Below are 72,089 nucleotides of genomic sequence, written 5' to 3' on the forward strand. Positions count from 1 at the left end.
CACATGTGTCGAACTTTTGCCCCGCAGATTGGCCTATGGGCCAAAAATTGATTCCAACTACTTATGGAAAAACTAATACACGTCAAAGCATCCTTATGATAGGCCTGGCCTGGAAACGCCCTTACATAAAATATTGAAAAATATTTTATCTTCATTTGGTTCCATGCATCGAAAGTTTGACCAAATATTACAATATTTACGTCGAAAAACAACAAATAGCCATAACTTTTTCAAATCTCAATCGATTTCTATGATATTTGGAGTGAAAGTCTCTTACTTGAATAGCATTCGAACCACCATAACATTTCTAAGTTTTGATTTGATTTGAGCTAGAAATCTTAAAAAGAAACTCTTGCCCCACTCGAACTTTTGCCCCACTTTACTCTAATCAATTTTATCAAATTATCTTTCAATAAACCATTTGAAAATCAGCTTTCAACCAAATTTCCGTTCAACTAAACGCCATTCGATCAAAATTAATGTTCCAAAGTAATTCGACCAAATGTCCATTCTACGAAATGTCCTAAAGCCGTGGCAATATTCAAGAATACCTTATAAATAGTAGCTAGGAAGCAATAGATAAGTTTTTCGATGTTCGTATTTTCCACGAGATGCACGAGATGCATGCAAAAGGGCAGCCAAAGTCACCCCTAGGCACAATGTCACCCCGCATGGCGGTACCAAGATTTTGAAGGGCAGAGTGTCGAACAAAAAGAAAGAATTAATTTGAAGCTATTGAACTTTGAGATAAAATAACAATTTTTGAGAAAAAATAAGTGATTTGAAATTTTCTAAGCATGAGCCAAAATCTATTGAATTCATTACAAACAGTCAAAGTGAGTTAACCAGTGTTGCCCAGTGTAACCGGACAATTGAGGAAAGACTTGCCCATCGCACTTACTGAAAGCTATACCTATACCTAGCAGCAAGCGAAAAGTCAAAGTTAACAATCATCGTGACCGTTTCCAGCATCCGAGGCAACCGCGGCAGAAGAAGATGATGATTATGCAATCGTTTGTAACGGTACTTCTGGCCGCTAAGGCTGATGCGCTTCTGCCTTCTCCACCATCCATCCGCCTTCTTCAGGACTCAGATCTGGCGTTCCCTACGAATCCGAACCAGCTGGTGTGGTCGAAAGTGAAAGTGACGTGACTCTGCAAAATCGCCGCCTGGGGCTGGTTCTCTACGCCAATGATGATGGTTTGTGATGATGCACACGCCACAGAACTTAGAGGTCAACCTCGGGAGGTCCGCCATCAACGCGGTTTGACTTTAGTAGGTACCCCGATTGGGACGCACCTTACCTGGCCCTGGTCAGCATTCGGTCGGCATCAGAAACGAAACGGGGCACATCTTCAGCTGTTTGGAAATTTATGACGACGATTTTCGTGGCTTGCATGTTCAATTCTCGGTGACTGACTCGAAGATGCTGATGATGCTGACCGCCGACCACGGCAGCAGGTAATAAGTGATAATAAATGAATGTGCGTTTTTTTTTTTCGTTAATCGTTTTCGCTCGAGCGCAGCATCGCCGCAACAGTGCTGAAATTGATGATACACCAGCAGTAACAACATGCAACGTCGAGTTTGGGATATGCAAGAGCATATGGTTGGCCCTGACCTTGGACGTAGATAATAATGTGTGTCAACTGATGATGGGACCGATTGGATGGGAAGGAATATTGGAAAAATTGAGAAGGTCGTGAGAGATGCATTTAATGACACTGGATGTATACTTACTTTGCGATGAATATTTGATACAGTACAGATGATCGTACAGCTCTAAGATGGTACTTGACAAATGGTCTGGAGACCATAGGTTCTTAAACAAAAGGTCTTATGAACAGAAGGCTGAAGAAAATTTCTCATCAAGCAAATAATTTTCGATCTTTTGTCATTTTGACGTCTTGTCTTTCGACCTCTTGTCCCTAAACCATTTACCATATGTTCCGACTGTAATTTAATTATTTTCATAAATTTATTGGCTTCTGGAATTGATGGAAATTTCCATCTAAATAGCCCACAATGAGCAGTAATTACAATGGTCAAGTTCACTCTGTAATTAGTGTCAATTTTCATTGGACTTTTAACAGACTGCACGTTCGATCATGCTTCCGAAAACACTCCTAAATGTTGATTTGCCCACACACGTAGTACACGGTTACGACGCCTTCAAAAATCAAAAGCAACCGTTCTCCCGTCAGTTATCTTCGCGATTGATGATTTCGCGAAGACATTTGAACTTTCCAACAACAGACCGCTTATTAGGTCCATTTCGGGTCACACACGCATGGAGCCGACATTGACGGAGCCCCAGGCGTAGCGATCTTTGCGCAGCTTAACATAATTGCTAAGGTCGTTCATCAACGGTGGTGGTTTCACACGAGGGGAATCACGCCAGGGTAGCAATTCACCTGCAATCAACCGGAGGATGGGCTCGAAATAATCATGTTTGCATGCATGCTGCGCACGTCATCGTCGGGGATGACATTCAACCTCCTTCATTTGGTCTGGTCTGGCAGCTCGATCAGGAAGGGATAACAAAATCAAAACACAATTATATGCTGTTGCTGTTGTTGCTTTATTCAGATATACTTATTAATCGTGTTCTGGAACACGAGACACTTTAAGCATGGCTTTGCTTTGTAGCCGCGCACTCTAACCACTCGGCTAAGGAAGGCCCCAGGCAGTGTATTGGTGTGTATTTTGTTTAATTTTTGTTATTTCAGCACCCTTTAAACTTATTTTATAACACACTTTGTAATCAAAAAAAAACACCAGTTATAATTTTGATTTGCTCTTCTGATCGGGGCTGACATTCGGCAACACACACCAAAGGGAAAGGATCGCATCAATTGGATTTGCATGAGGTTCGCCGGTTACCTTCTAGCAAACCGCGTAACTTAATAGTCTTATTTATTGAACTACTATCAGCGGTGCCTTGAAGATGTGCGTAAATTTTTCGTCTAAGGGTATCATCTTCGAGCAACATCTGACTACGATGAAGGTCAGCCGCCTACCGAATCTGCACTTCCCGGGTATAGGTTCTGCGGTTAGATCGCGTTTCTTGAGCGAACGAACGAATCAGCATTGGCGTTGAACTACAGTCGTTTTTAAATGTAAATCTACTTATAGTGGTCACACATTAAAATACGTTAACTGTCGCTTTGAATAAGATAGGATTAGCACACATTAAGCAGTTGAATGTTAATGGACTACTACTGGAAACTATCATAAGATTTTTTGAATATACTCGTTTGTGTTTATCACAACTTGCGATACATCCTTACTTCTTTTTGAATATTAATCTAAAACTGTCTTTGTTTGTGTAAACACATATGAGTGTGTGTGTGTGTGATCCATCTAACCCCCACTGTCCGGCAGTGGTATTATGGAAAAAAGTTTTCAGCAAAACTGCTTAGATCCTACATTTTTGCAAAAAACTTCAGTCCGGGAGTTAGAAGGTGATAGCTCTATTGCAGATCCTGTGACCCATTTCAGAATGGCTTGAGAGACACGTCCATTCAGAAGTCACTTTCACTAACAACAAGCCCCGCATGTATGCATAACCGTTATCAAATGGATAATAATAATACATACACACTTCCTGTTTCAAAGATGTTTGCTTTGAAACTGGCGCGTATTTAATACTTAGGTATCGATAAATATATAATCAGAACAATCTCACCAAAATCCATCCAATGCGGCGTTGTCATCAAAACCACTCAGCAATTGATTAGGTATCTATTTCCTTCTCCTCGTGGCACATATAATATTTGTCGGTGGTAGACCACATTGGGTTTCTTTTCACCACCATTTCTATTTCTTACTTTCACGAATTTTTAAAACTTAACCACTTAACATAATCACAAAATCATAATTTTGTTTTTATTCCTCCGAACCATCCGTCCGGGTGGCGTAGTACAGTCAACCGAAACACAAACGCAATCGGGAAAAAAAATCACGTGGATGCACAAAAATTAAAAAACCAATTAGCCAAAGCGACATCACACTGAACGCGTCTGAGAGGTTTATTCACTTTTTAATATCTACGTTTTTTGAATGTTCACTTCCGAATTGAAATCCGGATGGCGTAGCACTAGTTAAGTTATCGGTAAAATCGCGAAAACGAGAGAACGAAAATAAAGCGTGGAGCAAAACAAAACCCGTCATGAAGAGTTTCACAGATATATCGTTTAATTCATATGACAATTTCTTCAGGAAACATTTAGGTTATGGTGGGATAGAAAATCGCCAAGAGATTTCTCCAGGAATTTCTGAAATTCCTCTACGTATACTATCGATAATGCTTCAAGATATATTTTCGAAGACAGCGGCTGGAAATTCTTCAGGGAATAAGCCTGAAATATTTCATGAACACCTCCAGGGTATCAAAAAATCTATAAGAATTCCTAAAGACTTGGGTTGGGCTTCCACAAATATCTCTAACTATTCGACCAGGTATTCTTTGAAGACTCCTTCAAGGAATCCCCCAGAAATATCTTCATTGATTTTTCTACGAATATTTCTAATACTTTTTTACTAAATCCAGTAGTTTTTTTTTCAAAAAAATGATTGTTCTAAGAATTCCTCCAGAGATTCGTCCTAGAACTACTAAGGCAATTGTTCGTCGTGAAGAGTTTCACAGATATATTGTTTAATTCATCTGACTATTTCTTCAGGAATTGAAGAAATTTCTCGAATATTTCAAAAGGATTTCAATATTAGTTCTGTAAAGGATTCCTCTTACAATTCCTCAAGAATGTATCCGAGATTTCTTCAGGAATTGTTCCAGAGATCCCTCCATGAACTACTTCAGATATTTCAAGATTTGTTCCAGTGGTCCCTTAGGAATACCTACGGGCTCAAGGATTTATCGAAATTACAGTGACCAGCGAAAAATAGATCATTTTGCCGTTTTTCATACAAAATGACCAAGTTTGGAAACATGGATCTTGACTCCTAGAGCTCCGATTGATCTGATATATTTTGAAAAGTATTTCTGATATATTTGAAAAATTATTAATTTGAAGGAACATTTTGTTCTACACATACATGCTTCTCTCGTTAAATAAAACATTTTTGCCAGAGGGTACATTGCTTTGAATCTTTTTGTTTTAAAAATAGTTCAAAATAATAAAATAGCATTTTTTACACAATGGGGCATTTGCGATAATTTGAAAGGGGGTGATCAAAATGCTGTGAATTTTTCACTGCAGAAAGTTATTTCCTAATTTCGGTAAAAGCCCAATCGGAGCTCTAGGAGCTAAGGCCCAAGTCACCAAAATTGGTAATTTTATATGGAAACCGGTATAATAATCTTAATGTTTTTTTTTTGACGTTCTCTGTAGTTCAAGAATTTCTGCATTTATCAAAAACACATTCTAAACTTTCTTCCAGGCAATACTCTATACGTTTTTCTAGCGAGTCTTTCTGCGTTCCCTCTAAAATGTCTTACACAAAATAAACCCGATATTGTTTCAGAAATCTTTCAAGGATTAAGCATAAGCATGATTGACAGCTCACAGTTGCTATTTGTTTGTGTAAACACATATGAGTGTCCTTGAAATAAATCGCACAAATAGTTTTTCATACATAAAAGTCAAAGAATGGCTTCTTAGTGTGCCATTACCGTGTATTGAGTAATTTTTGTACTCTGCAAAGCTGGTTGGAAACACAGCGTAACAAAAAATACATTTTTGCGTGTCTCAAGAATCAAACTATGTGTCTCAAGCAGATTTGGAGTCGCTGAATCTGAGGCCGTTCTCTGAAATGTTCTAGCACGTCATCATTTTTAGCTACAAGTTGCCAAAGTTTTATAAACACTGGTTTTAGTGATGTTTACATGACATTTTAAGTATGATTTGTCAAACTTTTTTGTGATGGAATCCACCAAGCGTGTAAATTATATGTTAAACTATCATTTCAGATACATTATGTTTGAAATTGCACGATAAAATTTAGATTAAATCGCTTTCAACATGTTTGCAGTCTTTATACAAAATTCTTCGTTTTATTCTAAATGGCAAAATACAATACTTTTCTAAACTACCAAACAATAACTTTCGAGCATCGAATGTATTATGAACTTTGTTCATAAGTATTGTAATACACATATAGTTTGAATTTTGTGTGAAATTAAGCAAATAAATTGCCATACAAACTGGCAAACTAGCACGCAAGTTGGCTATAGGGTGTCCCAGAAAGTAAGGGCACGACTTCACCATACTGCCATTTTAAGATTAGTAAAGATAAAAACCTAATTTTTACACATATGATTACAGTACTCAACAAGAGAAGATTGCTAATTTTTAATGAATAATTCAATTATTAATGTATTGATTACATAGCATTTCTTTGAAGCATCTCTTATCAGTCTTGCACAAATCGCATTATTTTTGAGCGACTTTGTTTTACAAAATTTGTTCTATGTCAGAAAGTGCGTATAATAAAAATCTGAAAAAATCTATTTATCAGCGACGATATGATAATTGATCGGTATATAACTTATTCAAATTGAAATTTTAAACTAAAGCATGTGAATTTGTACAGGAACTAAAAATTCCATCCGAGGTTGATTTAAAAATGTTAAAAAAAAACAAATCCTTATATTAACGTAAAAACATGAGTAAATCAAAAATTAGAGATCCAAAGATCAAAGAACAAATCCAAGAGAATAGGGTTAGATCTTTCGTTAATATGAAATGTATTATTTTTATTACCGTCAAACGGGGCTTCTTTTGACATTATTTCCACATTCTCTAACTTTGAGGATTTGTAACTCTTAGAATAATGAATAGATGTTGATAATTTTTGCCTATATTTAAGTTGTATATGTACGTAACAAATGTGCAAAATATGAGGCAAATCCATCAAGATGTAACAAAAATGCTTGAATAGCGAAAAAAGTGTGTCCTTCAAGACAAAAAAGGGGCTACTTTGAACATTTTTACAATTTGCTAATGAAATGATTTTTCCTTATAGTTTTCAAATAGATTGTCGTCCACTGTGATGTTAAGGAACGTTTTTCATTGATAAAATTAATGTAGAAAATTGCAAAGCTAGAATCAATTACGCATATATAACAAATTTCAATGAAACATGCCAGTTGAACTATCAGTTACGAATGCTCGATTTTCAAGTTGACATAAACGAACGACGTAACTACTAGGTACTGCTTATCATCGCAGTTATGTATAAAAACTCTTTTTTTTCTATTCTTACTGTTATATGAACGATATGTTGAAGGATCACATTAATACCGGTAGGTAATTTTCATTAAAAACGCAATCTATGAAGTAAAGTTTAGCAAGACCGTAAAGAAGTAAGTATGCCTTTGTAATATGCTTTTAGCTTCTTAGCAGTTTAGAGCTAGCTTAAGAGTAGTTTAATTTAAGCATTTGAAAGATGCTACTGTTGTGTACTACAAATTCATGTAAAATATGACGAAAAATAGTTTTTTAAAGATTATGTTGTGAATTTGACATTGGTACGTATTGAAATATGTGTGTTTTATGTCTATTCACTTTTACAAGCATTGATTTTATTTTTTATGTTGTAAAATACATAAACCAAAACATTAAAATAAAATAAAAGTCGCAAAAATAAGACCTTTGATCAATTATTTTAATAAAACAACAATTTTTAGCAAAACAAATCGCAAGATTTTCATGAAACATGACGATTCGATAGTTTTGTGATGCTCACAATAAGTTTCCACGACATGGGTAAAATTCAAACAATGTTTGTATAGCCAATGTTTCATACCTTGTGAATATTTATTCGGGCTTTTTTGAAATGTTTTCTTGTTTATTCTGTTATTGTTGATGTTGTTCCAAGAAAAAATCATGCCTAGTGGTAGAGCATATATTGGTTAATAAAAGTGCTGAAGACACAAAATTGCTCAGATTAATATTTACGCTGCTAATAAATACAAAAGGTGAGTGTCCAAAGTAGCCCCTGGAATCAAAAGTAGCCCCGTCCGACGGTACTTTTTAAAATACCTGACGAATAACAACTTCGTGATGTTGTCTTATGTGGAGAGAAAAGTTCGAGATTTTCCGGTTTTGACCATTTTTCCAAGTGTTCTCTTACAAAGCCAAATAAAATTTCAAACAAAAATTTATGTGAAACATCCTTGATACAATATACTTGAACTCACCACGACGAAAGATTTTGATAAAAACATTTTTTACTAGTTATTTTTCAACAATAATAAAATGTAGGGTCTGTGCTGACCAGATAAAAAATGGATTTTCTAAAATGAAAATTTTCAATGTAAACGATTTTTAAATCGAACAAATTTATCACAGATGCTGGTTGAAATAGCCTATAGAAAAATACAAAAATATAAAAATATTTGATTGTTTGGAAAAGTATTATGATTTTCATCATCAAAGTCGTGCCCATACTTTCTGGGACACCCTATAAAAAAAGGTAGATTTTGCCTTTTTTATAGCCAATATCTTAAAAACTAGACGATATATAATATTTTTGAAAATGGGTTTGGATTCAGCAACCCTCAATTAGGTAACTAGCGGTATTTTAGTGCATAGCATAGCTTACACTGACTACATATATCAATGGTTGCTATTCCGAAGTCAGTGAAGATGCACAAATAATCAACTGGAAGTATGGCTGGGAACGACCATAATCTTCTTCAGTGTGCATAATACAGTGCCTCTATTTATACAGGGTCAATAATGGCACCGGCCACGTCCTTGCAGTCAGGTGGGATTTGGGAAGGAATGTTAGTGTGTAACCTTTGCTATTTGGAGACCGTGTTTGCCTCTGCATCTCCACAAAGTTTACTGGGAGGGATGATTGTTAATGGGGTCTTTAGGTCACAGGATTCACTTTGTTTAGTGATTAAGCCATGATAAATAATTATTTGTGAGATATACACATGCTTGAAAATAAAATAATTTCAATTGATATGTCAATTTCTAAGTAAAACAAAATGATGTCGACATTGAAACTGACGAACAATTCAAATTTTGATGAACAAATAGGTAAACGCAACATTCCTACAGTTGGCAGGAAGTTAGCATGTGTAATCATATTTTACTCATCAAGAAAGAAAAAATCTCGATTGGTAGACCAACACAGAACACTTTTATGCCGACACTTACAGTGGCGAAACGTTCAAAGTTTGTTGTTTAAAGTGAACCTTTTGCAAGTCCACAGTCAAACCATTCAGTTTTTTTTTTAATTACAAATATAAATGGAAAAGGGTGTTTTGAAAACAAAAATGTAAAACACAATAATAATAATTATTTATGAATAAGATTTTATGCCGACACTCATATTGAATAATCATATTTACATCCCACCGTTGTAAGGATTAAATGTGCAGTCATACATATTTTGCAAATTCGAAATAAAAGCATGAAACGAGCTCACCAATTAACGCTTCATCCTAGACCGAACAGCCAGAATTCATCTTTCAGCTTCACTTACAGCATTCAGACTCCGATTGGAAACAAACAAAGCGCAAACCAAGAATAGAAAAATAAAATCACACCGGATGCTCGAAAACGAATACGAGCGCTTCGGCCTTTGTACCGCACACCCGGCAAATCTTGAGCAAAATGAGGGAAAAACGCCAAAATGACTCGATTGCTCGGGCCCTTTCTAGGCACTACCCGGCAAATCGAGAGAATAACGAAACATCAAGCCGTCTCGGGCTTTTTTCGAGGCACTGCCCGGTAAATCGCGTGCAAATACAGGGAAAAAAACGAAACACTAAGTCAACACGTTGGCTCGGGCTCTTTTGAGGCACTAAATAGATAAATAGCGGTATTTTAGTGCTTGGGACAAAAACGTGTTCTACAGTGTAATAACTAGGCAAGATGTACCGTACACAGTAAAAAATAATGGAGATTACACGTCATGTAAACTTCATTCATGCCATGTAAACAAGAAATCATGTAAATTTAAGTCTGAAATCATGTAAAAATGTGTTATATGTGATGTAATCACTCAGGATCCTGTTGGATTACATGATATATAATTGAAGTTTACATGACATATCATGTAAATATCCATGATATTCCACGCTCCAATTATGTGCATTATATGTCTCAGAAATTTACACGTTTCGTTCGAACTGTGTAGGCACTTCATTTACAAATGGTAGTAAGAAAAGACCACGTCGAATGGAATTTTGCTCCTTATTAGGCCGCTGTTTGATTGTACATTAAAACCCCAAAAGTACGACCCTGTGCCTAACTGGGCACAGCTTCAGCAGCCCCAAGGGTCAGCAAAACCCATCCGTTCTACTGCCTACCTTCAAGCAGCGATCATTTCTGCACACAGCAGCTACGATATCGATCGACCACTTCTAAAGCCTAACCGAATCACCGTACCGACACGAAAAGCTTGCATCTAATCTCGCACTCTCTAGGTGAGCCCAGCATCCATCTAAGAGTATAGACCAAACCGTAATCATCATCATCATCACCATCATCACTGCCGTAGGAGCAATAAGGAGGCGAGAACCACTCTTAGAAACAGCGAGGTAAAACCAGGCTTGACAGGAACTCCTCTACGGTGCAAAGATGAAGCGATTTTGCCGTTTTTCTGAGAAGAACTCAAAAACTCAAACACAGATCTTCAAGCAACTCGAGTGAGAGTGCAAAAAAAAAAAAGATGCGATTATTTTTTCAGTTACTCTCCCTCTCTCTTGTTGTAATGCTCACCTTTACTCACGCTTCCAAAGAACTCTTGAGTGTGGCGCCCGAACAAGACTGTGCTCGGGGAGTTGTGGAGGCATTCTTTTCTGATGGAATTTTACTCTGTTGAGTTTTGTGCTGCTCGCTTATTTTTCGTTGCCTCTCTGCTTAGTATTTTTTCGCTCCCTCGCAAAGAGGCAAAGGCAGCATGCTGTTCTACAGAATGTCACTGAACTCGGATGGTCTTGAGGAGTATTATCAAGCCTGGGTAAAACATCGCAGTGGCAGACCAGCGGACCGATAGCCCTTAAGAGTGTAGCTCCAACTACAACTGATCAGTCCAATTCTACCAGGGCAACAGAGTACACGGGTGGTTAATTTTATCCGTTTGATTCGTTTTATATGTGTTAGTTGTAAGCTCGAAATTAATTCAATAGTTTTTATGCCGATAAGCTCGCGATAAGTTTTCATAAATGTAGTTTTTAAATTGTAGCGAGTGTAAAGTTGTTTAATCCTAAAAAACTGTTAGAATAACTACAACGCCCCGCTTGAAGATGGTTGTGCATGTGACTGTGGAGCAAATCCCATCGATGTTGGGGGCAGGAACCGACTGAGCTATCCACCCAACAAAACAACAAAGTGACTGGTTTCTCGGGTCCGCGGCTACAAAGCAAAGCCATGCTGAAGGTGTCAGGGTTCGATTCCCGGTTGGACCGGGATTTTTTCGTAATAGAAATTTCCTTGACTTCCCAGGGCATAGAGTATAATCGTACCTGCCACACGATGTACGAATGCGAAAATTGCAACTTTGGCAAAGAAAGCTTTCAGTTAATGACTGTGGAAGTGCTCATAAGAACACTAAGCTGAGAGCAGGCTCTGTCCCTGTGAGGACGCTAATTCCAAGAAAAAGAAAAAGAAATAGGAATATCTGAAAGGATTATGGAGGAACCCAGAAGGAGCATCACTTCAAAAATATCCGGTGATATCCCTAGAAACATAGCAAGAGCGTTCCTTCTTCTTCTTCTTTCTGGCGTTACGTCCCAACCCAAGTAGCACGCAAAACATCTTCCAAAGAGATGCTTTTCAAAATTGGTTTCAATCGTATATCAATAAGAGCATCTGTAACTTACCTAGTTCTAGTTCGGTTGCATATCAATATCAAGGCTCATAAAGTTTCATTGCCATTCCAATGAACATACATTTCACTCCTTGTTTGACGTTCAACATTTTTGAAACGACAAGATTTGTTGCAAATATCCTTTGCAAATAGCAATGAAGTCAAATTTATCAAGATGTTTCCAGCAACTTTTCAAACAAACTCTTGAAACTTCTTCCAAAATGCCGGTTTCAATGTTATGTTTCAAATTACTTTCATTTAAAGCATCCGCAACTTGCATTCAATGCGTTCCCATACCTACAACTCAAGAAGATTCATCCCAGTTGCGAGAAAGTTGCACTTAACTACGTGTATGACAGCTGGAAGTTTGTTCCAATCCAGTTGCAATATGGTTGAGTTGTACCTTACGTATCATCTAACAACGAAAACATCGTCTAGCAACAGTTTTTTTTGTTTGAATGGTGTTCATGTGTTGCGCGGCAGTTTTTGCGAAAAGTTAAGATTATTTCAGGCGTGGCCTAATTTCGCCAGTAATGAACTTGTATTCAGAAGGGTGCCGTAAAGTTATAAGCAACAAGCTATAATTAATTGGCCATGTGGTTGCTTTTATAGTGCATTGGCGAAGCAATTGTTCGAGGAGCTGGTGAAGTAGTGAGTAGAGGAGAAGATTGGTGATCTTGAGGTCGGAAGTTCGATTCTCGTTCATATTTTTGTTTGTTTTTTTTTTCTCTTGAGTATTTTGCAACAAATAAGCAATTTCGATATTACTTAAATATGTTGCAAACAGACTCCGCCTCTTGCGCTTTTTGCGTTGCTATTCAGTGCAATTGTAAGTCATATTTTCAACAATTGACAACTCTGATTAGTTTCAAGAGATAATTTTATTCTTGAGTTGAAACAAACTGTCCTGCTTGGGAACTGGGACAAAGCCTGCTTCTCAGATTAGTGTTCTTATGAGCACTTCCACAGTTATTAACTGAGAGCTTTCTTTGCCGATTGACCATTTTTGCATATGTATATCGCATTTTTTTTTCTTCTAAGCAATGGGGGGATAATCTGCTCAACAGACTCCGGACCGAGGTCCGGGAGTGTGGGGTTGGGGACCATTTACTACATACAAGCAGTAAACAGGACTACACCCCCGACCCACTAAACCATTTCCATTGCCGCCAAACCCTTTGTCTCTCCGGGACCACCAAGAAGGCATTGCTTCGGAGAGGGGCTATTGCACATCGCATCCTCCAGGTTAGCTGCGAACATCGATGACACGCTTAGGGGGGTCCACCAAGGTAGAATGCTGGCGCATTGCCAGCTTCCCGGGTGGTCCTCACCTCCCGTTGTCCGCTGAAAGCGGGCAGGGTCGACCACTAAGCCCGCGCCCAGCTGCACCGCAGGTATCAAGAACTGATACTGCGGGCTTCGCAATTTGACCTACTGAAGGCTCAGGCCCTATCAGCTAGCACCAGCTGGGATTGCTGACGAAGGGGCCTCCACCTGCCCCGAACAACCAGAGGCTCGTATCCACCCAGTAGGCCGGCGCCACGACAGCAGCGCACCGGACCCAGGATGGAACCTTGCGGGACTCCTGAGGTTATGTGAAAGCACTTCCGACCCACCTCTGTGTCATAGACTAATAACCGATTCTGGAAGTAACTTCCGAGAATCTTGTACAGGTACTCGGGTATCCCCAGACGCAGGAGCGCATCAGCAATAGCCGCCCAACTGGCACTATTAAATGCGTTCCTTACATCCAGAGTCACTACTGCGCAGTAGCGAATCCCCCTCCTCTTACGCTGGAGTGCTATCTCAGCGGATTTCTTAACCGTCAGAATAGCGTCTACGGTGGACTTCCCTTTCCGGAAGCCGAACTGGTTGCTTGAGAGACCATTTACACTCTCAGTGTACCTCAACAGTCTGTTGAGGATGATCTTCTCGAGCACCTTCCCCGCCGTGTCAATCAAGCATATTGGTCTATACGCCGACGGGTCACCGGGTGGTTTCCCCGCCTTTGGCAATAGTACCAGGCTCTGCCTCTTCCACGCATCTGGAAATACTCCCTTGTCCAGGCATATCTGCATAGCAGATCTGAACATACCGGGAGCCTCCAAGATTGCGACTTTGAGGGCCAGGTTTGGAACTCCGTTTGGACCTGGTGCCTTCCCCATGCTTAGGGATTTTGCAATCCCTACAAGTTCCTCATCGGTTACTCTATCCTCATTGCCAGCCCCAATCCCCGGCTGTCCTACAAAAGGAGGCCATGGGCTAGGGTTGTGGCGCGGAAAGAGCCCCTCGATGATCCCCTCCAGCATCTGTGGAGATTGCTCCGTAGGAGCAATTGCACCTCTTGTCTTCACCATAACGATCCTGTAGGCATCACCCCACGGGTTCGCGTTGGCACTCTGACAGAGTCCCTCGAAGCAGGCCTTCAGCGTGACTTTGGCAGCGGTGAACACTGCCCGTCGTTCTTCACGCTCCTGCTCGGTACGTGCTCGCTGCATCCGTCTCCTGGCCCGTAGGCAGGCACGGCGCAGGTTCGCAATTGCTTGAGTCCACCAGTACGTCGGTGGTCTCCCATTCCTAGGGTGGACTTTTCTAGGCATGGTCGCATCGCATGCACGCGTAAGCACCGCTACCAGTTCGTCCCCGCTTAGGCCGAGTAGGTTACGCTCACGGCGGAGCGCCTCCCTAAGTACTTCATCATTGAAGTACGATGTCTTCCACCTACGAGGGCTTGGCCTTGACCTAGCCGCTTCCTCAATCCGCTGCCTGCTGTTGTTGTAGTCGATACTGTAGCGAACCGCCAGGTGGTCGCTGTGAGTGTAGGCATTGTCTACCCTCCAGTTCGAACTACTCGTTAGGCCAGGACTTCAAAAAGTAACGTCGATAATCGACTCCGCTCCGTTACGGCTGAAGGTACTTTTGGTACCAACATTGGCCAGATCGACATCTAGCACGGCCAGTGCCTCTAGCAGGATTTGACCTCGCTGGTTCGTGTTACGGCTCCCCCATTCCACGGCCCAGGCATTGAAGTCACCCGCTATTACTACTGGCCTTCGCCCTGTCAGCGCGGTCGTCATACAGTCCAGCATCTGCGTGGACCGCTCGGTCGACCAACTTGGAGGCGCATAGCAGCTACAGAAGAGGACCCCGTTTACCTTGGCGATCACGAAGCCCTCGTAGGTAGTAGACACCAACTGCTGGACAGGGTATTTACCCGTTGTCCATATCGCCGCCATTTTTCCGGATCCATCCACGACCCAGTTGCCGTTGCCGGCGGGTACTCGGTATGGGTCCGATATGATGGCGATGTCCAGGCGACAGTGGTTCAGGTTCAGCTGCGTTACCTGCACTGTGACTTTTCGTTAATGGCTCGTTTGAAGGTCGGGCACCTTGAGCCTCCCGTTGGGTGATTGTTGTTCACGGACTTGCCGGAGCAAATCAAGCACTTGGGAGGGTTCTTGCAGCCTAGTGCCTTATGACCTTCCTCACCACAACGCCTGCACAACTTGGTCCTATCAGGGCCTTTACAGCCCCAGGAATTGTGTCCAGGTTCCCTACACCTAAAGCAGATCACCGGTTGCTCATGTATGTTCAGTGAACATACTGACCAACCAACCTTGATCTTACCTACCTTAGTGGACTTATTTGCGTCCGCCACAGGTAGGTGTACTAAGGCCACCTGAGTACCTGCCGGACCTTTCCGTAGCTGAACGGCGGCGGTGGGCACCTGAACTTCGCACCTTCAGAGTCACTGACTGCGTCAGAGCCCTCACTTCGACACCTTCGCCAAGGACCTCTTCCGACAAACTTTTGTAGGCGGCGCCCTTGCGCTCCTTGTCGCGCTTAAGCTCCAGGATCATTTCACCTGTACGAGTGCGTCTGACACTGCGTACATCGGCTCCTAGATCCGCAAGCTTCGCGTCACTGCGCATCGCCTTCAGGACTTCCGAGTACTAGGACTCTTCCGTCTTGATGATGATCGCATCACCCTTTTCGCGCTTGGCACCTACCCTCCTACCTTTCTTAGGCCTGGTATCCCTGCGCTCCTGATTCTCCTGTTTCTTCTTCTTCTTCTTCTTTCTCACTACGGTTGTCCAGGGGGCGTCCCCCCCTGCTCCGCCCTGACCTGTGGCGATGGAGGACCTTTCAAAGGTCGCAACCCCCTGTTCCCATCACTCCGTGAGGGGCCAGCCTTTTCGGGCCCACCCTTCTCGGCTTTCCGGGACGCCTGGCCGGGGTCCGATTTTCCGGCACTTCTGCCGGTTTTCGAGGTTAGTGTCCGCCTTAGCTTCTCCCCTGACGGCTGCCTCGCGCGCTTCTGCGATTGCTTGTTGTAAGCATTCGCTTCCACACTTTTGGGGCTACCCGCGAAGACGAAGAGTTCCGTCTGGGTAGACTTCGGCACCTTCAATTCCACGGGTTCTGCTGCAGCCACAGTCACCATGGGTTCAGCATGGTTCTGCTTGGCCGCCAACATTGACTTACGAAGTCTGAGCAGGGCCTGCTTGAGGTCCTTGCTGATGTTAGACTTCGAGGACGCAAAGTCAATTATGGAGTCGAGCTGCTGTGCAGCCACTTCCATCGCAGAGAGCCCTTCTCTACTTTTATTGATGGCCCTCATCAACCACGCTCCATCCATAACTTCACCCGATGCGTTAGCCGGGGATGAAATATGGTTTCCAACACTGGCACTACGTGCACTGCTGCCTCCTCCTGCTTCCACTCTCCTCAACGGAGACCTAGCTAACCCACTTCTTGCGAAGGGGTTCGCTTCCCTACTACTGCTACTACCTGCACTACTACTATTATTTTGATTTGATATTGTACTCATTATTGAATCCCACGAGTAGCACGGGAAAAGAGGTCCACCACGCCAGAGCCCTGCATTAACGCGGTAAGGGACAAAGTACTGTGAGGGGTGCCCAGGTACCCCACAGGCTCCGTTAATGGCCGAACATCTTTTTCACCCCTTCGACCATTCATTCCTCAGCACGGTTTTTCGCTTGAGACCTTGAATTGGGGTTACCCCGTTTGGTGGACTCTTACCACCGGAACTAGTCATCCGTAGTTCTATAAGCCGGAAACTACACAGCATGTATATCGTGTGGCAGGTACGAAGATACGCTATGCCGTGGGAATCGAGAAAATTTCCTTTACGAAAAGATCCTCGACCAGCGGGATTCCCACCCACGACCCTCAGCATGGTCATGCTGAATAGCTGCGCGTTTACCGGTACGGCTATCTGGGCCCCCTCAAGAGCGTTCCTGGAGAATGTCAAAATGTTCCGAAAAGGAATTCTTAGGGAAACCGTTAGAGAAACATTCAAAAGAACACCAAGCTATCTAGGGAGAAATGACAAAGCGGTAAGAGATAGAGTTGTGCGTGTACATCACGGCGGATCTGGCTTCACAAGGCTCCCAAATTTCATTTTATGTATCATCCTAACAATCCATGTGATGGAAAAAGAGTTCTCTTAAATTGAAGACGTTGAAGTCATATTTAATCATTTATATAAAGAAACTTTTTTTTTGTATATTTGAAGTATTTTACTGGACTGTAAATCCAAAAAGAGCAAAAGAAAATGAAAAAAAAAAAGAAAATGGAAGAGCTCTTTCGTTGGATTTAAGTGCTCCCTTCAGCATGATAAGATTTTATTTACAATATAGTACCGTTTTGTCTCATATTCCGAACACTTAAAGCCAACAGTAACATCAAATGCATCTGATAGGAATAAAAAAGCTGATAGGGAGCCGGATTCTATTCTTGGCACTTTTGATTCACTTCGGCAGTGGGGTTTTTTGGAAGCTACAGAACTTACATTTGGCCAAAATATGCGAAGTACTGAAGTGCTTCTTGTGGCAAAGTTTCAGACTATTTGGCCAAGAAAAACCCCCCATGCCAAAGTGAATCATGGAAGTGCCCAAGTAGTTCTGCATCCTGTATATAAAAATTTTATTTTGGTCGTAAAACTTTACTGTTAGCTTTTGGGACGATAGAAATGTTCATTTAATTTGATTTAAATTGTATTCAAATTAAAAATTTCGCAAACAAATTCATTTGAGCTAATTTTACTTACCTCTTACTAAAGAATCATTACAACCCCCATAATATAAAATAGATAAAGAGACAAAAAAATGGATTGCAATTGACTTCTTTTTCCAGGAAATTTGATGACATATTTTAGCGAACATTTAAACCCAATCGCCATACAAAAACCGAGCTTCCGGATTATGAGTCTGTTCGGTATATAAACAAAACGGTACTTATATGCTTGGAAACTTTTTTTTTTAATTCCTCGATATTGTTTTTTTTTTTTGTTTTTGACATTTTAATCGGATTCTGAGAATTCTGTAGATCAGTATTGAATATTCTTCAAGAATTCGAAACAGTCGTAGTTCCATCGTATTTTTTTGTATTTTAGCTACCAACCATCGTTTTTTGGTCTATCCGCTTTTATCCGAAATCGAATCTTCGGGTTGTCGGAACATGGACCGCAATTCATTACTGAATTGTTTTGTTTCCAATTCCGAACAGACTCATATTCCAAACAATTCGATTTTGCATGGCGAATTGGTTGAAATATTTCACGGAAATATGTCATCAAACCTCTAGGAAATGGCAATCATTTGCAGCTCAATTTTAATGTGTTTGAACCTGTTTTACAGTTTGGAAGTTGTTATGAGTCTATAGCTCGAAATTAGTAAAACTGTCTCAAATGAACTTCGATACGCAATTTTTCATTTCAACACTATTAAGTAGTGGTGTTCGGAATATAAGAAAGAATGAACATAGTGTACAGAATTGAAAGCACATTGTTATTTCATACTTTTGCATACAACTTATAGTAAAAGTCGATTGTTCACAATTTTTATCATAACATTGGTTAACAATTAAACTTTGCAAATATATCAAATATTTAAAGTACATTATCTGATTTAGTCTATTAAATGCATTTAAATCGCCGCGAGCCTTGTTCGAAATATGAGTTAAAACGGTACGATCCTTATCTCAGGTGAAAAATTACAGGTCAATTAGATCACTAGAGCCAAGATTCAGGCCTCTTAACTTGACCATTTTGCATGAAAAACCGGTCAATGCGTATTTTTCTGTCCAGTAGGTACATAGCCTAAAATTAAAATTAAAATTCAAATTAAATCTTACAATAAAATATCTCTCCACATTCCATTTTACGGATAGCCTCAGCTCTAAAAAGGCCGATAAAGCACTCGTCGCGTATCCTCCGTGTAATATGATCTTCATTGAGTGCTTCATCGAATCAAACCATCACCTTGGTATGAGTCCCTACTTATTGCTCGATACCGGGAAATGAGAAAGCAGACTCACTCTCACTCTCAGGTGGGCGCTTTGAAAGGTGATATATAAGACGGTTAAATCGCCTTCGATGAATTTTTGTTGTTAAGTTGGCAACAAACATGGGACAATGGTGACTTGGGTAGGTGGTTCCCCCTCTCGTTACCTTGGTATTCTGGTATAAGGAGATGAACATGGGTCAAAGATTCTATGGTAATGTGTCGGCTGATGTTCAATCACTATCCTTTGAGATTTAATAATATCTCTGACTTTTCGCTCTTTGGAACAATCATGTTCCGCAACACATCATGAGAGTCTGGTTATCATCTTCTGCTACAGCTCTGAATAGATCGGGAGAATAACAGTGCATGCTAAAATCCATCTAAACAAGCTCCAAAGCTATGGGCAGTATGGACCTATGCACGGGTTCACTATTTGACGTTCTAGCGGTGCCGTGTTATTTATGTGACCATGGAAACCAGTGAATTCGGCACCGCTCAAACGTCAAATTAGTGAACTCGTGCATCGGTCAATTGCTGTATGATGTTCGGGAATTGTTTATCATGTAAATGTAAAAATAAAACACCTATCCCCAATGGTAAATAGACGAGAAAAACGGGTTTTATCCTCGTTCTCTCTTTGATGCTCTCGCTAGTTTCTCTTTTATTTATCAAGCTTTCTAGCTTCAAACTTTCTCGATCATGAACCGATAGAGATGTCATATTTTCTTTGCTTGCTTTGATCGTACTTTGAAATCAAATGAACATAGTTTTGAAAAGTTCTGAGATTCACACTAGGGGAAAAGTACAAATTATTGACCTTACAATTCTGTGCTAATTTTCGGATTTTTATACAAAGTAGGCCAAAATCGTATGAATAGATCGAAAATTGGCGCTTTTCCCCTACAGTAGGCAAGCGTAGCAAATCACAGTCAGAGAAGCCAGTGAAACTCACGCCTATCGCTGCTATAGGCAAAATGCCTTGAAAATAGCAAAACACTCGTTGCTAAGGGCAACCCAAAACTACTGTAGAAAAATGATCTATTTCTTTCCCGCATTTACCGTTTTGATTCATATTACGGACAGCTTCAAATTCCGGACACTCTCCTTTATATGGGAAACATTTCACACGAAATGTTTCAATTTTCGCCGTCCAAAAGTTCTCATTTTTGAGGCTCGTTTTTTTAGGTTTTTTCCATAAATATCATTGCAAATTTATAACACCCAACTACCTTAGACGTCTCTTAAGTGGTTGAACGATTTCAATTGATGATTTGACTGTTCCATTAATGATTATCATGAACTGTCCGTAATTCGAATCAAAGTGTCCGGAGTATGAGGCAAAAGTGAGGGAGCGTCCGGAATAAGAATCAGGAAAAGGCCATACGTTTTGATTTATTCAAAATAATTCAAGTTGCTGAAGCGTATTCTTTATCCACCATCCGAAAGTTAAGGGCTTCCGACGCTCGATAACGCTAAAAAAACATACAGAATGATTTATTTTGTATGGTCTAAGCTGGGTTATACTCCACTGAGGCCTTAAGTGTCCGTAATATGAATCAAAACGGTACAGCTTTCAATGACACTACTGATTTAGAAAATTCATGTAGAGTAAAGTGGGGCAAAAGTTCGAGTGGGGCAAGAGTTTCTTTTTAAGATTTCTAGCTCAAATCAAATCAAAACTTAGAAGTGTCATGGTGGTTCAAGTAAGAGACTTTCACTCCAAATATCATAAAAATCGATTGAGATTTGGAAAAGTTATGGCTTTTTGTTGTTTTTCGACGTAAATATTGTAATATTTGGTCAAACTTTCGATGCATGTAACCAAATGAAGATAAAATATTATTCAACTTTTTATGTAAAGGCGTTTATAGGCCTATCATAAGGATGCTTTGACGTGTATTAGTTTTTCCATAAATAGTTGGAATCAATTTTTGGCCCATAGCGGGGCAAAAGTTCGAATCTGCGGGGCAAAAGTTCGACCCATGTATAAACCCATGGAAAATTTTTCAAATTTCCTGAAATCTACATATTATCTTCAAATTTAGCGAAATTTGCCTGATCGTGCGAAAAATGTCACAAAAATTTAACATTTTCACTTTGTTTTGCGAAAAACTGCTTTTTTTTGGGTGTAGTACAATTGACCCTGTTTTGGGCATTTTTTGATGAAAATTTAGTGTGTATTTTTCGGCAAACGTAAGATTACGACTGGTATAACGTATGCCTGGCATAAAAGTATTGATATTTTGTGTTTTAGCCAACGAACTTTTGCCCCACACTAGATTCGAACTTTTGCCCCACCGGTGGGGCAAAAGTTCGTTTAAGACAATCAATTTTGAAACAGTTATAACTAAAAATGGGTAAATAGTTTGACACAAGTTTGTTCAGCAAAGTTACAGCCAATATGTTGATGGTTCGCTGTATGGTATTTGTTTTGTTCCATCAGCTGTTATTTTCCTGGAAACATTGATTTTACCACTAAGGTCGAACTTTTGTCCCACCTTACTCTACTCACCATAAGCTACTTGATGAGATTCATAATTTTGAACTACTGTAGTGAGAGAAGCCACGTGTTTTTTGCGAAATTCAAGCCTGCTACTATTACCATTCCAAGTCCTGCAAATGAGAGCAAATTTTGCAATACCTAATAGGGATTCTTTGATTTATAAATTGATTTGGATTTTGTGATATAGAAATCGTATCATTAACAGACAACCAGTTTCGATCAAAACTTTCCAGTTTCACTTTTATTCCACGACTATAACGATGACACGTTCCTTCGATATGTACAAAATAGGTTACCGCTAAATACAAATTACAGCACTCTCGATGTTGTTTGCTCTCCTTCCCTCTCTTAAGGTGGGCCCATTTTTTTCAATAAAATGTGCACGGAATTGGTCCAGTTTTGACCTGAACTCGTAAGTACGTAAACAAAAATCGTAAAATACAATTAGGTTGTGCGAGACGCAAGAAAAAACACAAAGGTTAAGGTGTCCAATGTAAAACTATTTACAACAGATATGGCGCTACGTCATATTGTAATCCTATTTGGGGTATTGGTATTGTATTGGAGGAGTATTGGTCAGGGTCCGATCTCTGTTCGTTCGTTCGTCCGCAGCTTATTTCTTTCCGCTCAGCCGGGCAATGGCAGCATTCAAAGCGTCCAGACTGAAGTTGGGGTCATCACGTGGTGGGTTGGCGCGGATCAGCTCCAGGGTGCGCAGGACGTGTTCCGGAGCGGGCTGGTCCACGGGCAGATGGGCTCCCTGTGGCTGGAAGCCGTTCTCGTCGGCGACGTAGTTCACGGTGTACTGGACGCCGTCTTCGCCGGTGTACGAGTAGCTTCCCTGGGCCGATTGTCCGCCGACGCCGCTTTCCTGGGCCGAGATGCCGTTGCTCGTTTCGTACCGGTACTGGTAGGAGCCATCGGGGTTCACGACGGAATCTTGAGCAAGGACCTGGGCTTGAGCGTCTTGTGGGTTTTGGGCGGCGGCTAGCGCGAGCACGGCGGAGATGACAACCTGGTAGAAAAAGAGAGAAACATATAGGATTGATACAGAGTCTGAGTATATGATTATCAAAAATCTGATTCAGATTTATTCTCAAAAATTACAGATTTTTTTAGTAAAACGATTAATATTGGTTGAGTTTTGCTTAGCCTAACGCGACAATGCAGAAATATTTCTTGATAGCATTCCAAGAGAAAGCTCAAGACAATTGCAAGTAAAACTAAATTAAAGTACAGGTCGCCAAACCCTGAAAATGTCTCAGATTTCAAGCAAAATACAGAGTATAAAGTTTGGGGAAGTCTCACAAGTAACTCTTGGGGAAGACACATACGAGCTTCCAAAAGAAATACCTGACAAGATTGTAAGACAAGCCTCGTATAAGGCTCAAAGACCATTATTGGTAGGCATTCCAAGGGAGGTTCTTGACAACATAACAAGGAAGAATATGAACTAAGTTTCAAAGACGGAAATAAGAAGACTCGAAAGTGATTTCAAACAGTAGGTTAGAAATTCCAAGGAAAACGTCGAAGAGGATTTTGTAAATAGTTTTTAAGAAACATTTCCATGAAAAATTGCAGATATATACCAATGTAACATCTGAACACAATCTAGAAAGGGGTCCAGAATGGCCTTCATGCGAAAATTTTGAATAGAGCTTCAAGTGAAGGCAGGGTGCGATTCTAAACCAAGCCTCTAAGGAGATTTTAAGGAAAAGTTCTATAGAAAAATCCATACAGTTTTTTAAGGGAAGCATTAGAATAGATTCCGAGTAAAATCTTAGATGAGATTTCAAGAATATTCAAAATATGTGATTCCAACAGTAGACTGAAATAAGTGGCGTAAAGAAGTCCTAAATGAAATTTTAAGGGAACTCCAAGACACTAATAATAGAAATTCTTGGTATCAGTTTTCCCATGAACAGAACCGATGTTCAACTTTGGTTTAAACCTTGCAACTAGTGTTAAACTGCGAACGCGCTTCGTCTCTGTACCAGTGTACCACTCCAAACCCGGTTTCGGTTCAAACTTTATTCAAACAATGGCACAAAGTAGATAGACAGCGAACGGTTGCAAATCCACGCGAATAATTTTCTACGATCATATATAAAACTTATTGGTACAAATCGACCTTTGAAAAAGACCCTGGAAGTTTGAATAAATTTTTTATTTATAGTAAATCAACTCAGATCAATATTTTAGGTACCGCTTAGCGGTAACTTTATGAAAAAACAAAGGATTTTACTATATCATACAACAAGACACGATAAGTAGAAATTGATAAGCGTGGATTTCAACTTTTTTGTCTGTCTGTTTTGTGCCATCGTTCTCAACCTCGGATGTAACCGAAGATGTACCAAAATTTGAACCGCAGTTGCAATCGAGCTACAAATGTACGTCTGGTCAAACCGGTGTTCGAAACGATGTTCACTTTACGCATGTTTGGGATAAGGTTCGAGTAATTAAAAGAAGGACCCAGATGGTATTAAACAAAGAGGTCATAAACAAGTTACAGGAGTTTTGCAGATGAAAAAAAAATATCCGAGGAAAAATTTAGGACAAGATTCTTAGGGAGGTCGCAGAAGGGATTTAAATAAAAATACAGGAAGGTATTCTCAGGAATATTTCGGATTTGGTGTCTACCAAAACCATAGATGAGATTGTAAGGAAAGTCCCAAACCGGGTATTAAGGCACAATTCAAAACAGTACTCCAATTTTAAAAAGAAACGGATTCCAGCTGAAGCCACGAAAACGGTTCAAAGTAAAGTTAAAGACAGCAGTCTTTAGAAAGTTACAGAAAGGATTTCAAGGAAAGTACAGGAAGGTATTCTGGGGAATATTCCGGATAGGGTGCTTAACGGAATTATAGACGAGATTGAAGGGAAGTCCCATAGCGGATTTTAAGAAACAATTCAGATGAAGTGAGGACAGGATTCCGGGAAAGTTACACATGGGAAATCAAAAGTATTCAATATGGTTTCAAAAGAAGCTCCAAATTTAGGGAAACATTTTTTCGAAAACAAACAAATGAAATTTCCAAACATTTTTTCATGGGGAATCTTAAATGGCATACCTATGAAACGTCTTAATACGTTCATAGTCTACGAATATATTAGACAGAGAAGGATGAGATTTTAGTCTACGCCTCAAAGCAGATTTCTGAAGAAGCCTGACACTAGATTACTATATCATTTGAGGAAAAATTCCATGAAAAGACAAGAATTCAAGGAAAACTCTGAATGGGTTTCCAAGAGAGGTCCATGTAAATTATAAACGTCGAATTGAAAATGGATTAAAAATAAAATCATGGAAAGGATTACAATTGGAGTTTTGGAGTCCAATAAAAACTAAAGATCATATTCTGAGGCGAAATTTTAAGATTTACGTACAGTTTTCCCAGAGTGGAAGCAAATGACAATGAGGATTTCAATAAAAAACTTTGATGAGATTTCAAAGAACATCTCGAATAGAATTGCATAGGTTTGTTTAAAGGTTTCGTAATGGAATTCCAAACCGAGTCGCGTGGGTAGCCCAAGGATTGCGAGGAAAGCCTCAGAAGGATTTCCAAAGGGCGTCGTTCAAGCAATCCTATGGTACGTTTCTAATAAGATTCCAATAGCAGATTTCACGGGATTCTTTTGGATGTCCAAAAAACAGGGGTTCAAATAAAGATTTAGCTATTTTTGACAGGAATCTAAGGAGAGGTTCTTAGGGAAATGGGGCTCAAAGATACTTTCAAAAGGGGATTTCAGAAAGGTCCGAGAAGGAAAGTTTCTAAGGGAAATCTTAGGTATAACTAGGCGAGCCGTGGATACAATTTTGAGGAACGAGCCAGAAGAGATGCCGAAGGAAACTTAGAGCGTTTATAGGGATTAGTTTTATGGGCAGATTATACGTTTATTCAGAACGAAATTCAAAGAAAGATCGGGAAAGATTCTTAGTAAAGATTCGCAAAAAGAATTCGAGCCGTTCAAGAGATCCGGGTCACACGATAGAACAAGTGATCCGTGGCTGTTTTTTTTTTGGCGAAAGTCGGTTCATTTGATCACCATGAATCAGTCTATAGTGTGACCCAAAAAAAAGCGAACTAATTTTTTCGTTCGATTCACAGCTTTGTTATAACGCTTGATACGCGTCTTGGTTTGCGCGCCACGGCACACATGCAAACACAGTTTGCTCCAGCTCCAAACTCTCAGCATACACATTTTTGGATGGGACTCCAAGGCAAGCTTTAGTCAGGATTTCCTTGAAAGTTTCAAAGGAGTCTGTTCGAAATTTTCTGAAATGTTTTGGGCAGATTTCATGGAATACTCGAGGCAGAATCTTATGACTTTTCTGGAATGGATTCACATGGAGCTATTGAATGAGATTTGAAGGAAAACCGCGAAAGTATTCCAAGAGAAGTCATTAACAAATGTGATTTCTAGATTCTTGTGTTGTTATCTTAGGTAATCGAATAGGATGTTTGAGATTTTTCTCTTCGATGAAAAGCTATTCGAGTATGGGGATTCAAGTGATGTCCTATTCATGGTTTAATTTATACTTTAGGATTGGATCCTGGCAAAAATTTAGAGAATCTTTCACTTATCGCTCTTTGTAACAATCATGATCTGCTACACATCATGAGAGTTTCTTCATCGTCTACTGCTACAGCTCTGATTCCATCGGAGAGATAAAACCCAATTAAGCAAGCTCCAAACCTGGGGGACGCTGTTGCTAGCAGATGTTCGAGGATTGTTCATCATGCCAAAAGAGTAAAACACCTCAAGTGAAAAAAATAGTGTTATCATTGCTCTTTCATTGAGGCTCTCCTTCACTGCTGCTGTTTACCAAGCTTGTTACAACTTGCGAAACATTGCTAATCATGGTCCGATACAGATGCGATGTTTCTCTTCGCTTACTTTGATCGTGCTTCGGAATCAAATGAGAACGAATTCTGCAATGCCTGATTCTGACACATAGGAGTTGAAACTAAGTCCTAGTATGGATTGTAAGGTGTTTCTCTGGACGGGAGTTCATGGCAAGCCTTGGAGATATTCCATAGGGCATCTCAGAAGCAATTCTAAGGGAAGTTTTAGATTAAATTCAAATAAATATTCTCACAAGACTTTAAAAGAAAGCTTGACTGGAATTCCTTGTGAATTTCTCATCAGTACTCAAAGAGAATTTCTTGATGGGATTGTTTTGGAAAGTCTTTTAACAGTCAGAGTTGTGAAAAGCTCATATTCTCATAACTCATTATTGAGATTTTTCATGCATGAGCATGAGTTGTCAATCAAGCAAATCAGCAGCAAAAAAATCATGAATAAATTGGCTCATCTATTTGATTCATTGCCTCAAATTTCCTCAGTGTTAGTAGACTCACTCTAAAGCCTTAATCAATGAGCTCTGCAGAGAGAGCAAACACATTAGACATCAGTTTCACAAATTTCATGCTAGAGATTTTTATTCAAAATCACTTAATCATACTCAAGCATTCGGTAATGATTCATTTATAAAACCCGTCAAAAACTCGTGAAAATCGAATGTTGTTGTACACGTCATAAATGATTATTATAATTGTACCAGACTAACAAGACATCATGGCTTTATGCGAGAAAATTGAGGAAATACCGAAGCATTGAATTAAACAGATGAGCAAACTCATCCGTGATTTTTTGACTGCTGAGTTGCGTGATAGACAACTCACGCATGAAAAATCTCAAGCGTGATTGATGGGATTTTGAGTTTTTCACAACACTGGATTTCTCCAGAGCGTGGTAATTTCTAACGTAAGCTATAATATTCGGTTTCCACTAGTTTTACCGTGATTAATGACTGTATCATTTTTGACAATTTGATTGAGTGAAATTGCATGAGATTCGCGAAGCAAATCCCTAATGAGTTTGCTCTCACGAGAGAGTTCATTGATTGATTTAGAGTGTGACGGTAGATTACGGTAGATTCTGAATAAATGTCAAAGGAGGTACCGGAGATTACTTCAAAGAATTCTTTAGAAGTATTTGACGATAACTTTTCAATGGGATTTCATATTCTTAAACAGAATACCAAGAGCAACCCTGGATAGGATACTGAGGAATATCCTGGAAAAGATTTCAAAATAAGGCATTGACGGGACTCCAATGAGAGTCACGGAAGGAATCGATAATCTGATTGAATCAAGAATAAAAGTCTTACAATTTCAATACCTAGATCACATCTGACAGAATCTGACATCATATATCTGCAATCCGTAATAAAAAAATAGCCATACAAAATATCCAATTCCAGCTACAATGTTCTGCGCCAGCTTTTACGACAGTAATCACAACCGTCCCTCCCCATTTCGACACTTCCCCGAGTGGCGCTAATTTCTAATCAAGCGGCGCTCTTTTGTTTATTTTCGCCCCAAACTCCACCCTCATTCGACAAACCGATCGTCTCGCCACGCTGTCTATTGGCGGCGCGACAATGATTTTGAATTTATGTTTTTTCTCCCATCGTCATCAGTAGACTTAGCACTTGAACCTCGTGGCTGGCTGCCAAGGCATGGCCAACACCACTTTTCGGTGGCGGCAACTTGAAAAGCATCGCCACCGAGCAGATAGTAGTGGAAAAAAAATCAACAACGCCCTCTTCTAATAGCAAACAATCATCGCCGTCACCCGAAGCTTGAATGACTGCATAATGGAACCATTTGAAAAAGCAAAGATGGCCAAAACCTCTAAGGGGATTTAGATGACTTTATGCAAAAGTTAACATCTCTGTAACAAATTATTTAAAGTTCAAGCCACAAGGTTAATTTCAGCAAAAGTGTTTCTCTTAAAAAACTTTAGAGGGTTAGTGTCTTTAACAAAATTGTAGATATTAAATTCTTAGCAACGCTTTGCCTTTGTGAAAAAAAATATATTATAGGAAGGTGGTAAGATAATCTCAAAATCAGTTTTTAAACTTTTCTTTGCTTAAATTGGAAAATATCAAAACAGTATGTTTCGATATTATTTCGATATTTGATACATTTCGATATCGACATCAATATTTGATATCTTATTTCGATATCGAGCCCTGAAGAAGGTCCGATCTGTGGACCGAAACGTCGACGATTGAAAAGAATATATGCATTTTTAAAAGGAAGCGCATCCGAAAGTAAGAGTCCTTGATAATATCGGCGATGCCAGAATCATTATTTAGGGAACTTAAGTGTTGTTTTAAAGACAATTTAAGCTTTCAATCATTGAATTCAATAAAAGTGTAGAAGAACCTTCCGAACATATTCTGTAAATACACCGATACCAGAAAACGTTATCTAAGACCCCTTAGAAGTTTTGATCTCAGTTTTCGGAAATGATCCCATAGTGCGACGGTCTACACTTGGGGTGTTGTGTGTGATTTGGGTAAACTTGATTAGCTTCCAAGTTGAGCTCCATTGTTTCGAGAGATGGCGTTGGCGCGCTTGACTTTGCTTATGCCGTTGTTATGGGGTGGTGCTTCTACAAGACGGTTTGGAGCAAAAATCGAGGACGCATTTGGACACTACTGGCACTACTGAAATTCGTCATGGGAGATTCAATTCCACACCGAGGCGCCGTCGTTATCTTCCAGTTTTGCGCCGCCACTCAGAACTGGGTCCATTGTCTTTTTGTTTCTTTTTTCGCTAAGCGAATGCACCACTTCTTCCAAGAACACAAAGCACACCATTTAACTTTTGAGAAGTCCATTGTAGTGGACGGACGAAGAGGTCACCAAGAATCTATTCTTCACCGGCACAAGAACTTCGAGTGTCACTCACCAGTTTGAACATTTTGGCTGAAGCTATTTGGCTGACGGAGCACTAGGCTTGAGGTTAAGCTATGATAAACGCAAATTCGAGACTGATATCAATTATCTCGCATCTTCACGCTTTTATAGTAGTTTGCAGGTTGACATATTGGCCGCCGGACCCAGTAGCCGGCCGATCAGCCGAAACACGACGACCTGTCGCTCATCTCGGCTCCAGTTGGCTCCGAGCAACTCTCCCGCGCACACGATCGACAAGTTGATCTTCTTCATCGTGCCGCATCGCGTCATAGCGTTCGAACGCTCTGCGAAGATGATTCAGAGCCCCCCCCCTTGATCCCCTTCACCAATTCGCACCGTTCGGTCGCGATTCGAATGCATCTCGGCCGGAGGCTTGAGGATCAACCTACAACTCTTTCACTGTTGTTGGCTTTACGGTGAGAGTGAGGTGTTCTTAGGGTGACGATCATGAACGAAGATGATCGCCGGTAATTTCTATGTGGGCATACACGCATGTATCGGAACAAATTCGGGTGCGCTGATGGGTGATCATCGATTTTGGTTTGGTTTCTTTGTCTTCGCGAGCCGGCGCTGGCTGGCGCTGGGAAATCCCCGGTAAAGCTTGGTTGCACTTGGTCATGTGCACATGTGGTGCATGGAACGTTCAAAATGCGGTAGACATTTTTCAACAGGATTGAAAAATCTACTGCGCTCAGTTTAACGATCAGTTTGGCGTCGCCGCTAGAATGAAATATTCAAATCAAATGTGACTACATTAAAAAAAATGGGAAGTAGTAATTTAAAAATATGTGCCAATAATAATGCGAGTTATAAATAGAAGTTATGCAAGACAAGCCAATTTCCTGTGATGCATTTGTTTTCTTGTGTTGAATTCTAATATTAGATTAACATCACACTTAGAATTGAGAAAACCTTATAAAATTTATTTGTCTTAATTAGAGTTATTTGAAACATTTGGAGATATTTACAATGTGAATCTCGTAGAAAAAAGCCAAAATCCGAGAGATTTTTGACTTGGAAGTTTGAATGGAATGTTTAAGGATCTTGTTGAAGTAACTAGGGCTCATACTAGATAACAAATTAACTTAAAAAAATCCCATTCAAGCCAAATGTAACAAATTGATGAAATATCGTCTGTATCCACTTATTGAGAGAAATTCGAAATTTTGTGTTAAGAACATTATTTTGATCTTCAAACAAATTTTCAGGATTTTGAAAATTATTCTGAAGCTTTCTCTCTGGTTTAGTACTAATGAGTTACATAGAATATTTGATATTGATACATTGGAATAAATGTCAAATAAAATTATTAATAATTTAAGACAAAACCGTTGAAATTTTATATTGCCACATTTTATGCGTTATATTTATGTTGAGTTGGGTTAAGTTTTTTCTCTCTTATAAAGAGGTGAATTCGACTCACCTATAACAAATCTGAACTGCTAGGGCAAATGAAATGCTGTTAAAAACATATTATCGAAAGCTTAATTTAGTTTTATAAAATTAGGCTGATAGTGTTGCTTAACACGGAACATCGAGATATAAGAAGCGAATGCAATGTTTGAAATAATACTAATAAAGGTTAAAAAAGATCTTGTGGAGGAGGAAAATAGTTGTCAGCTCATAATAATTTGTATTGTTTTTTTGTAACATAATCTTATACATTTTTTAGATTAGTAATACTTTGAAGATGTTCGTAAGAAACATGCCAAAGAGTGCTACAGAAAACCTTTCGAGAGTAACTTCAGAAATTCTTCGGGCAGAACTATTATCAGTTGTTCTTCCGATATTTTCATATGCATCTTTTTTCCTCAAAATATGAGTTATCTATTTTTTGCGTCAATGATTTATACTCAACAGAAGCAAGAAATCAGTACTTCAGTGTATAGTAATATATAGATATTCTAGGGTCTAGTGAGTTCAAAACTCCGTTCAAGAATTTCACATTGAAAGGAACGCAATTCAAGAACTTAAAAAAAAAAATTTTTTTCTGCAGAGCTGGCCGTTCAAGACTATCTAGACAGTTTTGGGACGATAGACCGAGAAATGAAAAAAAAAAAATCATACAAGAGGTGGATTTGAAATTCGGAGTTTCTTGTCATTGAAAGTAGAGATAGCTGAATCTGTAGAATCCCAGTCAACGGCGATGAAGAAACTGTTTCCAGCAGGAATGAAAGAATATGAGGAATGTGTTCTAGGAATGAGTTGTATCCCTTCAAGTGACAACTGTACCTATTCTTCGAGAAAGTCTACAAAACATTCTGGCTGAAGAACACGTTCCCACAAAAGTAGAATTATTGCGAGTCGTCATGAGTCTCTTTGATCCGTTAGGATTGATAACGTTCTATTCGATTCACGGTAGAATATTAATGCGGGACGATTGTGCTACTTTTCCCCGAATGTCGGTTCCCCGAATGCCAGTTTTTCGAATAACCCGTTTCCCCAAATGCCATTTCCCTGAATGAGCCGTTTCCCCGAAAAGTGTAGCAATTCAAATAGGTGCTATAATAGTTTTCAGTGACAGGATGGTGAATTAGAAAGAATGATAAGCAATCAAAAGAAGTAGGTATTTAGTTATTCTTGACTGTTGCCTGGTATTTAGTCATTCTTTACATGTTGCCAAATGTGCTGAGGACGGTAATACTCGTAAGAACCGCCAATCAAATAAAGAAGGGTGCATATCAGATGACCAGTACGTTCACCCCCTTGAAATGTATAAAGTTATGACAAATATGAAAGCCAAAAACTTTTCGGGGAAGTGAGCTATTCGGGGAAACGGGATATTTGGGAAACTGGCTTTCGGGGAAACGACATTCAGGGAAAAGACATTCGGGGAAAAGTAGCACAACCATGCGGGACATATGGGCATCTGAGCTCAACTTGACAAATGTTCATTACGCGTGGTAAAAATGGATAAATTATGTGTGAAATTGTGAAAAAAAATCCACTTGCTTGGCTGTGATTTTATTTTTTCATTATTCCACCCATAATTTATCGATCTTTATCACGTGTAATTAGTTAATAGATTCAATAACCATGCTAATAGGATTACCGAAAACCTCAATATATGTGTTACTATATATAAGAGTGACTGCCTCTCTGTAGTAATCATGTCGTCATTTGAATTCAAACGACACGTTGATAGCCTTCCTCCATCTATACACTTCCTCAATACAGTTGTTGTGGAAGCGATGTGAGAATGATAGGCAAACAGATTCAACACAAAAAAATTGCACTCGCTCTGCACGCGTGTATGAAAAGGGTCCGTGTGATCTGTGGGGATTTGAATTCGAAACTCGTAACCAACTGAGTTATTGGATCACCAAGTGGCTCGGTAGCTTAGATGGTGGATTACCGAGCAGCTCAATATAAGCGTCAATTTTTATTAGAGTGTTACGACACGTTGATAGCCTTCCCACATCTTTACTCTTCCACAATACAGTTGTTGTGGAAGCGATACAGGTACGATAGGCTAACAGTTTCAACACTAAACAAATCGCACCCACTCTGCCCGCGTGTGTAGTAACATAAGATGGATGGATATGGGTTATGAAAGGGGTCTGCGTGGTATGTAGGGATTTGAATTCTAAACTTGTAACCAACTCAGTTATTGGGTCACCAAGTTGCTCGGTAGCTTAGTTGGTAAAGCGCTCGTCTAGCATACAAGAGTCCTGGGTTCAAATCCCAGCCGAGCACGTGGATTTTTTTCATAATTTCACCCACAACTTGTTCATCTTTACCACGCGTAATGAATTAATTAATTTAATAACCATGCGGATTGGATTACCGAACAGCTCAATATAAGCGTCAATTTATATTTGAAATTAGTTAATCTGGATTGTTCAATAGTTAATTCGATTTTTTGGGCAATCGTTAGTAATAACTAGAAACATTTTGGTCCGTTCCGTTTCAAACGATTCATAAGTTCCAACCTATAGGTTCAAAGACGAACTCGACAACTGTTATTAACATACAAGTTTTTTTTGCCAAAGTTGCCATTTTCGCATTCGTGTATCGTGTGACAGATAAAGGAACTTACGTATTCTCGGCAGTCTAAGCCGATGCCGCGCTTCTTTCTTTCTTCTCGGACATCAGCAGATAAATTCCGTGTTCGGCTGTTTACGTTTATGCGTTGCTCAATCCTCTATCGATTCACACCTACAGACTTGTTAAAATGCACTGACAAGAGATGCTCGCAGCGTTGTAAAAACGTTTCCAAAACGTTTTTACAACGCTGCGAGCATCTCTTGTCAGTGAGACTATTGTCGGCAGCCTCATTCTGTTCGGCAACTTTTCCATAAGAACTGCTGGTGAATCACTTCGGCAGCTACAAACCAGTCGCATTTCGAGGCATGTTCATTTGAATTGATGACATCTCTGGCGGTATTGTTTGTTCAGTCTCGGAAATCTTGTCAGCGGGAAGCGGACAGAACAAAGAATCATCTGAATGTTTTCATTGACGTGTTTTGATAGAATAATACTGTGAATTTGGCGTTTGAAATTTGATTGCCGATAATAGTCGAATGGTGTCTCCCTACGATGATAATCCATGTTCAGGAAATCAAGGAAATTTCCATAATGAAAAGATCCTGGACCGACCACGAATCGAACCCAATTACCTTGAGCATGACTTTGCTTTGTGGTCGTGGACTCTAACCACTCGGCTAAGGAAGGCCGCCCTTGTTCTACCAAGTTAAGCTCCAAGAAATCAGATTTTTTTTTTCGATTACAACAATCTTCCAAATAATTGATAAAAGGGAATATTGGAGTTCTTGACGGAATTTTAATTTCAGGGTGTGACTTTATTCATTCATGTAACCATCATCACATTGTCCACGTTTGAACTGATATTTACAACAATATTTAAAATGACACCACTTGCTGTGTGGATATGAAAAAAAGCACTATAAGAAAAGTATTGCAGTTTGTGAAAAAGGTGTTAAATCGCCATTTAAAATTAGTGTGGGGAGTTGCTGATTATGCTACAAAATGAATCATTAGGGTTGCTCTAGCGTAATAAAAAGTTTTAATATTGAGGTTATTAAATAACTAAGATCCTAGCATTAGGGTACTTCAGAATTAAGGCAATCAGATTTTAAAATAAACAATGTTGATTCTATTTACCATATCGTGGGCAGCATCCATAATTGATTTTTGAATTTTAAAAGCAGTTTTCTCGTTCAAAACCAAGGAAGTTTACGTGAAAATGTGTTCCTTGTACTTAAGTGAGCACTAGCCCGCTAATTCACCTTTTTGGGCTTGTAGGGCTATTATATGGCTAATATGGGGCATTTCAGCTCTATAGAAATTTTATATTAGCACGAAGGGCGAATTAAAGTGTTATTAGGTTACTTGGGTATGCTATTATGCAAATAAAACACATTGTTTGTATGTTTTTTTTTTTTCATTTTGTAAGAAAAAACTGCCTTTGATGTTTCGTTGATCGTCCAGTAACCACAAGCATTGAAGCATTATTGTAATTTAACTGTGATTCAGTGAGTGCAATATGATTAAATAATGCTCTAATTCTACATTGTTATTGCAATGAAGCATTGCTTTGTTATTGCAATAAAACGTGCATTAACGGGTGATATACGGTCACCAATCAACGCTTCATTGCAATAAATACATCGACTCAATGCTATTTTTGCTTCCTCCTTAACCTTTGGATTATGTTAGCGATGACAAAATGGCGATGTCTAGGTTCAACTCCCTGTCGATCCAGGATCTTTTTGTAATTGACTTTTCATTGACTTCTTAAGATAGAATATCTTTTTCATCTTTAACAATAAAAGATAAAAAGGTGGAAACTGTAGCAAACCAACGAAACTGGAGAATTTTTTTGTTAGAGTTATTAATTTCAAAATGGTAACGTATCTTCCATTTCAACAAATTCCTGCTGCACCTTACTAGGGATGGTACACAAACTATGTAAGCAAAATTCAAATGATTTTTTTTTGCAAAATAGCTCATTGATTATGACTTGAGTGTTACGTCTATTAAAACAAATAGTAAATTATAATTTCTGGCAGATATCCCCAGCTTCTTGGTGCAATGCTAGATATTTTTTATGTATAACTTTCTTTGTACTCCTGGAATAAATCGTTAAATTTTTAACTACCTAAAATAGGTAAATTCGGTACGATTTTTCCTTAAAAATTCTTATACTCTTGGAAATATGTCAATGGATAAATGGATGTCCAATTCCTTGACCCATTCTACCTATCATAAGCGAAACAGAATAGCTTAAGACGTCAATGTGTCGTCACTGGGGCAGAGCCTGCACGTTCACAGTTATTATTGAGTGCTTTGTTTTCTAAAGTTGCCATTTTACGCATTTGTGTGTGACATACCAGGTACGATGATACTTTGTTCCTAGGAAAGTAATTGAAATTTCGATTACGAAAAGATTCTGAGCAAATTCGAACCCATACATTTTCAGCATGGCTATGGTTTGTAGCCGCGGACGTTACAATTAGGCTAAGGAAGACCCCAACAATGTTTTTCCAGGGCATAGAGTAATATCGTACTTTCCACACGAAATACAAAAATTGCATTTTTGACAAAGAAAGCTTTATCTGCAATGTCGAAGGGCTAATTGAATACCGTTTTGACTCATATTCCGAACACTTAAGGCCAACCGTGACTTCAAATGCATCTGATAGTCAAAAACTGCTGATATCTGTGAATATTTCAATTTCTTCACAAAGTCCAACTGTTAGCTTTTGTGTTTGTTGATAAAATTGTTTATTTAAACTTGCTCAGTGTTATTTTTACGTAAAAGTAGGGAACAACATTTTGACTCAAATGCCGAACACTGTGTTCATTCTGTCACATATTCCGAACATCTTGATTCAAATTCCGAACAGCACGAATAAATCATATTCAAATGAATAATTTCGCAACTGACTTCATCTGAGCTGGTTCTACTGGTCTCGAACTAGAGAATCATCAGGTATAAAATGGATGAGTAGACGTTAAAATTAAATTGCAATTGACTATCATTTCCTGGTTATTTGATGACATATTTCAGCGAAACATTTCAACCAAATCGTTATACAAAAACCGAGTGTTCGGAATATGAGTCTGTTTGGAATTTGAGACAAAACGGTACTAAACTGAGAAGCAGGCTCTATCCCAGGGAGGACTCAATGTTAAGGCTAAGTAACCCGTCATTCGTTTTGGTAGCTATGTTGACATTGCAGCTCACAATTTCAAAGTGATAAAACTTAGTCCTCATAGTTCATATTGATACGGAAAAGTGTCACTATATTCGCTGACATGCTGAAAGGATGTTGATGATAATAAATCTTCGAGCTGTTTAGTGGAATACCTGTAAGTAGATGAAAATAACAAATTAAGTACTATACCATTTAATTCCACTAGAGTTTGACAGATACGCGTATTTTGACCTCAACTGTAAGGCGAGTTTTGTACGCAACTCAAAAGACGGCCGTACAGTTGAGGTCAAAATGATGCTGATACTTTTTTCAGAAGCGTCAGTTCAATGCAAACTGATTGTATTCAATTTAAAATTGTGACATGATTTAGCAACAAGCATTAACGACGCGTACAAATGTCAATGACAGCCTACTTCGCCTTAAGGCTCGCTCAAGAATCCATCATTCAATCATCAGCAATCATCAAAAATGAAAAATCAGTTTTTTCGTTCAATTTTTAACAAATCTTCATGAAAATTTATCATTGCATTATAGATACCAATTGCAATGCAATGATAGATTTTCACGAACATTGTTTCAAATTTAAGCAAAAAAACTGGTTTTGAAAATTTCTTAAACGATGATGGTTATTTTCCTCTTAAGCTAAGTATGCTGTTCCACTCAAGAAAAGTAAAAATTTCTGCCCAAGAAATTGCCAAGAAATTTCCTACAGTGAACCCCATTTGAATTGACATTTCTTTTCAACTGCGTACTGCGATCGATGAAAAATGCTTTTCTTGAGCATTTCTTGCAAGAAATTTCCCACGCATCGAGATAGGCGATTACTTTTCTGTTGAAGTGCACTTCAACTTCGCTTTAACAAGAATAAAAGAAACAGAAAAGAAAAAGAAGACACGTAGAACTCATTTGTACAAATTTCCTACATACCATGTTTTTCGCACCATCATCGTGCGCCATGCCAGTGGAAATCGAGAGCGCATCGGACTAACTGAAACAGATGCGGCGATGCGTCAACCGATCAGATGTTGTGGGCTCTCGTGTCTATTGTTGGTGGCTAGAGCGGTAATTTTCTGATTGGTGTTGTTGTTGAGCCTAATTGAGTATATAATCAATAATTTGCACATTCTGAGCTCGATTTGAATGGCAACATGTTTCATTTCGAGCCTCTCGCTCTTTAGCTCTAGCGGAGCAGCATCATATGTTAGTGCTAACCGACTGCGAGCCGAAACTGGATCATTGAAGAAGATGGTTGCGCAGTTTAATTAAATGGCGGTGATTGTTCGCAAAATGCTTCGATGAGCAATGGTTGAAATTGGTTTCTTGTTCCTTCACTAACTGGCATTACATTGCTTCTTGGGCAAACCTTGATTTTTGGTACAGTGCTGTGTGAGCACTTTCATAACCCTTCACTGAGAATATTCGTTACCAGATGAAATTGTTTAGAACATTTCAAAATTTATATCCTATTTTCACATATGTTGTTGAAGCTTGCATTCCGTTTTTTCCTGACTGTACCGGAAATTATACTCACAACAATTATATTATAATTTTTTTATTAGGTGTTTGAATGTGTATATCTATAATTGTACGTAATTGTAACCAATTATATCAATTATTGTACAAAGAAATAGCCCCAAGTCGAACGCATTTCATCTAGAGTAATTCGGGGCAAAAGTTCACGGAACAAAAGTTTCAATCACACGAGACGAAAACCTTGGCAACATTGTATGGGGATGAAACCTTAACAGTTCAGAATTAAGCACTATATAATTTAATTACACTAGAGATTGTAGTCTACGACAGATACGACGGAAAGTCGAGTCAAGTACATGACACTGAAGACGGCCTTATAGTTGAGACTTAAACACGTGTCTAATGATACAAATTCTACTGAAATTAAATAGTTCAGTACTAAAATCGGTTTTCTTTTTTCATATAGATATTCCACAAAACGGTTTGATTATTTATTAATATCATTATGGGTAGTAAAATTGTGTTCACCTTGAAATCATGAGGTTTCACAGGGTTTTATCCAACCGGCTAACTTTACTCAAAATGAAAACATTTGTGGAAAGCTTTTTCCAGTTACATTATTTGACAGCTGATAAGCAGGTTTGAAAGATTTTCTATCTCCACATTGTTTTCTGAGTGTAGCCCTATTTTTATTCCACCATAGAATCGTCACAGATCGCAGATTACAATTATCTTCAAAATTCATTTCCAACATTGTAGTATGTTGTAGTATTAACCTTTGCATCTTCATTTCTATTTTTAAGGATTTTAAAATCTTCAACCGAATTTTTCGAAATCAATGGCATGCGATTCAGATTTGCTTCAATTTACAAGAACTTCAAAAAGCAACCGGTTCAGCTTATGATTCCGGAGTTATTCCTGATACCGTTCCTGATTACCCTTATTCACACATTAAAAGAACTCTCGAGTGACCCGTTCGACAAAAACAGGCCTCGCGGAATTATGATATCACTCTTTTTTAATGGAATTTTCCTCCATTGGGTTTTGTGTTGCATCTTCCTCGCTGATTTGACGTTGCCTCTCTGCTTAGTATTTTTTCGCTCCCTCATACTGCCGAACTATGGTGATGTTGAGGAGTATTATCAAGCCTGCCACCAGGACATGCGGAACATGTCCGATGTGACCAGTTCAATCCTGAACGATCGTTGAATTTTCCAATGACCATCCCCATTAATTATTTGAAAAATCATGGAGTTTGATATGGCCCATGAACAGTTTATACAGCATCGTGAAATTGGCCACTTCCACAAGGTAATCCGGAACATGTTTGTTGGGATCAGGTTAATGCTGAATGATCGTTGATTTTTCTAATGACCTTTTCTACTCCTCAGGGCCTACTCCCTACTCCTTGGGGCCTTCCTTAGCCGAGAAGTTATAGTCAGCGGCTACAAAGCAAAGCCATGCTGAAGGTGTTTGGGTTCGATTCCCGGTCGGTCCAGGATCTTTTCGTAATGAAAATTTCCTTGATTTTTCCGGGCATATAAATACAATCGTACCTGCTACACGATATACGAATGCGAAAATGGCAATTTTGGCCTAGAAAACTCTTAGTTAATAACTGTGGAAGTGCTCATAAAGAACACCAAGCTGATAAGCAGGCTCTGTCCCAGTGAGGACGTTAATGCCAAGAAGAAGAAGAAAAAGCCCATTTCTACTCATTATTTGACAAATCATAAAGATTGCAGTCTCACGAATGGTTCTCATTAAATTGTGGGAATGACCGTATACCTCGGGGCTTCCGGCATATATCTGGTACAAGTACCGTAATTCGGGGTGTAGTTGATCAGTGGGGAGAAGTTGATCATTTCCGTAGCCACCTGTACAATCAATCAAGAGAGCTATAATTCGATTTCAATTATCAACATTTCTGGGTTGCTGCATTGTCTAGTACCTGTACTTGATTTTTTTTTTAATTTGGTTTGGCATTGAAAAATAATTACACCATGGAAAAACAGGTTCTTAAGTAAATGATTAATGAACTGTTGAAGGGTTCTTCACCAAACAATAGACTATTACTAAGGCCATGTAAAACAGCACTTAAATAAACTTTGGCATTCATTCCAGATATGTTTTCTCAACCCAGCTTCAAATATGAGGTGAGAAGAAAACATTAATTCCAAAGAAAAAAAAATGCACTTTTCATGAACATGTGAATTGAAGCTCCTCCCAATTTTAACAGGTTATCGGAGAATCTTCCATGAAAACATTAACAATGAGATACTTTAATGAGCAATGTTCTCCTTGCAATACTTTTAGATGATTCTACCCCATTACCCCGAATCCCATTACCCCGAATGCCATTAACCCGAACGCCACTACCCCGAATTCCAAAAACCCGAATTCCAATATCATGGGGAAATGTCATCAATATCATCATGTGAAGATAATTGTAAATTCGGGGAAAAAGCATTCGGGGTGATGGAATTCGGGGTAATGGTACATTGGGGGTAATGGAATTCGGAGTGGTGGCATTCTGGGAAATGGCATTCGGGGTAATGGGGTAGAATCCTTTTAGATTAGTACCCGAAAGGCCTAAAAATATAAACGAATAATTTCAAGCACTGCTCTAATTGAGTTTAGAAGGATTCGGCCTAATGACCCATTCGGCCCAAAGTTTTTCGACCTTATGACCAGATACTATGTCATTTGAAGTTGTTGATAATGGAGGGTTTTCTTCTCCTTGGCATTACATCCCTGATGGGCCTTGTGAGAGAGGATTTTTTGTTTATTTGGCCAGAAGATATGTCGGAGTGATTTCAGACGATTCAGTAGTCAAAGTGAATCCTGGAACTGCCCATGTATTTTTTTTAACCTATTTAAACATCAAATAGTGTAAAATAATCGATTCTAGAATGGCAACAATAAAGAATTAATTTCATGAAACTTTGTCACACACTTTAAATTTACCATATAAAAAAGGGTACCAGTTATGGCTACAGCGGTTCCCTTTTTGGCCATATGAGTATTATCGAAAACTTTCACAATTGAATACATAAAGTGTGGCCCACTTAGAATTAGTGGATTAAAACCAGGACCATTGATTTATATCCAAATATTTTAGACCGCGATTTTGCTAAAAAGTTACGGTACTGCACGGCACTGGATTTGACTTCGGATATTGAATCATCCGATCATACCATGTCTGCAGACAACCCAATAGGGAACAAAATTAGAGAAATGTGGCCAAATTTCATACCATGAAGTTGTTTGATCGAATGTTGACGGAATTTAAGGATTTTTTCATGATAGGTGATACCCACCTGATTCACCCCAACGCATCCCAATTAAGAGATTTTGGGCTATTAAGAAGCGGAAGCTAAGAGCTAACATCGACGAACTGCAAACTAAATGGGATGAACTTGTCAAAAATATGGATGAAAATAGTGTGCGCAAATTAATCTACCGTATTCCGGGAAAAGTCCGACAATTTCTTGTAAAAGGGGATGATTTTTTTTCTTATTTTTCCTTTGAAGCTTACAAGCAATGCAACATTTGAGTTAGAACAGAATTCATTTTTATTGAATTATATCTAAATTATTCCAATTTGTGTATGTTCCAATTCTAAATGGGCAACACCTTACAACTGAAAGTTTAAATATGAAGATATATTTCAAACCAAACAACTTAAACAGTACACCTATTCTATGCATCTAAACAATAGTATCAAGATGTTCTCAATTTGAAAAGATATAATAAGCATAATCTCTACAAGTATTAAAATTGATTTTTAAGCGATTACACTTAAACTATGTTGGAAAAGAATGAGAATGAAAAACGAAAATATCATATTAAACTTCAGGTATAGTTACATCATTGTCTTAACTAGAAATGATTGCTATGGTTTAACATTTTTTAACAATAATATATTTTTCTATATTCACTAGTAATTTTTGGTCTTTTAATGCCTGAAAATCCGTGTTTTGTTTGTTTGCCATGCAATTCTACGGCAAATATTAAAAATTTCTGTTTCTTTATTTGCGATTTTTTTTTATTAGTCTAAATGTTGTTACCTATTGGGTGTACTGATAAAAATATTTATTTAAACTGGATAAATATTGTTTTCACGCAAGCGTATGGAATCAGTCTTCCCATAAACCGAATAGATGTACAGCTTCGGTTTGAACCTTGCAACTTGTGTTGGTTCGCAAACGCGCTTCGTCTCTGTACCAGTGTAACAAACCGAACCCGGTTCATGTGTACTTCGGTTCAAACTTGGGTTCAAACAATGGCACAAAGCAGGCAGACAAGGAAAGGTTGAAATCCACGCGGATATATTTCTACGATCATATATGGAACTTCTTGGTTCAAATCGCAAAATTTTTGAGGCTTGAATAAATGTTCCATGCATCCCAAGTAACAATTCCACAGCAATTTGGCATTCGTGTGGATTTATTAATGTTTTATGACAGTTACGTGAATGCTGTAATAGCTAGAGGCGACATTTAACGTTGTTAAAAGACGATATTTTGTAAGTCAGCTCTTAGTTGCTTTCAAAACCTTTTAGAGACGAAATAAAAAGTCAAAATGTTGTGGCTACAAAACTAGCTTTATTGCAGCATACCTTATTTAAACTGCTTGCCGTGGCTAAACGATCCTTACTTGTGACGGCTATGATAAAAGACTCATATAATACAGCTTGTTGTCATAAAAGCTGCTTTTAAACTGATTAACTTCCAATTGAATCTTGATAACTTACCTTATTTATGCCTCCCAAATCATTATTTGGGCTCGTAAGATGCGATAACACCATTAGCATTGCGAGTTCATCACTCATCACAGTAACATAACATCATAAACATTGCGTTATTACTCAGAAACACTTATTCCGGATAGAAAAACGCAAAACTAATGTCTGTTTTCATTGTTCTTGCATAGATTCTTCAAAACAGCACCCTCAAACTGTCAAAGTTTGTTGAATGCTGCTTAGTTACCATAAAATGCGAAAAAAAGCTTAATCATCTTCGATCAGCATTTATTAAGGCAATTTTACATCCACAAATGCCGAATCATAACAGTGTGCCCTTATTTGTGTATTTATGATGACAAAACAGCATTTGTCGATGAATCAATCAATTATGGTCGCGCCATATTAATTTCACTCCGGTTGCCACAATTTCACTTTTTTCAAATCACATTATCTCCATGAATTCGCTCATAAGATGCTATGGTATGATTATAAAACTGTCTAAATATAATTTAGCGCACAATTACTGCCCAATCAAACCAACAAATGCTGAATATGTTTTATTCTTCACTGGCGGTTTATTTTAGCAAATGATAAATAACTAGAAATATACCGCTTTCAGAGGGGGCACTCGCAATTTTACATCTTTTTCATCACATTTCACTGTAAATCTCACTCGGCACTAATGATTTGATCACCATATTAAAATGAATCACTTCAATTATCTAACTGGCACTACGAAATTAATTATCACAGACGTGTTTTAAATCTTATTTTGTTTTGTTTATTTTGGAATAAATCCGTCAACATCGACGTTACGATAAAATCATTTTCAAGATGAAGCTACATTCATCTAGAACAGGTGGCCTCAACATAGCTACCATAAATGCTATTTTGCTTTGTTTGTGTGACATAAATATGCACTTCATAGCCTCTTTCAGAGTGGGCCAACTAGTCACGTTCTAATCTACAAGAGGTTTTGAGGGATGCGATGAAGGTAGAAGTACCTTGACCGTGGTTTTATGGGCGTTTATTTATAGCACCCTGGAAGTAATTCGTAAAACTAATATTGTTACTTGGGATATCAACTATGTTCAATACTTTAAATTTTGTGGGCTTCGTGGCCGTGCGGTTAGTGTTACCAAGCATTTAGCCACATTGAGTCAAGGGGTGTGGGTTCGATTCCCACTTCAGTCCGGAAAACTTTTCCTCAGGAACGTATTTCGACTGTGCCACTGGGCGTTGCATGCTAGTCCGTTGTCTAGTGTGGTGCTTCCTTCAAAGGGCAAATCGCCCGCTGAAAGCATTGAACGTGTCGGTGTCAATTAAAAAAAAATAACATTTAGCTTTAACTTTATGAAAAAAAACAAGGATTTTACTGTATCAAACAATGGGACACGATAAGTAGAAATTGATAAGCGTGGATATCAACAATCTTCTGTCTCTTCGTTTGTGTCATCGTTCTGAACCACGGATGCAGATTAGCACCAAAATTTGAACCGGCGTTTGCACCGATGTTCATTTTACACATGTTTGGGTTTAGGTTCAGCTTCGAGCGTTTCGGTTTGCACACGAAAACAGAGTACAAGGAGAGTACGAAACCACCTGAACCAACGTGCACGGACCAGCAACCGAATTCATCGAGCCAACAGGAACTCTAGAACATTGGGCTGCGCAAGACACAAGGACTAGGCTTCAAGATACCGTCAAAAACATCGCCATTATTTGCCCACTGTTTAATTTCGTCTAATGTAAGACCGTTACTCAGTTGGTAAAAATATTATCCTGAAAAAGAAAAAATATTTGAAAATAGCTTTTACTTATTAAATACAAAGAATTTTTACTTGCCAGGGATAACCCAACGATGATTCGGAATATTTTCAATTCTGCCTTGCAACACATAGGTACCTATTACGGCAGACACAACAAGGTAGGCTATTCCCACGTGTAAACAACGATTTTCCATCAAAACATGTGTCGTCATTCCTATCGTCAAGCATGAGGCCTTGAGGATAGTGAAGGAGAGCAGGCCTTGCTTTCTCTTGCACTCGTTCGAGTTTGCGATAGGAATGACGTCACTGCCAAATGTCATTTTTCTGAGTATAATACCTTGCTTCTTTTTACCGTGGGTACCTATATAGAAAAACAATGGCAAGCGGTAACGGTTGCCACGAGATGAACAGCGCACTGTGATCAAACATTGCATATTGTTTGAACTTGAACACGGCTCTCGTGAGCACAAGTTTGAACAGAACAAGTTCAAATGCATCTCTGCTGGAACAACTTTTTGATTCAAATTCCGTACACTGCTCATATTCCAAACACCCTGATCCAAATTCCGAACAACACGAATAAATCCTATTTCAATACATAATTTTACAAATAAATTTTTCTAAAAAATATATAATAAATTTGATGAAGTTAAAATTGTATTGAGATTGGCTGAAATTTACTGGTAACTTAATGACAAATATCATTTCGAAAACATTTAAACCATATGCAAATCGAAGCATTTTAACCATATGTAAATCCGGTAGTTATATAAAAATCAAGTGTTCGGAATATGAGTCCATTTGAAATTTGAGACAAAACGTACACTTCGAGGTCATCGAATGTAAACAAAATTCTATCTTCAGACCCTGAAAATACACACCCATACTAACAAAACCCCATTTGTGTTTCGGAAGACTAGTTCGAAATTTGGAGCTACGCCCTTTTCAATTTTTCTACTTGATTTTTTCTTAACGCAAACTCTGAAACACGAGTAGTCACAGAATGACTAAATTTTAGTAATTTATGTCTATTTTCTATCTGCCTCTCTTTCATCCTGCAGGGAATTTTATTCCTATTTGTCAATTCACCTGGGTTGAAGCATCGCTAAGCTTCAACCCAGTCGAAATGACAGTTAGTGTGAAAATACACAGCAGAATGAAAGAGAGGCAGAAAGAAAATAGTCATTGATGCATAAACTTTAGTATTTTTGTGACTATTTTTATTTCTGAGTGCAGTTATATCTCACACACTATTAGAAATTTCTCAATGCAACCTTCGGATGAAATGTTCTTGGCGCGGAAAAAGCACAAGTTTTGTTAATATTTTATGGCGGTATTTCATTTTTTTGTAGTAGTAACTCCTAAAAATAACAATTTTTCACATTCTTTGGTCATAATTTATATATTGTTCATATCCTCACAAACTCACTGAACACGTTGATAAGCGATCACACGATCCTTGTTTTGGTCATATTAACACTTAAGGGGCCGTTCATTAATTACGTAAGGGTTTATGGGTGGAGAGGGTGTTTGAGATTATTTTTCATTATCATATGAAAAATCTTATCATGGGGGAGCGGGGTTGAAAAATCTTCAAAATTTACTTACTCAATAAATGGACCATCCCTAAGCACCGCGCTGATGCTGTGTACGAAGAGCGAGGGTTGTGCACCTGTTTGTGTACAAAATACAAGAGCACGAACACTGATGTGTTAATATGACCAAAACAAGAAGTTGCTTGTGTTGGCTAGGAGCATATTTTTGTGGACAACAGAGATGCTAAAACATAAATTGTTCGTGAATTATAACCAAAATAAGTAAACATTCTGAGACTGTGCATTAAAATTGTACGCAAAAATAAGAATACCGCCACGACATGTTTAGGAGAGATATGCCTCTTGGTGTGAAGAATGTTTTTACTGTACATATTTAGGAACTCCCTGAGTACTAAAGGAGAATCTAGATAAAAAATGAAAAGGGCGTAACGCTGCTGTCAAGAGCTGCAGTTAAAATATTTCTTGACAAAACCAAAATCATTCAGACACCTTGAAGGTTAGATACTTCATAATATTTTCTCAAAAATACCAAGACAAAAACAGATATTTTAGTTGCTCTATTTCACAAAGTGTTCTAAAAGCTCACAGTTCTCTACAGTAGTCTTCACATTTACCTTCACAAGTCTTCTCAAAGGTCTTAACAAATGATTTGCCTTTATAGAGTTTTGCACAGAAGACTTTACAGAATTTTTCCCAAAATGGTATAGATATGAAGCATAAAAAGCTTTAAAGGCCGTTACAAAGCTCTTTAAGAACATTCTACGGAGCCCTCACAGAAGGGTCTACAGAGTTCTTCACTCAGTCCCCACAGGTCTTTCCAGAGCTCTCAAAAGTCTGCACAAAGAAGTTCATAGAAGTCTCCATAAAGTTCCCACAGTAGTTTTACAAAATTTGGCAAAGAATGTGGCAAAAAAACAGAGTTTTTACCTTGGTTTTAAATGGTTTTCATTGATCTCCCAAAACCCCGCTCAACTGTGCGGATCTCGGTAAAAGAATGAAAATTAGTTGAACTCAACTGAGTGTGTACTTCCACTGTACGGATATGTGTCGTATGGCTTATTAAATCCACAAGATCACATGGGACAGTTTTGTCCATTACAACGTGTAACCTTATATAGGTTTGTTTTATCAACTTACAATTGAAATTTAGGCTACAATCAAGCTTCAGAGAAAAAAAAAACTGCCTCTAACCATGATTACATTCGAAAATAATGTACTTCAAGAAACACAAATATAAAATAAAAAAAAATGTTCGGGATCCCTCGGTGGATTTTTTCGGGGAACACGTCAAATGAAAGCTAAAAACCTATATTTTCGAATAATGAAAGATTTAGCGATGCCTATTTTTTTGTGATAATATTGTTCTACCAGACAAGCCGTGTCGTAAGACCGGTAGTCCTCTACGGAGGAGGACTTGCAAGCTTCGCCGCTTTCGATCGCCGAGTGCTAAGGACGTTCTTTGGCGGCATGTAGGAGATCAATATGTGGCGGCAAACAATGAACCAAGAGTTTGTTCAACTCTATGGCGAACCCAATATCCTGAAGGTGGCTAAAGCTGGAAGGATACGATGGGCAGGGCATATTGCATGAATGCCGGACAACAACCCTGTAAAGATGTTTTTTTTGCTACGAATCCGGTCGGAACAAGAAGGCATGGGGCGCAGCGAGCTAGGTGGATTGACCAGGTGCACCAGGACCTGAAGAGCGTCGGTCGTAGTCAAGGATGGAGAGAAACGGCCATGAACCAAGTGAATTGGCTAACTATTGTTGGCGAGGTTTTATCAAGTTAAGTTAAATAAATAAATAAATAATAGGACATAATATTATGATGTTCGCTTTTTTGTATGGGCAATACAGTAGGTAATTATTAGAATAAAGGTTGAAAAATGTTTAGGTAACATGGCCCAAATGTTGAACACCCTAATTATATTACTTTATGTCCAAGAGTGGAATTGGCGTTATAATTATTTACGCTATTTAAAAAAAATGCGCAAAAACATCGAAAGAACTTATCCGAATAACTTTACGCTGTTGCAATATAGGTTCAGAAATCCGACCAATGCCAAAGCAGCAGTGGAAAATGTTTCAGGGTGGCAGTCTTTTAAGGTAATCTTTCCGGCGATCATTGCCAAGAGTTCAACAAACATAGCAAGAGATGAACGAGAGCTTGGATATTTCTATCACTAACTGAAGCAGATGTATTCACACCATATTGTTAATACTACCTCATCTCGCTACAAATGGACTCGCTATAAGTCGTTTTATTGCATCTCATATACATAACGGGCCAATTTAATTTGTTTTCGATACTACATTTCCATCAAACGATAAAATCACATAAATTACCGTCACACCTTAGATTCACATTGACCTTGCATTCGCCAAGAGCAGTCGCATCTCCGTATCTCAGAGCCCGCATAAATCCATACCCAAAATCACTGAATTCAACAGAAAATTATGAAAATCACCTTGCCCCCCTCTCTGCCCCTGAATCGTGGTCCACTCTGTCATTCGTTGGTGGAAATAAGACACCACACCAAATCGATCGCTGACCGCACACGCACGCACGAATGCACGCTCAGCTAATCGACTGTCAAGCACACCGTATAATAATCACGACGCGACGCCCCGCTATTAGAGCGCCCGATGCCTTTGTTGACTTTTCGACCATCATAAACCATCGGCTCATCGACTTAATGCCGCCCGAATCGATTCTATGATTACAATCACGCCTTCCGCAGCTGATTCAATTCGAAGACGACGGCGATGATGGCACGGTGCTTCAGTTATCATGATTATAAAAAGAACTACCATCAGAATTTTAAACGCCATATGATGAATTCCATTCAGAATGAGTCAAAATTATTGGACATCGTGCCCGAAAATCTTCGGTTTGCAGTAAACTTAACACATGATTTCGGTATGGTATAATCAGTGTTTTCCATAGGAGGGATTCCACGGAGGCATGCAAGTCGATTCTGATCGACCATTTCAAAAATATCTGAAACTTTGCACAGTTTTTCAGTTCCATCTAAATCGTCATTTTCCGATATCAAATCTTCAAGTTGAGTCACGACTAACTTTTCAAAAGGGTGTATGTGAAAATGGTTCAAAAATATTCAAAAAGCTGCACAGCAAAAACGGTTCGTCCGATTGTTAGACAACTCAAGAAACAAAGTTAGACAACTAAATAAAGATTCCAAAAAAATACACACAGTAAAAAAAATTTTTTTTTTGCATTAAAAAACATCATTTTTGTCACAAAAACTCAAATATCTCAAAACCCTATCGGATTACCAACGTAATTTTTTGAGGGAAAACGGTCCATTATATTAGCTATCTACCATAAAAATTTGGTGATGGTAAGCCAATAAACAAAAAAGTTATGACATTTCAAATATTTCACAAATTTGACACTTAGTGAATTTTTTTTTTTTTCATTGTTAATTTATTTTAGGACCGTAGTTTGTTGCTGATTTTTTTTTAAGGGTACCACATGAGGTTAACAAGTTGTTTTCATGATATTTTATTTAATTATTCATAACTATTATAGCATCTATTAGAAAGTTAGACGCGATCCAGTGTTGTGATCTAAAGTCTTGATAGTGTCATATTTTTTATTGTACGTAACTGAAGAAAAATTCTCTCAATAGTGTTGAAACCTTTTGATAAAAGAAACCTATAAGAAATCTAATATTGAAGACAAAAGCTACAAAAAAAGTTTTCTATACAGGTATACGACTAGCAAAAAGTTTACCTCGTAGAGAACAAGGCGGGTCTATACCCAGGTGATCTAGTATACGTAAAGCAGGTCGGTTTTCTCGGCGCTGGTTTTCTCCACAAAGTCAAAATCTGATTACACCTGGGTATAGACCCGCCTTGGCAGAGAATAGACTTTGTTGATCATATTTGGGAGAAAGCTAGTAACTTCAACAACATCAAAAACATGATAGGTACATACCATGAACATACTCACGAAAAAGCTAAAAATATACTACCACTATGGTTATAAAAGATTTAATCGTAAAATTTTTCTTCAGTCAAGCAAACGACACCAAACTAGTCAGTAAAAACTTAAAAGTGATTTTGTTTATTAAAATCTAACGAGCAACATGAGTAGTCGCTTTCTCAACTGTTGCAGGCCTTTTGCAGAAAAAAAGTGTTCGAAAGAGCTACGAAATCTCACCGAAAGCACCATAGATAAACTGAAAGCGGCTGGTTATGCTCCAATGTCTACATTGAATACAAATTTACGCATTTGTACGTCCTGCCGTTTAAACGTTGACAAACGGGCAATCTGTACATCATCGGTGGATCAGGTTGCAGGAAGTTCGAAAACAACAACAACTGAGGAATTACTAACATCAAATTGCTATCTACGATCTTGTTCGGATTGTCCAGATTCTTCATCATTGGAAAATACTTTATTCGCTGAGTTTGAAGAAAGTTATATTGATCAGTTATCATTTGAGCAATGGGTGACCACGGATAGGTGTGACCTAGAAACTATTGTAAAACCTGTAAATGAGTTTGTGTCATTTTTTTGCTTGAAATTAGAAAGTTTAATTCCTCACGACTTTATTAAAACAGAGCAATCCCGCTTTTTAAAAAATACGAAAAATACATTACAAGATGGTGAATTTTTAGTCATTTGTGATTTTTCTGAAAACTATAGCTTTGTATTGCAAGATGAAGTGCAGTCCCATCACTGGAACGTACAACAAGCTACAATTCATCCATTCGTTATTTATTTCAATGGAAGTACGCAAATTGAACATTTTAGTTTTATTGTAATTTCCGAAGATTTAAGACACGACTCAGTATCTGTAAATTTGTTCATTTCCAAAATAATTAACTTTTTACGCGTTGATAAGGATAAAGAAATCAGAAAGATATATTTCATGTCTGATGGAGCAGCATCGCAGTACAAAAACCGTAAGAATTTTTCGAGCCTATGTCAATTTAAATCAAAGTACGGAATTGATGCAGAATGGCATTTCTTTGCTACGTCACATGGCAAAGGTCCTTGTGATGTTATTGGAGGAACCATAAAGCGCATGGCCACAAGAGCAAGTTTAGCCAAAGAACGTGAGCATCCAATTAAAACTGCAAAAGAACTATTTGATTGGGCGAATCGCAGAAAAGAAGAAGATTTATCAAAATTTTCATTTTGTTTTACTACTACTGAAGAGTACGAATTAACGGCATCAGAGCTCAGCGAGCAATATAATAACGCGAAAACGATCCAAGGAACCCAAAAATTTCACTGTTTCATTCCATTGTCAGAAAATAAAATTAAAGCAAAACTATACTCGAACTGTACTGATAATGATGCAAAAGTGTTCGATATTGTAAAAAAATTGAATAACAATAAATAAATAAATAAGTACCGTAAAACGGGGTAACTTTGATAATGCGGGTAACTTTGATAGTGCGTAACCCACCGCATACTAAACGAAATATCATAATTTCTGTTAATCAGTTAAGCAAAACGAATGCAAAACTAAAGAATATTAGTATGACACTTCATGTAAGAGCGGTTTTCATTTGAATTAAGAAGATTTTAGGCTTTTTATACGAATTTAAAAATTTTACACAATTTTAACATTTTCGAAACGCTTACAAACAATCTGTTCTACGATCACTATTTGATGTAGTTTTGAATAGTTGGCCACTTATCTTTGATAGCCTAGTTATCATAGAACTTGAATACGGTCTCAAATCTCTTAGCGAAAAGCATTTTCACAAACTGGGACCATTTTTGTAATCTAAGTCAGAAATTTCCATATAACGTTAAACGCCTAGAGGTATGCAATGCCCTACAAATGTTCGCTATTCATTCAATTTTGTTCGAATCATACTCCATTATCAAAGTTACCCCAAAACAGAAAACCAACTTTCGATTATATGAAAAAATATATATCCAATCAAAATAAATCTTTTGCCAATTTATCGGCTGTAATCGATAGCTAGGATGCCAGTACTTGTTTTAAAAATATAAACTGTAAATCCTTGAAACAGCATGCAAAAATATTCAAGTTTTCTTCGAAAAAACTATCAAAGTTACCCCGTTTTACGGTATTAATAAAATGTTGGTTGGTTGGTTTGACTTTATTAACGAGATTTTCAGCCTTGGGCTAGTTCATCTCGGGACCAACGGCTTTACTTCCCTTCCGAAGGAAGTCGTCACTATAACTTTTTACGTCATAAGTGACTATGTCGGGGATGGGATTCGATCCCAGGTCCTCGGCGTGAGAGGCGAGTGTTCTAACCACTACACCAGGTCCGTCCCCATTAATAAAATGTTTTCATGATCTCATAACGCATACCCAAATCCAAAACTTTTAAAGTTTATATATAACATTTAGAAACCCATCGATCATACTCTAAAAAAAATATCCTGGTAAAAAAAAATTTATTTTCGTGTAATCTGTTAATTCATTTTAATTTATACATATATACATATACATAATATTTATACATATAATATACATAATACTAATGAATACATGAAAACGACTTGTTTAATTCACGCAAGGCCCTTAACAATAAAATCAGCAACAAACTGCGGTTCCCGTAATAATTTACACCGAAAAAAAAAATTTTTTTTCTACTAAATGTGAAAATTGTGACATGTTTGAAATGTCATAACTTTTTTGTTTATTGGTTTACCATCACCAAATTTTTATGGTAGATAGCTAATATAATGGACCGTTTTCCCGTTGGTATTCCGATAGGGTTTTGAGATATTTGAGTTTTTGTGTCAAAAATTATGTTTTTTAATGCAAAAAAAAAAAAAATTTTACTGTGTGTATTTTTTTTTTGAATCTTTATTTAGTTGTCTAACTTTGTTTCTTTAGTTGTCTAACAATCGAACGAACCGTGTTTGCTGTGCAGCTTTTTGAAAATTTTTGAACCATTTTCACATACACCCTTTTGAAAAGTTAGTCGTGACTCAACTTGAAGATTTGATATCGGAAAATGACGATTTAGATGGAACTGGAAAACTGTGCAAAGTTTCAGCTCAATAGAAAAAAATGAATTAAAAAATTTACCAAATGTTGGTGCTGTTGCTTGGAATCACTCATAGACAAATCGAACTTTTTGACACAAGAATAATATTAGAAAATGGCTTATGAGTTGTTCAAATTTCTATCAACGAAGCTGTTGATTTTAGACAAAAATGTTGTATGGAGAAGTTTTAGCGAATATTGTATCATTGCTATACAGCAGTTCCATGAAAACCCGATCTAGTGGGTCACCAAATTCCGTGAAAATTTTCTATTTTGTTCCTAATCCGAAATAAGGATACACGTGTTTTTGGATTTTTTTTTTTTATTAGGGTGACCATTTCCGAAATAGTGTGACCAGAAAAATCGCGAATCTGCAAAATTTTTATTTAAAAAAAATTATAACTTCTAAACCGTTCGACCGATTTTCAATCTTTTTGGACGAAATGAAAGCTAAAGATTTTAACAATTACCCAGAAATGGTTTTTGACATGAAAAAAAACATAATTTCCGTTTTTTCGTGCTTTGAAGGCCTCGGGATCAAAGAGGCTATGGTTGTTCTCATTTGTTTTTTCTTGAAAGTTTAGAAAATTTCCTTTCATAAAAAATATTGGAAATCGGTTGAGCTGTTCAAAAGTTATGATTTTTTCAAAAATAAAAAATCTAATCCGCTGAGACATACAGTGTGTGCCGATGAAAAATGACTGACTTTTTATTTTAAAAAAATATATCTCAAAAATTAAAAAACATACATCGCTGAAAATTTGGCAGTATACGAAAAATTGTCTGAGCTTCAAGAAAAAATTATAACAGCAATAGCCCCTTTGGTCCCGAACCCTTCAAAACACGAAAAAACGGAAATTATGTTTTTTTAAATGTAAAAACATGTTTTGTGGAATTTTATATTTTTCCTGAAAAGTCAAAATCTTTAGCTTTCATTTAGTCCAATTAGATTGAAAATCGATCGAACGATTTTTCTGGTCACACTATTTCGGAAATGGTCACCCTAATCAAAAAATCCAAAAACACGTGTATCCTTATTTCGGATTAGGAACAAAATAGCAAATTTTCACGGAATCCGGTGACCCACTAGATCGGTTTTTCATGGAATGGCTGCATACGGAGTTTGTAACCCTTTCGGGATGAAGGAGATAGATACCTGCTGAACAATTGCATCATAGAGGTAAAGTCCCGAAATGGGTGGATAATGACAGTTTGGCTCCGTAATGCCTCTTAGCGCTTGAGCCTGCCAATTAACCATCAGGCACATACAGTTTGGATAGCTATTTTTTATAACAACGGTAAATGAAACACCGTGAATGGTGGCATCCCCGGACGGATGTCCGACCTTCGCCTATGGGCTTTGACTCTCGGAGTGTGTGTGACTAATGTAGAGGTCGTTTAAGATCTTCGTTTGATTGAAACTAGGATATGAATTGATGCTGCTGCTTCTTCTTGGTCGTGTGCTCACGATCCGGTTCAATGTGATGGGAAATTAATCGTTTTGGACACACATAAAAGAATACCCGCAATCATTTTTCGTGCGGTGCGGCACCAAAAGCGATTTATGGGAACATCTGTTTGTCATTTTTTCCACGTGCATCTAATTTACGGACTGGTGAACACCCGCTCTGCTAGCTCGATTCGGACAGTGAAGCATCTTCAGCGCCCCGTTTGGAATGGGTCATCTAAATGATTGACTACCAGGTAGAGACATTCTTCGGGTTGAGGAAAAAAAACTACAAAGTTGCCTTTGTCTTTTTTGTCCACTTGAAGGTTGCTGATTAGCTTAAACCGCGTTTGTACGAAACTGTAGGGATACAAAAAAAAGTTGAATTGAAATTGGCAGGATTTGGGAGGAAAACAACACTTTGCTTTAATGTGATGTTTATTAACTAATAATTTAAACGCAATAAAAGTGACGCTCGTCAGCTGGTTTGACGGCTTGGACAGGGATTGTCACCGTGTCATTTTACAGATGAGTGATTCGATGGCAGAGGTAGCTTCATCGTAGATTGGTCTTTCGTAATACTAAGTTGACAATTTTATGACCTCTGATGAATTTTCATGGATCTTATGCTATTTTAGATTCCGCTTGGAAAACAATAAGGCTAATAAGAGAGTCTCCGCTCTTCAGAGTTTTTTGAGCATCTACTCTAACTTTTCTTGTTATTGACGTTACGTCGCAAAAGGGACAGAACTTGCAGCTAAGCTTTATATTCTATAAACCCTTCCATAGTTATTGACTTCTTTTTCTTATTGGTATTACCTCTTCACTGAGACAGAGCCTGCTTCTCAGCTTTCTGTTAATATGTGCACTTCCACAGTTATTACCTGAGAGCTTTCTCTGCCAAAATTGCCATTTTCGCATTCGTATATCATGTGGCAGGTACGATGATACTCTATGCCCAGGGAAGTCAAGGAAATTTCCTTTACGAAAAGATCCTGGACTGACCGAGAATCGAACCTAGACACCTTCAGCATGGCTTTGCTTTGTAGCCGCGGGCTCTAACCGCTCGGCAAAGGAAGGCCGATTGTTATTTTTTCACATTCTGTGGCTGTGGGAGAGATTTCTAGGATGATCGTAGTGAGGAACAGCAGAATTTAAGTACAGGAAAAAACGGAATCGATGAGCAATTCCAGTTATGATTCGCACGAAGTATTACGACAAAACTTTGAAACTATGAGGGGAACATGAGACCAATTTAACCAGAAATTCCTTAGGGGAAAATCCTTCAGGTATACCTTCAGCCATGTCCGAAAGAACTTGAAACTATTGAGAACCAGAGCTACAGATCCAAAGCCCTGCATGCCTGATAAAGGTGGATGGTTGTGATGGCTATGACCGTGGTCATCATGTGAAGAACAAACGGATAATGCTGTATCGTGTCAGCACCGAGGAGGCAGCCTCTCTAGCACGATGTAGGTAGCGCAACACTGGTTAGGTGGCCTATCGAAGACTCTTCACCAACAAAGAAAAGTAGAGCAAACGGATTAATTTTACGGCAACAGACCCGGCAACGATTGGAAAGTTGGACCTTCGAACGTGTGAACTTTGAATGAACCCGCGCGTGTTTGGCTTATGGCTCGTGAACTGCGGAATTTCGGCATAAACGTGGCTGCTATGCAGGAAATACGCTGGCCGAGAACCGGAGAACGTGAATTTCGAGCGGTGGACCCCGTCATTGGAACGGAAGGCCTCCATTCTGTAACCAATGATAATGTCCTGCGGCTAGTAACCTTCGCTGCTGCTAGAGGGATGGCAATCAGCAATACATACTTCGCACGAAAGAATATCCGCAAACACACCTGGTGACACCCGAGTGGCGATGCCTGCTCCCAAATAGACCACGTGCTGGTTGATGGGCGACATTTCTCAGATGTCATGGATGTCAGGACCTTCCGAGGCCCTAATATCGACTCGGATCAATATCTCGTTGTAGCTTAAATTCGGGCGCGGTTATTCAGCGTCACGAGTTCCAGAACAAACAGAACGCTGCGCTTCAGTATACAACACTTGTCGACTGATGGTGTAGCTGCGTAGTACCGCCAACAGCTAGACGACCAGTTGGGTAGAATCAACGTTGCTGGAGATGTTGACCGCCTGTGGGACCCTATCTACGAAGCTGTGACAACAACGGCGCGGGAAGTGATTGGCATTGGTCAACGACGAAGACGAAACGACTGGTTCGATGAAGAGTGCCAAAGAGTGACAGACATGAAGAATGTCGCCAGAAGCCGTATGTGGCCGATACCCGACAGAACAGAGAGCGGTACAGGGCAGCGAGAGCCCAATAAAAGCGAATCTGCAAAAAAGGCAGCACGAAGAAAGTGTGGTAGCTGAAGCTCAAGAAAGCATGAATCGGAATGATATGCGGAGATTCTATGCAACGGTCAATGATGCGCGACACAATACCGTACCAGTGCCCGCCATGTGCAATGACCGAGAAGGGAATTTGCTGACCGATAAAACGGCGGTGGCTGCCAGGTGGAAGGAGCACTTTCAGCAATTGTTGAACGGTGAGAATGGAAATGTAGCGAGGAACAGGATGAACATTGATGATGACGATTAAGCTGTGGGTGGACCCACCGACCATAGGAAAGGTTAAAAAGGCAATCAGCGAGCTGAAGAATTGTAAGGCTGCTGGGAAAGACGAGATCCAGGTCGAGCTTCTCAAGCACGGAAGGCAGCTTTATCATTCGATCCACCGAGTACTACTGAAGGTATGGGAGGACGAAGAATTGCCCACCGGCTGGTTGGATCTACAAGAAAGGGCACAGACTGAAGTGTGCCAATTACAGAGGAATTACCCTGCTGAATTCGGCGTACACAATTCTGTCGCGCATTCTGTTTAACAGACTGAGACCGCTCGAGAAGTCCTTCGTCGACGAATACCAAGCTGGTTTTCGTGAGGGCCGTTCGACAACGGACCAGATGTTTAGGTTACGAATGATCCTAGACAAATTCCGGGAATACAACTTGCAGACTCACCATCTGTCTATTGATTTCAAAGCGGCGTACGACTCAGTGAAAAGAAATGAGCTTTGGCAGATAATGTCTGAACATGGTTTTCCAGCGAAACTAATTAGGCTGATACGTGCTACGCTGGATGGTTCGAAATCAAGTGTTCGGATCGCAGACGAGGTGTCAACCTCGTTCGTGACGTTAGACGGATTGAAGCAGGGAGACGCACTTTCGAATTTACTGTTCAACATTGCACTCGAGGGTGCTATTAGGAGATCTGGCGTGCAGAGAAATGGCACTATTATTACAAGGTCGGACATGCTTCTTGGCTTTGATACCAAACTTACCAAGGAATTTCTTCCGGGATTCATGCGATGCTTCCTTCAAGAATTCCACCTAAAAAATCCTCCAAAAATTTATTTGGGAATTCCCCCAGCGAAGCTTCTGCAATTTCTAAACGGATTATATCAGGGTTTTTTTCCTGTGACTTCACCAGGAATTCCTCTAGAAATTCTGATAGAGATTACTCAAGAAATCCCTTTCTAGAAATTCCTTCAAAATCCCCAAAAAAAAATATATGCAGAGATCTACTTCAGGAACTCTTATATATCCAAGGATTCATCAAGAAATTCCTCCAGGGATTCCACCAAGAATTCTTTCAGGGATTCTACCAGAAGCCTTCAAGAATTCATCAAAACTTCCTTTACGGGATATCCGCAGGAATTCCTTTAGGATTCCACTTGCAATTTTCTGAGAGGTTCCCCCAGGTTATCCACCGGTATTTTTGTAGGGAATCTTTCATAAATTATTTTATAAATTCCACCAGTGTCTTGTTCGAAGATTCTTTCTTGTATCTCTAAAGGGATCCTACGAGACATTTGTCCTGGGATTTATGCAGGAATCACTTCAATAATCTACCATAAATTTCTCCGAGGATTCCTGTGTTATCAATTGCTCCCAGTATTTCTTGAAGGATTTTTCCAAGGAATCCACCAGAAAGAACTTTAGAGAATCCCTTAGGAACTCCTTCAGGGACTGCTTTGAAAGGTCTTCCAAAAATATATTAAAGAATTTCTCCAGTAATTTCTATGGTGATTCTTCAAGAATTGATCAAGAAATTGCTCCATGGATATTTTTTTCAGAAATTTTCCAAAAAACTTCTCCAGGTATTCGGCGAAGTGTTTTGTTTAATCCTCTGAGTAAATATCTTAAGGGAAATCCTAGTTAAACTTTTGAAGTATTGTATGGTAGATGTTCTGGCGAATCTCTGGTAGATTTTTCTGGAGGAAATTCTAGCAAAACTCTGGTGATATTCACAGTGTTAATCTTAGAACAACTCCTTGTGAAAGTTCTTAAAAAAAAACTTTTCGCGCGAAAAATTACATGTGAAATAATCAGAAAAAATAATGGGAAAGTCTATGAAGGATTCGCTGGTGGAATCTTTATAGGAAATTGTGGTCAAATCCCAAAGGAAACTCAATAGAGAAACTCTTGATATCTCTGAAGGAACTCCTAATAGAAACCCTGGAGAAACTCCTGATAAACTCCCTAGAAGAACTTCTGATGGAAGATTCGAAGATTTTCTGATGAAATCCATTGAGGAACTCCTAATGGAATATCTGAAAGAACTCCTACCGGGGTCCCTATAGGAACTCCTGATGAAATACCTGGAAGGATTTTTGATAATATGCCTTGAGATTTTATAAATTCCTTCGGAGATTGCACCTGGGATTCTTCTAGAGATTATATCGGGGATTTCTTGAAGAACTCCACCAGGATTTTTTTTTTGAGATTTTATAAGGATCCCAAAAAAAATCCTGAGGAAATTCTTTCAGAAATCCCCGATAGTAATTTCTGATGGAATCCATAAAAAAATTTCTGAAAGAACCCCTGTAGGAATTCCAGGTGAAATCTCTGAAGAATGTTGGAATTCCAGTGGGACTATTGATTTAATTCCAAGAAAAACTTCTGTTGTGATTCCTATAGGATTTTTTTTTGTTCCTGATGGAATCCCTTGGGAACTCCAGAAAAACTCAACAGGTACTCCTGATGGAATCTCTACATTTACTTTTGACAGAATTTCTGGAGGAATTCTAGGTGGAATATCTATAGAAAATGCTGAAGGAACTCTTTATGAAATCCTCTAAAAGAACTCCTGATGCAATCCCTAGAAGAACTTCTGTTGTAATCTCTTAAGGAGTTGCTTCTGAAGAAACATCTGATAAAATCTCTAGAGAAACTCCTTATGAAATCTCTATAGGAACTCCTGTTGAAATTTCTGATGAAATGAATGATGATTTCTGACGAAATGGACTCCCTGGAGGAACTCCTTATGCAATTCTTAAAAAAAATCCTGATGCATTTCCTTGAGAAACTCCTGATATAATCTCTAGAGGAATTCCAGGTGGAATCTTTGAAGGAACTTCTCATGGAATCCCTATAGGAACTCTTGATGAAATCTCTGAAGGAAATCCTGATAAGATATCTGATGGCACTCCTGAAGGAATCTCTAGAGAAACTCCTTATGATATCCCTAGAAGAAATCCTGATGGAATTTCTCGAGGAACTCCTGATATAATTTCTGGAGGAATGTTAGGTGGAATCATTCTCTAAGGAACTTGATGGAATCCCTAGATGAGTTCCAGGTGCAATCCCGGAAGGAACTCCTGATGGAATCTGTGAAGAAATTCCAGATGGAATCTTTGAAGAAATTCCTGATGGAATCCCCAGAAGAACTCTTGAAGGAATCCCTGGAGGAACTTCTGATGGAATCTCTAGAGGAACATTCAATGGAATCCTTGGAGGGACTCCTGATAAAAACCCTGAAGGAACACCTGAACGAGTCCTTCGTGGCATTCATGTTTGAATCTTTAGAAGTATTTCTGATGTAATGCCTGGGCGAACTCGTGTTTAATTCCCTAGAATAACTCATGATTCTTAGAGGAACTACTTTTTTTTTAATTTAAGACACTTTACACTCGATGAGTGCATTCGTGTCATGAATTTTGTTTCTTTCACAACATTTCAATGTCATTTTACATATTACACTTTTTTCTCGCTCGTGTATTGTGCATTTTCCACTCAGTTTCGGGTTTCTGGCCGCCCTGGTTACACGATCTCTTGGCTTCGTCCTCCTTATTCGTCGCATTATTCGATTCGGTTGACAACCACCTCTTCGCAGACTCAAGCTCCGTTGTGGCTTCAATTTGGTTACCTTGTTCGTTGTCCTCGCTGTTACTGCTGTCGTCGTCGTCATCGTCATCATCGTCGCTTGTATCGGTGTGAGCCGGGGTGGATCAGCTTGGTGCACTTATCGGAATTACTGATGAAATCCCTGTAGGAACACCTGATGTAATCCTTGGAGGAAATGTTAATTCCTGGTGGAATCTCTGAAGAAATTCCTGTTGAAATCCTCAAAAATAACTTCTGATGAAAACCTTTGAAATTCTCCTGATGGAATCTCTGGAAAAACGTTTTAAGGAATCCCTGGAGAAACTTCTGATGTAATCCCTTAAGACACTCCTGGAGCAATCCCATGAGGAATTGTTGGTGAACTTTCAGGAGGAATTTCTGACATTATTCAGGACTCCCTTGTTAAAGCACCGGATAAAATCGTGATTAAATTTCTGTAGGAACATCTACTGAAATCATGAAGGAATTACCGATGAAATCCATGGAGGATTTTTTGTAGAATTCCCAAAGATATTCCTAGCAGATTACTTGGAGGAATTCCTGGTGAAATTTCTGATGGAATCCCTGTAGGAATTCCTGGTACAACCCTTGGAGGAATTTCTTGTTGAACCTTCGATTCAATCACAGGTAAAACTGCTGATGGATTTTCTGAAAATAAATCTGGAAAATTGATTGAGGAATATTTAGAGAATCCTTGAATTTACTAAAATAAACGGATTGTTGGAAACGCTAGGGAAATATATAGAATTAACTCGAGAGCGTACATTTTATAGATCACTTTGGCATCGACGCTGCGTTCATGTTCAATCTAGGATAGGTTACCAAGTGGTGAGCTCGTTTCATGTTTATGATAACACAGGCAACATTGTGCTTGTGTAATTTTCAAACAAACTATGGGTGGTTCGTTTCTACATGTGACGTCATTAACTCTTATTCCTGTTTGTATAGTTTCAATACACTCATATTTTTTTTATTTGTCAGCGCTAAGAACAGCCTTTGAATGGTTTGACATTGTGGATGCCGTTGTACTTTTTATTAATCTTCTACCAATATTTTTTCACCGTGATACAACATTTCCTAACCAGTTTTGAGTAAAGTAATTTTTCCTCCTTATCCATGGATCGCATCACCGACCAAAGCTGACTCCCAGATCTTTTTTCTCCTACGATAATCATTATTCTTTCCGCGGTGATTGTGGAGATGCAGACAACAATCATTACACACTAACATTCCTTCCCTTCTTAACTGACTGTATGCACTTGGCTGGCGCCGTTATTGATCAATCATATGAATTCTGCTAAAATGTGCAGTTTGAGAATAGTTTTCAACTGAGAGCTTTCTTTACCAATTAATCATTTTTGTATGTGTATTACTTTGGAAAATTGAGAAAATTTCTAATCCGAATAGACCCTCGACTGCCACTTGTAATTTTTATGAGTCTAGAAAATTTTAAATTTTCTGTAAAATCCGCTCGTAACTAGCTAACATCTCGTTCTTCATGGTACAATCAGGTTGACCATATTCAACATCAAAATTTATTTATTTATTTTATGATCATCAAAAGTGAAGTCTTCTAGTACATATTCCAGCGCAACCTAATGCACCGAACCATTCTACACAATTCCGCGGAATGCGGAACAAGATCAATCGATGGACACGAATGTTCACGATCTGCCACATTTTCGTGTAGTCTTCTTCCGTTCCACAGCATCTTCACCACCTTCGATCGGTCATCCTTCGCCGGTGCTGTGAACAAGACCCCACTCTAGCCTTCAAGATCACTGATCAAACTAGATGTACCTACATGCTCAGATCGCGCCTACTCGTGTCTAGGGCCCTTTAAATGTCAAACCCCCCTCATTGGATTATCCGGATGGCTGAGTTAGCATACCCATAAGTAGTCACCACAGAAAAACGCTGTCAGCTCCTTAGCCGAATGTTCATGATCAAGATCTTGCCACCAACCGATCCGACGACGACGGACGGGTTGATCTTGAATTTCAAATGACTTCTCAGCCTGAAGATCGCACTTTTCAGAACACACTCCGGTATTCAAATGTGAAAGTATCCTCTAGTGGCAATTCATTTTTTTAATTTGTGGGTCGATGCAATGTGAGCAGCCTCATTTAGCACGTCAACATCAGGCGTTTGGAAGATTAAATAAATTCCTCATTAAAACATAACCGCGACGGCAGTCACATTGAAGGGTACCAATCACTTAGGATGAGCCATGTGGTGCATAGTGGGGCGAAACTAAAAATACACAGTCAGAACCTACATAGCTTATGAACTACAAATTTTTAAACATTTCAGGTGAAACCTTTCTTATATGAATTAGATGGCGCGGAATTTATAGCTCTCCAAAATTTGCAAAATTCGAAACAGAACGGTACACCTCACATAAGGAGCAGGTAATAATATGTCTTTTTACGATGTAAAGCTAATAATAATAGTGAGTAGTAAAAATCCCTGTTAAACCCTGCCTCTCAGCTTAAATTTTCAATCAGCAGTTCCACAGGTATCAACTTACAGCTTTCTAAGAGCAAAAACGTCATGGGTCTTGAATTATTTCATATTGTTTCTCAGAATATTATTTCAAAAGCATATCCAATCCAACTTTGGGCTACAATGCCTCTAAGAGATGTTGACCGTCTAGCTTTAGTTTCGTCCCACTGTGAACTGCCAGTGCTCTCGTCTCAGTCTATGTTGTGCACATGTGAACGCGAGAGGTGCGTGTATGAGAATTTATATTCCGATTAAATCATCACTGCGCTCAGTTGCTGTTCACTTTTGGTAATTAGGTTTTTGCTTCAGGTTGACACGCGAATGCGCAATCGGCAAAGTGGAAGAAACACTTGTCAGAGTGGAAGATGATCGGTCATCTCAACCCAATTCCCATTTTGGGCAGTGGATGCTGTGCGCGGATGACAGTCAGTGGTGTTAGCCTTGCTTGAATAGAGGATTAGTGGTTTTTTTTATGGCTTTGGGATACACCGATGCTGAATTGTGAGAATGATCAATGCATGCGCCGGTTTATGAAGCGCGACGATGAGCTCACTGCATTGTGCGGTTGGTTTGAAATTCTGCGTACTGATTTAATATTTTGGAAGTCGATGAAAGGTGTGAATTTTTATTTTCAAGGACACTAGAAACTATACGACTTTAATCAAATTATCAGCGAAACAAATTCATGGGAATAATAAACATCAGCATCACTGTCACCACTATATTTGGTAGGCGTGAGGTCAGAGTGGATCAAGTGACATTTTTCATATTTTGAGAAAAATGGGTTTGAAGTCTAACGCTCTGTAATTTTGGTTCAATATTTCTACACATCTTTGTGTTACTTCCAAACAATATGATGTGAAGTGATAATCATGAAAAGTCATAATACAAATTTCTGATAGAACGATCTTTTGACGGACTATGTGTACTTGGTCCACTCTGACTGAACTAAAGAACACCGTTCAGTGAGTTAGTTCACTCTGACTGAACAAATTCTAGGAAAATAACAATCATTTTAAAAAGACACTACACGTTAATGCTTCCAGTGGGCTGTTTGCCCTTTGAAGGAAGCACCACACTAGACAACGGACTAGCATGCAACGCCCAGTGGCACAGGCGGAAAACATTCCTCTTGAAAAGTTTTCGGCCTGAAGCGGGAATCGAACCCACACTCCTTAGCACGATGCGGCTAAATGCCTCGGTGACACTTGCCGCACGGCTACGAAGCCCACGATTTAATACTTGCATGGTCAAACTGAGTGCATATCTCTGAGATAAGCAGATTACACTGCGAAAAACGTTTTTGTCTCAAGCACCAATTCACCGCTATTCACTCAATTAAGGGTTGCTGAATCCATTGCAGTTTTCAACTATTCAAACTATGAATTTTGTATGGAAACAGCAATTAGGTTGAAAAAATTGGTTCAATCTAAATTTAAGCTTGCAATTTCAACCAAATTGTATCTAAAATGAAAGTTTAAATCCTATTTTGCATGCTCGATGGATCAGGGAGTTTTGGCAGCACTGCCAAGTGGTGGTTGAATAGCTGTATCGTCTATTAATATTTGGCAAATTTTGGTGTCTAAAAGTGGTTTTTATTAATAAAAGTAGTAATAATAGGATTGGAGTGAGAATTTCATTACAGAATAAGTGGAGTTCATGGTGCACAAATGATTGATCTCAAGAGATAAGTGATTTTCTTTCAATTGGTTGGTGGCTGAAAAGTCGACATGTTGGGCAGTACTTTTTTGGTCTCTGTAGTGGTAGTTATTACACGATGACGAGTAACGGGACATGCGAGCACCATGGTAGTATTTTGTGTCTAAATGTTGGTCTGATGATGATCATAATGATTTGAAACGTAGTGTGAGTGTGTGCAACATCTGAAGCATCATCATGCGACAACGCGGAGACACGATGGCATATTTTGCACAATCCATGATACGAAATGCAGATAAGTTTATTGTTTGAATAATTTATAATTACTTTTAGGGAATATAGTAAGATCTGCGGTGACACTACGCATTTCAGCCGGGTCAAGGATTTCATTCGGTTTGATAATTTTATTAACGGGAAACGCTTCCCACCTTGCCCCGCTCTCGTGTTTGAGTTCTTCGACCTAGCGGGCTTGGTTCGCTGTTGGAGATGAAGTCAGTTTTACTAATACTGTTTAAGGCTCATAATGCATAGGGGGGCTGGGGGCAAGAAGGACACCTTAAGATATATGGGTTCAAATCATGGTTGATTAGCACAATTTTTGAAGATTATTCCAGTGTAGAGGCAAGCTCACCTCTTGTTCTAAATGACGTTATCGATAAATTTCAAAAATATAAGAAACACATGATGATTTGAGATTTTTGAAAATGTCCCTTCTTATGAGGTTTTTAAACGAGGCACGGGGCAAGAAGACCACCAGAGCAAAATGCCACAAATTTTGTATATTATTATTTCCCCGCCTGAACGATAAATTCTAGAGTAAGTAAAGATAAAAACTGAGGGATAAAAGTTGACTTATAGTTAAAAAGTAATTTTACGAAATTAATTTAGTTTTCATCTTATTTGACTGTAACAATAATAGTAAAAATTTTCAGAAACCATTTTGAATGTCCAAGATAATTTATTTTGATTTTATTTTGTAGGAAACATTGATTTAATGCAATATTAAACAAGAAAAATAAAAGTTCATTTGATTTTATATGAGAAAATTGCGGTGTCCCTCTTGCCCCATAAGACATACTGTTATTATATATGTAAAATTTAATGTCAAAAGGATTTTTTCGAAAAAAAATCCTCACAGCTATATTACCTACCTTACCTTGATACCTTGATGGCTACAGCGTAGCATCACGCCATTGCCGGGCGTATCGTAGAGCTCCATCTTCGTCGGTCTTGGGCGAAACTTCTCCAGTTGCCCCGAACGTTTAGGGTCGCCAGGTCCTCTTCCACTGCGTACAGCCAGCGTATTCGTGGTCTTCCCCGAAGCCGCCGACCTCTACCTGGTTCCCTGCTGAGTATTATTTTCGCAATTCTTTCTTCCGACATTCGCACTAAGTGACCAGCCCACTGAAGTCTGCCGTATTTTACACGATTGATAATATTCGCATCTTTGTACACTTGATACAACTCGTGATTCATGCGTCTGCGCCACACACCATTTTCGAGTTTCCCACCGAGTATTGTCCGCAGCACTTTACGCTCGAAAACACCGAGAGCCTTCCGGTCTGACTCTTTCAACGTCCACGCTTCGTGCCCGTAGAGAGCCACCGGAAGAATCAATGTTTTATATAGGGCGAATTTTGTTTCGGTTTGCAAGCTGCGGGACCTAAGCTGGTTACGCAGTCCGTAAAAGGCCCTATTCGCAGCCGCAACACGTCTTTTCACTTCGCGGGAAACGTCGTTGTCACATGTCACAAGTGTTCCAAGGTAAACAAATTCTTCAACAACTTCAAACACATCCCCATCAAACACTACCTCAGCACTTACACCACCATGCCTGACTCTATCTCTACCTGCAACCATGTACTTCGTCTTGGTAGAATTGATGGTCAGGCCTATCCTCGCTGTCTCCCTCTTCAGAGGCACGAAGGCCTCTTCCACTGATCTGCGATCGATTCCAATCAGGTCTATATCGTCCGCATGTGCTACCTTGTGATAATAGAGCCATTTCTTTGCACGCCAGATCTCCTAATAGCACCCTCAAGTGCAATGTTGAACAGTAAATTCGAAAGTGCGTCTCCCTGCTTCAATCCGTCTAACGTCACGAACGAGGTTGACACCTCGTCTGCGATCCGAACACCTGATTTCGAGCCATCCAGCGTAGCACGTATCAGTCTAATTAGTTTCGCCGGAAAACCATTTTCAGACATTATCTGCCAAAGCTCATTTCTTTTCACTGAGTCGTACGCCGCCTTGAAATCAATAAACAGATGGTGAGTCTGCAAGTTATACTCCCGGAATTTGTCTAGGATCATCCGCAAGCTAAACATCTGGTCCGTTGTCGAACGGCCCTCACGAAAACCAGCTTGGTATTCGCCGACGAAGGACTTCTCGAGCGGTCTCAGTCTGTTAAACAGGATGCGCGACAGAATTTTGTACGCCGAATTCAGCAGGGTAATTCCTCTGTAATTGGCACACTCCAGTCTGTGCCCTTTCTTGCAGATAGGGCGGATGAGGCCATCCAACCAGCCGGTGGGCAATTCTTCGTCCTCCCATACCTTCAGAAGTACTCGGTGGATCGACTGGTAAAGCTGCTCGCTTCCGTGCTTGAGAAGCTCGACCGGGATCTCGTCCTTCCCAGCAGCCTTACAGTTCTTCAGCTCGCCGATAGCCTTTTTAACCTCTCCTATGGTCGGTGGGTCCACAGCTTGATCGTCGTCATCTATGTTCATCCTGTTCCTCGCTACATTTCCATTTTCACCGTTCAACAATTGCTGAAAGTGCTCCTTCCACCTGGCAGCCACCGCCGTTTTATCGGTCAGCAAATTCCCTTCTCGGTCATTGCACATGGCGGGCACTGGTACGGTATTGTGCCGCGCACCATTGACCGTTGCATAAAATCTCCGCATATCATTCCGGTTCATGCTTTCTTGTGCGTCAGCTACCACACTTTCTTCGTGCTGCCTTTTCTTTCTGCGGTGGATTCGCTTTTCTTCGGCTCTCGCTGCCCTGTACCGCTCTCTGTTCTGTCGGGTACCGGCCACAAGCATACGGCTTCTGGCGACATTCTTCATGTCTGTCACCCTCTGGCACTCTTCATCGAACCAGTCGTTCCGTCTTCGTCGTTGACCAGTGCCGATCACTTCCCGCGCCGTTGTTGTCACAGCTTCGTGGATAGGGTCCCACAGGCTGTCGACGTCTCCAGCAACGTTGGCTCTTCCCAACTTCTCGTCTAGTTGCTGACGGTACTGCGCAGCTACCCCATCAGTCGACAAGCGTTGTATATTGAAGCGTAGCGTTCTGTGTGTTGCGGAACTCGTGACGCTGGATAACCGCCCCCGAATTTTAGCTACAACGAGATAATGATCCGAGTCGATATTAGGGCCTTGGAAGGTCCTGACATCAATGACATCTGAGAAATGTCGCCCATCAACCAGCACGTGGTCTATTTGGGAGCAGGCATCGCCACTCGGGTGTCGCCAGGTGTGTTTGCGGATATTCTTTCGTGCGAAGTATGTATTGCTGATTGCCATCCCTCTAGCAGCAGCGAAGGTTACTAGCCGCAGGCCATTATCATTGGTAACGGAATGAAGGCTTTCCGTTCCAATGACGGGTCGGAAAAAATCTTCTTTCCCGATCTGCGCATTTGCGTCGCCGATGACTATCTTGACGTCTTGTTTTGGGCACTCTCCGTAGAGTATACCCCATTAGGCATAAAGACGTTAGGCATAAGGACGTTAGGCATAAGGATGTTAGGCATAATGGATGTTAGACATAAAGACATTAGGCATAATGGATGTTAGGCATAATATACGTCAGGCATAATGGACGTTTGGCATAAAATAACTTGCGCGTGTGTCATTTGAAACTCGTCTTATAATGAAACATTTTCGGGCCCATTTACAAATTCAATTACGCTGATGGGGGTGGGTATCTGTCCTTAAGGTGTGACAGCTCATAAAAATGTGCGATGTTTATACAAAAAGCGTTACGAAAGTGTGGATTGATTGGCTGGTATTAAATGACTTTTTTCGGTGCTATGAAATGTGACCATGAACCGAATGACAGATATGGAAGAACATTGGTTGTCATTTCAATTCTAAAATCCAGCTCAATCCATGTTGGTAAGTATCAATTTGAATATGCGATGTGCTATCAAAGTTTATTTTAATGAGTATATGACATTTTTTGTTATATTTCTCTTACATAATTGAGTTGATTCTAAAGAATGGAAATCTTCCACATAAATATTAATACTTATAGTGCAAATGAGTACCTTGAAGACAATAATCGAGAGGCAAGTCAAGAATTTATGTTATAATAGGTGACATAATCTTCAGCAATAATTTTCTGGTAGTATGACAACTATCTTCTTAGCGTTACATTGCTACTTCGAGTCTGCTCATCATTAGTGAGAACGGTTCCTTTGCTACTTATGTAAACAATTTTCGATGATTTTAAATCAATTTCCTTGAAATTCGTCAAGTTTGAAAAGTACAATTTTTTTTTTTTTTTTTATTATTATTATTAAGGTACTCCGTGCTCGTGGCCACTACTGTGCCGAAATCAGTTGATCTGTAGCTTCTTTATCGATACAGATCTATTTTTAACTTATCTATATTTACATCAACTTTCACTCTCTCCTACTCTTTCACTCTCACACCGAGCAGGTAGAAGAGAGCTCTGCTGTTAGTGAGGCTAGCTGCCTGCGAAGAGGGTCAGTTTGTCTCAGTCACCATCTGATACTGACGGAGGATGAATGTGCTCCCCAAAGCACGCTCCTCCGTGCGGTGTCTTCTGGTGGCTGGACGGGTTTTTTTGTGGAGGGGCTGGGAATTGAATCCATGACCTTCCGCTTATGAAGCGAAAGCGTAACCTCAAAGCTACGGACCCCCCTAAAAAGTAAAATTTGATTAAATATTTATTTTAATTACAAAAGTCAAGTTCAAATTCAACATAACACAATATCCAGCATAAAACATGGCGTGCATTTAGGAGCAAAGTGATATTCCCAATGTTATTGCATAGAGCTCCTACAACTTATTTGATTACCCAGTGTTACTCATAATCAATCAACAGCAAGTCGAAACGAAAATTTCGGATGGAAATATTTACATCTACAATTCCAAAAACTATTAGAAAAATAAAAATACAAATAACAACATATATTGGAAGAAGGTGCTTTCTCAAACAGTCTTTTCCTCCAACCATTTAATTAACCGTATAAGTATAAAGAAAAGCCTATGATTCAAAGAAGGGAAAATGTATGGTGGAAATATTTAAAGCAATAATATTGTCTCGAAAGAACAGCTTATTTATAGAAGGGAAATTTTCTGATTAAGACATTAGCAGCACTAACTCCAATAATTTTGTTGACATCAAAACTATAAAGAACAGCCTTCAATTTAAAGAAGGGATAATCTCTTATGAAAAATTTGCCAGTTATATGTGTAGAACCAAACCCAAAATTGAGCAACTGATCATGTACAGCGTCGTTCTTATTCTTGGTTTTCTCATTTGTGCATGATAAATTATGGCCTTATGGCTTTATGGCTAAGAAAGTGAAGAAAACGAAAAGATCCTGGATCGACAAGGAACCGAACTAAGATACCTTCAGCATGGCTTTACTCTATGGTTAGAACTCACGCCACTCACGCAGAGGACCTGGGATCAAATCCCATCCCCGAGATAGTCACTTATGACGTGAAAGTCATAGTTTCGACTTCCTTCGGAAGGGAAGTAAATCCGTTGGTTCCGAGATGAACCAGCCCAGGGCTAAAAATCTCGTTAATAAAGATAGGAAAAAAATAAAAAATATAGGAAATATATAAAAAAAGTCAGTACATTTTTCCAGTGAACGATTTATATTTTCATTTTGAAAATTATGCCTATCGTCCATTATGCCTAATGTCCATTATGCCAAACATCTATTATGCCAAACGTCCATTATGCCTATCGTATTTATGCCTATCGTACTTATGCCCAACGTCTTTATGCCTAACGTATTTATGCCTAACGTCGTGCACCCCTCTCCGTAGGCCTTATCCAGGCTCTCATAGAACTCATCCTTCATGTCATCGGGCTTATCGTTCGTTGGCGCATATATGCTGATCAGGCTGTAGTTGAAGAACTTGCCCTTCATTCTCAACACACAGATTCGGTCGCTTACCGGTTTCCACCGAATAATTCGCTTCATCTGCTTCCCAATCACTATGAAGCCAACTCCCCGTTCTGCTCTGTCGCCACCGCTGTAGTAGATGTGGTACTTGAATGAAGTGTTGGCGATGGGGTCCACCGCTCGGAATTCGCGTTCTCCGGTTCTCGGCCAGCGTATTTCCTGGATAGCTGCCACGTTCACGCCGACATTCCGCAGTTCACGAGCCAGGAGCCCAACACGTGCGGGTTCATTCAAAGTTCTCACGTTCCAAGATCCAACTTTCCAATCGTTGTCCTTTGTTCGTTGCCGGGTCTGTTGCCGTAAAATCAATCCGTTTGCTATACTTTTGCCTTTCTTGGTTGGTGAAGAGTCTTCGATAGGCCACCTAACCAGGTAGATGAAAAAAACGAATTTAGTACTATACCATTTAATTCCACTAGAGTTTGTATCCTTTGACAGATACGCGTATTTCGACCTCAACTGTAAGGCCGTCTTCAGTGTCGTGTACTAGACTCGACTTCAGTCGAGTCTAGTACACGACACTGAAGACGGCCTTACAGTTGAGGTCGAAATACGCGTATCTGTCAAAGGATACAAACTCTAGTGGAATTAAATGGTATAGTACTAAATTCGTTTTTTTTTCATCTACTTATAGGTATTCTACTAAACAGCTCGAAGATTTATTATCACCTAACCAGGGTTGCGCAACCTACATCGTGCTAGAGGGGCTGCCTCCTAGATGCTGACACGATACAGCATCGTCCGCTTGTTCTTTACATGATGACCACGGTCATAGCCATCACAACCATCCACCTTTATCAGGGCTTTGGACCTGTAGCTCTGGTTCTCAATAGTTTCAAGTTCTTTCGGACATGCTACTATGGTGAGCCGTCATGCGCTAGCGGTGTTCACAGCTATATTAAACAATTGAAAATCATCAATACTGCGCGGAAAAATCAATATGTTTTGTATTTATTGGGAGTCAAACCTTGTTT

The 72,089-nt window shown here is 39.1% G+C and overlaps 1 protein-coding gene and 1 non-coding gene across 2 annotated transcripts; one reads left to right on the forward strand and one right to left on the reverse strand.

Annotated features, from left to right (window-relative positions):
* Window positions 1–21,819: 21,819 nt before the first annotated feature.
* On the reverse strand, window positions 21,820–29,510 carry LOC5570385 (cuticle protein CP14.6). Its single transcript, XM_001659055.2, has 2 exons — window positions 29,376–29,510; window positions 21,820–22,621 (listed from the first exon to the last, which is right to left on the reverse strand). Exons 1-2 carry the CDS (start codon window positions 29,385–29,387, stop codon window positions 22,220–22,222), a joined length of 414 nt encoding a protein of 137 aa, XP_001659105.1. The 5' UTR covers window positions 29,388–29,510; the 3' UTR covers window positions 21,820–22,219.
* Window positions 29,511–33,007: 3,497 nt separating this feature from the next.
* Trnaa-agc lies at window positions 33,008–33,079 on the forward strand. The gene has a single exon. It is a non-coding gene; the product is annotated as a tRNA-Ala (tRNA).
* Window positions 33,080–72,089: the final 39,010 nt, after the last annotated feature.

This window comes from Aedes aegypti, chromosome 2, assembly GCF_002204515.2.
Source record: "Aedes aegypti strain LVP_AGWG chromosome 2, AaegL5.0 Primary Assembly, whole genome shotgun sequence".
Taxonomy (NCBI): domain Eukaryota; kingdom Metazoa; phylum Arthropoda; class Insecta; order Diptera; family Culicidae; genus Aedes; species Aedes aegypti.